General features: G+C 49.2%; 1 protein-coding gene across 3 annotated transcripts; it reads left to right on the top strand.

Annotated features, from left to right (window-relative positions):
* The first annotated feature begins 26,330 nt into the window (after window positions 1-26,330).
* Window positions 26,331-71,064, top strand: LOC103641784 (U-box domain-containing protein 7). Of its 3 annotated transcripts, XM_020545843.2 has the most exons (11): window positions 26,331-27,017; window positions 60,553-60,893; window positions 61,160-61,273; window positions 62,837-62,902; window positions 63,057-63,131; window positions 63,248-64,024; window positions 64,566-64,640; window positions 67,321-67,506; window positions 67,711-67,818; window positions 68,018-69,333; window positions 69,435-70,623. In XM_020545843.2, exons 6-11 carry the CDS (start codon window positions 63,971-63,973, stop codon window positions 70,294-70,296), a joined length of 2,601 nt encoding a protein of 866 aa, XP_020401432.1. In that variant the 5' UTR covers window positions 26,331-27,017; window positions 60,553-60,893; window positions 61,160-61,273; window positions 62,837-62,902; window positions 63,057-63,131; window positions 63,248-63,970; the 3' UTR covers window positions 70,297-70,623. The 3 variants fall into 3 exon arrangements, with proteins under 3 accessions (XP_020401432.1, XP_035819391.1, XP_008663337.1); XM_035963498.1 differs by lacking the exon at window positions 67,321-67,506 and having other exon boundaries at window positions 26,341-27,017; window positions 63,057-63,125; XM_008665115.3 differs by lacking the exons at window positions 26,331-27,017; window positions 60,553-60,893; window positions 61,160-61,273; window positions 62,837-62,902; window positions 63,057-63,131 and adding an exon at window positions 70,694-71,064 and having other exon boundaries at window positions 63,572-64,024; window positions 69,435-70,331.
* Window positions 71,065-72,089: the final 1,025 nt, after the last annotated feature.

Below are 72,089 nucleotides of genomic sequence, written 5' to 3'. Positions count from 1 at the left end.
TGGGACGACTTGGTCCAAGCCTTCGCTGGCAATTTCCAGGGCACATACGTGCGCCCCGGGAATTCCTGGGACCTTCGAAGCTGCCGGCAACAGCCGGGGGAGTCGCTCCGGGACTACATCCGGCGATTCTCGAAGCAGCGCACCGAGCTGCCCAACATCACCGACTCGGATGTCATCGGCGCGTTCCTCGCCGGCACCACTTGCCGCGACCTGGTGAGCAAGCTGGGTCGCAAAACCCCCACCAGGGCGAGCGAGCTGATGGACATCGCCACCAAGTTCGCCTCTGGCCAGGAGGCGGTCGAGGCTATCTTCCGAAAGGACAAGCAGCCCCAGGGCCGCCCATCGGAAGAAGCTCCCGAGGCGTCTGCTCCGCGCGGCGCCAAGAAGAAAGGCAAGAAGAAGTCGCAATCGAAACGCGACGCCGCCGACGCGGACCTTGTCGCCGCTGCCGAGTATAAGAACCCTCGGAAGCCCCCCGGAGGTGCAAACCTCTTCGACAAGATGCTCAAGGAGCCGTGCCCCTACCATCAGGGGCCCGTCAAGCACACCCTCGAGGAGTGCGTTATGCTTCGGCGTCATTTCCACAGGGCCGGGCCACCCGCCGAGGGTGGCAGGGCCCACGACGACGACAAGAACGAAGATCGCCTAGCAGGAGAGTTCCCCGAGGTCCGCGACTGCTTCATGATCTATGGAGGGCATGCGGCGAATACCTCGGCTCGGCACCGCAAGCAGGAGCGCCGGGAGGTCTGCTCGGTGAAGGTGGCGGCGCCAGTCTACCTAGACTGGTCCGACAAGCCCATCACTTTCGACCGGGCCGACCACCCCGACCATGTGCCGAGCCCCGGGAAATACCCGCTCGTCGTCGACCCCGTTGTCGGCGATGTCAGGCTCACCAAGGTCCTGATGGACGGGGGCAGCTGCCTCAACATCATCTACGCCGAGACCCTCAAGCTCCTGCGCGTCGATCCGTCCTCCGTCCGAGCAGGCGCTGCGCCCTTCCACGGGATCATCCCTGGGAAGCGCGTCCAGCCCCTCGGGCGACTTGACCTCCCAGTCTGCTTCGGGACACCCTCCAACTTCCGAAGGGAGACCCTGACGTTCGAAGTGGTCGGGTTCCAAGGAACCTACCACGCCGTGCTAGGGAGGCCATGCTACGCGAAGTTCATGGCCGTCCCCAACTACACCTGCCTGAAGCTCAAGATGCCGGGCCCCAACGGGGTCATCACCGTCGGCCCCACGTACAAACACGCGTTCGAATGCGACGTGGAGTGCGTGGAGTACGCCGAGGCCCTCGCCGAGTCCGAGGCCCTCATCGTCGACCCGGAGAACCTCTCCAAGGAGGTGCCAGACGTGAAGCGCCATGCCGGCAACTTCGAGCCAGCGGAGACGGTCAAGGCCGTCCCCCTCGATCCCAGTGGCGACACCACCAAGCAGATCCGGATCGGTTCCGGGCTCGACCCCAAATAGGAAGCAGTGCTCGTCGATTTTCTCCGCGCAAACGCCGACGTTTTTGCGTGGAGTCCCTCGGACATGCCCGGCATACCGAGGGAGGTCGCCGAGCACTCGCTGGATATTCGGGCCGGAGCCCGACCCGTCAGGCAGCCTCTGCGCCGATTCGACGAGGAGAAGCGCAGAGTGATTGGCGAAGAGATCCACAAGCTAATGGCAGCGGGGTTCATCAAAGAGGTATTCCATCCCGAATGGCTTGCCAACCCTGTGCTTGTGAGGAAGAAAGGGGGGAAATGGCGGATGTGTGTAGACTACACTGGTCTCAACAAAGCATGTCCGAAGGTTCCCTACCCTCTGCCTCGCATCGACCAAATCGTGGATTCCACTGCTGGGTGCGAAACCCTGTCCTTCCTCGATGCCTACTCAGGGTATCACCAGATCCGGATGAAAGAGTCCGACCAGCTCGCGACTTCTTTCATCACGCCGTTCGGCATGTACTGCTATGTCACCATGCCGTTCGGTTTGAGGAATGCGGGCGCAACGTACCAGCGATGCATGAACCATGTGTTCGGCGAACACATCGGTCGCACAGTCGAGGCCTACGTCGATGACATCGTAGTCAAGACGCGGAAGGCTTCCGACCTCCTCCCCGACCTTGAAGTGACATTCCGGTGTCTCAAGGCGAAAGGAGTCAAGCTTAATCCTGAGAAGTGTGTCTTCGGGGTCCCCCGAGGCATGCTCCTAGGGTTCATTGTCTCCGAGCGAGGCATCGAAGCCAACCCGGAGAAGATTGCGGCCATCACCAGCATGGGACCCATCAAGGACTTAAAAGGGGTACAGAGGGTCATGGGATGCCTCGCGGCCCTGAGCCGCTTCATCTCACGCCTCGGCGAAAGAGGTCTGCCTCTGTACCGCCTCTTAAGGAAGGCCGAATGTTTCGCTTGGACCCCTGAGGCCGAGGAAGCCCTCGGCAACCTGAAGGCGCTCCTTACAAAAGCGCCTGTCTTGGTGCCACCGGCGGACGGAGAAGCCCTCTTGGTCTACGTCGCCGCAACCACTCAGGTGGTTAGCGCCGCGATTGTGGTCGAAAGGCAGGAGGAAGGGCATACATTGCCCGTTCAGAGGCCGGTCTACTTCATCAGCGAAGTGCTGTCCGAGACTAAGATCCGCTACCCACAAGTTCAAAAGCTGCTGTATGCTGTGATCCTGACAAGGCGGAAGCTGCGACACTACTTCGAGTCCCATCCGGTGACTGTGGTGTCATCCTTCCCCCTGGGGGAGATCATCCAGTGCCGAGAGGCCTCCGGCAGGATCGCGAAGTGGGCGGTGGAAATCATGGGCGAAACGATCTCGTTCGCCCCTCGGAAGGCCATCAAGTCCCAAGTGTTGGCGGATTTCGTGGCCGAATGGGTCGACACCCGACTGCCAACGACCCCGATCCAACTGGAGCTCTGGACCATGTTTTTCGACGGGTCGCTGATGAAGACGGGGGCCGGCGCGGGCCTGCTCTTCATCTCGCCCCTCGGAAAGCACTTGCGCTACGTGCTGCGCCTACACTTCCCGGCGTCCAACAATGTGGCCAAGTACGAAGCTCTGGTCAACGGATTGCGGATCGCCATCGAGCTAGGGGTCAGACGCCTCGACGCTCGCGGTGATTCGCAGCTCGTCATCGACCAAGTCATGAAGAACTCCCACTGCCGCGACCCGAAGATGGAGGCCTACTGCGACGAGGTTCGGCGCCTGGAAGACAAGTTCTTCGGGCTCGAGCTCAACCACATCGCTCGACGCTACAACGAAACCGCAGACGAGCTGGCTAAGATAGCCTCGGGGCGAACGACAGTCCCCCCGGACGTCTTCTCCCGGGATCTGCATCAACCCTCCGTCAAGCTCGACGACACGCCCGAGCCCGAGGTACCCTCGGCTCAGCCCGAGGTACCCTCGGCTCAGCCCGAGGCACCCTCGGCCCAGCCCGAGGTACCCTCGGCCCCCAGGGGCAGGGCACTGAACGTCGAGGAAGGGCAGAGCGGGGCCACACCAGATCAAGATTGGCAGGCCCCGTACCTGCAATATCTCCGTCGAGGAGAGCTACCCCTCGACCAAGTCGAGGCTCGGCGGGTAGCGTGACGCGCCAAGTCATTCGTCTTGCTGGGCGACGAAGAGGAGCTCTACCATCGCAGCCCCTCGGGCATCCTCCAGCGGTGCATCTCCATCGCCGAAGGTCGGGAACTGCTGCAAGAAGTACACTCGGGGGCTTGCGGCCACCACGCAGCGCCCCGAGCCCTTGTCGGAAATGCTTTCCGGCAAGGCTTCTACTGGCCAACGGCGGTGGCTGACGCCACTAGAATTGTCCGCACCTGCGAAGGGTGCCAATTCTATGCGAAGCGGACACACCTGCCCGCTCAGGCTCTGCAGACAATACCCATCACCTGGCCCTTCGCTGTATGGGGTCTGGACCTCGTCGGTCCCTTGCAGAAGGCGCCCGGGGGCTACACGCACCTGCTGGTCGCCATCGACAAATTCTCCAAGTGGATCGAGGTCCGACCTCTGAACAGCGTCAGGTCCGAGCAGGCGGTGGCATTCTTCACCAACATCATCCATCGCTTCGGGGTCCCGAACTCCATCATCACCGACAACGGCACCCAGTTCACCGGCAAAAAATTCTTGGATTTTTGCGAGGATCACCATATCCGGGTGGACTGGGCCGCCGTGGCTCATCCCATGTCGAATGGGCAAGTAGAGCGTGCCAATGGCATGATTCTACAAGGGCTCAAGCCTCGGATCTACAACGACCTCAACAAGTTCGGCAAGCGATGGATGAAGGAACTCCCCTCGGTGGTCTGGAGCCTAAGGACGACGCCGAGTCGTGCCACGGGCTTCACGCCGTTTTTCCTGGTCTACGGGGCTGAAGCTATCTTGCCCACTGACCTGGAGTACGGCTCCCCGAGGGTGAGGGCCTACACCGAACAAAGCAACCAAGCTAGCCGAGAGGAATCGCTGGACCAGCTGGAGGTGCGCCCCCAGACGCCGCGGGCTGAGTCTTCTCCAACACGCTCCAAGGCCCTCCCCTGCGACTCGGGGGCTGGGTCCCGCACGTCATGCAAGCCGGCTCAGGGCAGAAGAAGCCAAAACCGCCGCGCGTGGTGCGCACGACCGTCCGACGGTTACAGGCAACCCCCCATTTTCGCCCAGACCAACGGGCAGAAGGGGCGGGCAGCCATGCAGGCGGCATGCAACCGCGCCAGATGGACGCGCTTCTCCGACTTCTGACACGCCAGCTTGGGAACCCAGGCCCACGCGTCGAGCAATCGGTGCGTCAGTTGCTGCATGCAAGCAACCGCACCGCCACTTGTGCCACCATCACGCCTCTTCGGTTGCGGAGCCTATGCCGCGACTCGAGGCGACCCAACAGCGCCAGCCTGGCGCGTCAGTCAAAGCGACCGAAAGTGGGCCGGCAGTAATAGCGGTGGCAGGCGGGCGGGCGCAGCGGTCACGTCGTCAGCCAGGCTCACGTCGCATCCTGAGACAGCAAGAGAGCCTCCTCTCACGGCGTGGAGACGGTGCACCCGTGACCCGTTCCTCGAACGGATCGCACGCGCGCAACGGCCGCCTCGCCAACCACTCGCCCCCGTCGCATTAACTCCGCGGCGGGACACGCGGCGCCTCTGGCAGGAGGAGCGCGCGACGCTTCACCTTCGCCGTAATAACCGCGTCAGAAAAGGTACGCCACGTCGTCCGATTTCGTATCCTTTTCCGTTTTCCTCTTTCTCTATCTCTTGCAACAGGGACCGGGAAAGGGGGATACCCCGAAAGGGATCCTTCTCCGCGAAGGAACCGGGCTCCGAGCCCCCCATTACTGATCAGGGGTTCGAAGGCTGGCCCTCCGAAGGGTTCAACAGTCGCCTCAGATCGCGTGGGCCCGACACCCACTACTGGTCAGGGGTTCGAAGGCCAGCCCCCCCGAAGGGCTCCATGGCCGCCTCAGGCTACTCAGGCTCCGCGCCCATTACTGATCAGGGGTTCGAAGGCTGGCCCCCGAAGGGTTCACAGTCGCCTCAGACACCGAGCGAGGGATGACCAGGGGTACGTTCGATACATAACCAAGGCTCGGGCTGCGCTCCCGAGGTACCCTAGGACATTTCCGAGACCAGCGGGAACGATCTTGTAACGGAATCCCATCGGAGGGAGGCATCGAGCCCTCGGACCCCGTCGCCAGGGGACCGGGTCCGGCAAATCACCCGCAGGTACTTTTGGGCGTGCCTCTGGGCCCCTAGCCGACCCCCAACGAACGGGGCACGGACGTCCACTCGGATTACCCGCTTGCAGCTCACCGGAGACACCATGTTCGGTGCCCATCGAGGGTAACATGGCGCACTCCCCCCCTCCTCCTTGCGGAAAGGCGACGTAGGGGCGTATGTAAAAAGTCGAGTCTGTCCCTGATCGTCCTCTCGCCCTGTGCAGAGGCTCGGGGGCTGCTCTCGCAAAAACCGGCTCCGGCCAAATCGTTGACAGCGTCAACATACCAGCCCGAGAGCTTGGGCCCCGACCGTGCACCCGGGCTACGGCCAGTTCGCATGAGGGAACGATCAGACCAGCCGAAGCGTTAAGCGAAGTATTAAGACCTCGAAGGAGTGTAACCACTCCTCCGAGGCCTCGGGGGCTACACCCGGCGGGTGCGCTCGCGCGCACCCACCGGAACGAAATGCAACCGAGAAAGGCTGGTCCCCTTGCAAAAAAGTGCGACAAAAGCCTCCAAGCGAGTGCTAACACTCCCTTCGAGGCTCGGGGGCTACTGTCGGGGACCATAATTAGGGGTACCCTCAAGACGCCTAATTCTCAGCTGGTAACCCCCATCAGCATAAAGCTGCAAAGGCCTGATGGGTACGATTAAGTCAGGGATCAGTCCACACGAGTGACTCGATCACGCTTCACCCGAGCCTAGCCTCGGCCAAAGGCAGCCGACCTCGAGAGACTTCCGTCTCGCCCGAGGCCCCCTTTTTATGGCGGACACATCACCGGCTTGCCCGAGGCCTTGGCTTCGCTCAGAAGCAACCTTGACTAAATCGCCGCACCGACTGACCAAATTGCAGGGGCATTTAACGCAAAGGTGGCCTGACACCTCTATCCTGACACGCGCCCCCGGCAGAGCCGAAGTGACCGCCGTCACTCCACTGCTCCACTGGCCAGTCTGACAGAAGGACAGCGCCGCCTGCGCCACTCCGACTGCAGTGCCGCTCGACAGAGTGAGTCTGACAGGCAGTCAGGCCTTGCCAAAGGCGCCACGGCGAACTCCGCTCCGCCCGACCCCAGGGCTCGGACTCGGGCTAAGACCCGGAAGACGGCGAACTCCGCTCCGCCCGACCCCAGGGCTCGGACTCGGGCTAAGACCCGGAAGACGGCGAACTCCGCTCCGCCCGACCCCAGGGCTCGGACTCGGGCTAAGACCCGGAAGACGGCGAACTCCGCTCCGCCCGACCCCAGGGCTCGGACTCGGGCTAAGACCCGGAAGACGGCGAACTCCGCTCCGCCCGACCCCAGGGCTCGGACTCGGGCTAAGACCCGGAAGACGGCGAACTCCGCTCCGCCCGACCCCAGGGCTCGGACTCGGGCTAGCACCCGGAAGACGACGAAACTCCGCTTCGCCCGACCCCAGGGCTCGGACTCCGCCCTGGCCTCGGCCGAACGACTTCCGCCTCGCCCGACCCCTTGGCTCGGGCTCGGCCACGGCAACAAAAGGCAAACTCAACCTTGGCTTCGGAGGAACCCCCACGTCGCCCTGCCTAGGGCATAGACCGCCACGCCAACAGGAGGCGCCATCATCATCCTACCCCGAATCGACTCGGGTCACGGAGAACAAGACCGGCGTCCCATCCGGCCAGCTCCGCCGGAGGGGCAATGATGGCGCTCCGCAAGCTCTGTGACGACGGCGGCCCCCGGCTCTCTTACGGAAGCAGGACAACGTCAGCAGGGACTCGACCGCTCCAACAGCTGTCCCTCCATCAGGCTCCGCCGCACCTCCGACAGCCACGACATCACGCCAGCAGGGTGCCCAGATCTCTCCGGCTGCCACATTGGCATGTACCTAGGGCGCTAGCTCTCCCTCCGCTAGACACGTAGCACTCTGCTACATCCCCATTGTACACCTGGATCCTCTCCTTACGACTATAAAAGGAAGGACCAGGGCCTTCTCAGAGAAGGTTGGCCGCGCGGGACCGAGGACGGGACAGGCGCTCTCTTGGGGCCGCTCGCTTCCCTCACCCGCGTGGACGCTTGTAACCCCCCTACTGCAAGCGCACCTGACCTGGGCGCGGGACGAACACGAAGGCCGCGGGACTTACACCTCTCTCACGCTCGACTCCGGCCACCTCGCCTCTCCCCCCTTCGCGCTCGCTCACGCGCTCGACCCATCTGGGCTGGGGCACGCAGCACACTCACTCGTCGGCTTAGGGACCCCCCTGTCTCGAAACGCCGACAAATACCGATTTAAATGTTTTAGTTAATACTTATTTAGCATAAACGCGATGTCTTCTTGACTGTAGCTCCGACTAATTCTTTTGCTTACATGACCGTAGGAGCGGGCTCTATGTCGTGGGGCATGTTTTTAATGATTTTTATCCTTATACATATACCTCACAACTTGAACGACAATGCATCGCGACGTTTACTTAAGATTTAAAGTAATCGTCTTAAGATTTTGGGGCGACATTGTATGTGCCTGTTTGTTTCGGTTTCTGACAGCTTTTGGCCACAAAAACTGCTGCGGACTGCCAAACGCTCAGCTTTTCAACCAGCTTCTATAAAATTCGTTGGAGCAAAAACCATCCAAAATCAACATAAACACATAATCGGTTGAGTCGTTGTAATAGTAGGAATCCATCACTTTCTAGATCCTGAGCCCTATGAACAACTTTATCTTCCTCCACACGTAATCGTAATGATACTCAGATTTTTTCCACAGCCAGATTCTCTCCACAGCCAGATTTTCAGAAAAGGTGGTTAGAAAAAGCTGAACCAAACAGGCCCTATATATATGAGATCATCGGTGCACTTGTTCGCTGCGGCTTCTATAGTATACCTCACAACTTGTTCGCTACGATTTAAAGTAATCGTCTTAAGATTTAAAGTTATCATTATACATATATATAAAAAAGGAAAGACTAGTTTGAGCGGTGCATGCAGCTAGGCGTGCGTAGGTATCCCGGTCAGGTGAGGGAAAATTTTGGTGCTAGCTTTCAAGACACACAGCGTCTATCCATTTCTTTCTCCAAGAGAAAACAAATGTTCGAGGACTTTGAACGAAAGAATGGATCCACGCACACCACACATGCATATGATCAACTGCGAATCTATTTTTTTGCTTTCTCTTCTACGACATGCGTTCAGTCACGGGGAATGACGACCAAGGCAATGGGGAGAATGCATGCTGTATCATTAGCTACCACAAATGTGAATCGACCTACGATCGGCTCCGGAGATTGTTTATTTCGTTCCGTATACTATTACTACCGTCCCCTAATCTATACACTATACTTTTACACATATCGCAACTTGCAATTGCAAATGGGTCAAACTAATCCAGTCGCGTCGCTTTCACAATCCCATCAACGAATGAGAGCAAGATCGACCGGAGATGGTTAATTAGTTGGCGGCGCCGTCCCCCGTCGTCTCTCTTTCGCGCATCATGGTAAAATATTGACGTTTTTTAAACGGTCAGTACCAGTGAACAGTAAAAAATTATTTGTATATGCGGGTAACCGAGAACGCCAGTGAAAATCGATTTTCGTTGATGATCGAGCTAAGAAAACGCACAGTGAAAATCGATTTTCACTGATGATCGATGTAATAAAACTACCAGTGAAAATGTTTTCCAGAAAACATATAATATGTTTAAAAATAGCAAAAAAAATATTTATATTAGGGGAGGAGTCTCACTAGAAATCCATGATTTGTAGTGGCGGTTTTCTTAAGGAGCGATCACTAAAAATCAATTTCTAGTGACGGTTTTTTTAAGAAACTGTCACTATAAATCATTTTTATCTCGAATTTTTTGAGTATTTCAAATGACATCGTATGAAAAAACCATCAGCATAAAAAGTTGTAGATCTCTAAAAGTTACGAAACCTTGTTGACAATTTTTTTATTTGAAATCATTTTGGCTCTCAAAAATTGCATCTAAATTTGTCTAATTTAAAGTGCAAATTTTGCAAACGAACTCGGATGGAAAAAGTAACAAAATAAAAAGTTGTAGAATTTCAAAAGTTATAAAACTATGTAGTTGATAACTTTTTATTTGAATTTGTTTACAACCTCAAATAGTCAATTTATACTCGGATTGTTCTAATACGTGGGCAACAAAACTGTAATATAGGCACGAAATAAGTGATACATGCAGTGGTCCGTAGAGGGCGCTACGTGCGAGGGTGAGGTTGTTGGATTTGATTCCCATCGGTCACATAGCCGCGAAAAATGCCGCGACTTGTGACTAGCGATGAAGACGGATGGGTGGGACTAGTGAGGCCCATCCCGTAATAATGTTTTTGCTATTTTTAAAACATATTTTATATTTCCTGAAAAGTTTTTCACTGGTTGTTTTGTTACCTCGGCTGCTAGTGAAAATCGATTTTCACTAGCGATTCTCAGTTACCCATCTACACCAAAAAAAAAATTCTACTGATGACCCTTAACACCGACGGTTCTGAAAAACGGCAGTATAAATTTGTTCACAACCGTCTGTATAGAGCTTCTCCGTACTAGTGATGTTTAAGTGCATGCAAGTGAAACCAAATCAGATCTCACGCGTATAAGAGGTTTATTTCCGCACACCAAAATTGTAAATATCTGAATATATCAGACTAAATAACATAGCTTTCCACTGCATAAAAAGGCTATTTAAACATATATCGGCCACTATAACCGCATATTCAAAACCTTGATCAAAATCAAAATGCATCCCGCCTGACCCGTCCCGTCGAAGAAACATAGGTCTCCCCGACGTATATATACAACCACGCCGTCATGATACCACCGGCTTTACGTACTATCATCAGTCGTCGCCGCATTTCCACGGCTCCTCAATGACCAACGCCTCCTCCCGTCGCCGGCCGGCCAGCCGGTTTGGCGGTTTCTTCATGCATGCATGCACGCACGCACGCACGCTGCAGATGTTCCGTACGCAGGGGGGCAGGGCCAGTGGAAGTATCTTCCAAGTTGGCAATAGACAAGCGGCCAAGTTGGCCAGTTGCGGCCGTTGGCCTGGCCGGGGCGCGCATCTTCCAGTTCCAGGGGGGACGAACGGAGGAGACACGGACACCGGGGGTGGAGGAACGAGGCGGCGCTGTGTACGTCGGAGTACGTGCTTCGCTTTCCATCTCTAGCTTTCTCGCTCGCTGTAATGTGGAAGCGGCAGCTGCCACGTCCTGTGTCACACTCACACACGCTTATCTACAGCCCCTCTCTCGTCACTCCGCGCGCGCCGCAATCTGAATTCCGGTCCGGTTGTGTGCGGCGGCCCAGGTTTCTGTTTTGGTTCGCTCTTGTTGTTTGTTTCAGGGGTCCTTTCGGTAGTACTGTGCATATGTTTTGCTCGTGGCCGATTGGGGCTTAAGTGTAAATCTCAAACTGTCCGAGCACTGATGAGGAAGTAAACAATAATACACGCATATATAGATTCTTGTTGACCCGTGCCTATATATGTGAACCACGTATCAAAATCATTTTCCCCAACATACCGTTCTTGTTGTCCCGTAGTCCATATTATATTGGACATGCCGAACACACTGGTGCATATCAGAAAGCGCACATGGCATATCTCTCCCATCTGGTGTTGTATTCGGTGAAGCACCCAACACGTTCGATACTACTACAGATTATCCAACTTGTATTTTTCAACCGTTGTTTATTTGATTTTTTTGTTCCAAACTTCTCAAGGGATCCCTTACATTATATAGCACTGGTTTTCTACAAGTGTGCATCGCCAAACCTTACTAAACTCGCTAGGTCAAGCTACCCATCTCATCCCCGTTTATAGTATGACTTAAGGAAAATAAAGGTCCTATCACTGCTCTAATTGTCCAATGTATCAATTTTCACTTAGAACCAGCCGATCCTTAACATTTTTTACTATTTCTTTTAAAACTGACCATTGAATCTAGGTTTGAGAATGGTACCCTAAATAGACTCAAAATATAATTTTGAAGGGCCCGGTTTGGTCCATGCATGTTGCATGTGTGTGAGCGTACATAGTACTCCCTCCGTCCAAGTAACTTAGTTCGTTTTAGTTTTGGCCTTAGTCAATCACTATAGACTTTGACTAGTTATATCGGATGCTTCATAAGATTTGACAACATAAAAGTAAACTAGCTGAATGCCCGTGCGTTGCAACGTGAATATATGATACCAGTATACTACGATAACTTATATACAAAATGTGTGTTATACCGTTATAAGAAAATGTTTCATAATCAATTTGAGATTCTGGCCATACATAAATTTTGTTATTTATAATCTATCTGTTTCACCACTACATTGCAACCATCAGTATCATGCAGACTTCGATATATGTCACGATTTGCATGGTCTCATCATTGGAGAGCACGTTTCACACATACCGGAAGAAATTCCCTTGTACATTGTTAGTCATCAGACACGTACCACCGTACACTTTTGCTTAAACAAAAAGGCAAGTGTGTGTTTGCGAAGAGAATTAAAGGCAAGCCAGCACAAAAGCTACCCCAACGGTGGCGAGGATGACGAACTGGTCATTGTTGTCGGTCCTCCTCTGCGTCACCTCTGGCGCCAAGATGACGCCACAGTCCTCGACATAGTAGTCGTCGAACGCGCGCGACATACCGAGTACTGATGACTCTTGGCTGGGCTATAAAACGAGTGCTCCCCGGGCTCATCAGCAAGGTAGTACCCCTGGTCGTTGCACCACCGGATGCGCTACTCCTCTACATACATCGTGTTCGAGGACACTCATACAACGTAAGCAACGGCTATCGTCTCAGCGCACAAGAATTCATGTCCAGTCAGTAGCGACTTACGTGGCAGGTTGGGCTTCAGGTGGACGATGAGCTGGACGACGTGATGGCGTCGTCGTCGAATGCGGTGCCCAGAACAACTCGAGAGTCGCCGACGTTGGCGACGACCATGAGGTCCCCCTGCTTGACGATGGACAGCACGGAGCAGCGGCTCTGCACCGTGTCCAAGCGGCGGCTGCGCCGGAGCTTGTCGTACATAGCGGCACATGCGGCCACGTAGGACTGTTTCTAGAGGTCGAACTGACAGTCGCCAAGTTTTTCTTGTCGTCGATGAGCGACCCCAACATGAGTGCCTCCTGCTAATGGTGTTTGTTCAGGGTTTTCAAGTAAGAAACATGGATTCATGTTTGGCGTTGTCGGGGACCATAATTAGGGGTACCCTCAAGACGCCTAATTCTCAGCTGGTAACCCCCATCAGCATAAAGCTGCAAAGGCCTGATGGGTACGATTAAGTCAGGGATCAGTCCACACGAGTGACTCGATCACGCTTCGCCCGAGCCTAGCCTCGGCCAAGGGCAGCCGACCTCGAGAGACTTCCGTCTCGCCCGAGGCCCCCCTTTTTAACGGCGGACACACCTCCGGCTCGCCCGAGGCCTTGGCTTCGCTTAGAAGCAACCCTGACTAAATCGCCGCGCCGACTGACCAGGTTGCAGGAGCATTTAACGCAAAGGTGGCCTGACACCTTTATCCTGACACGCGCCCCCGGCAGAGCCGAAGTGACCGCCGTCACTCCACCGCTCCACTGACCAGTCTGACAGAAGGACAGCGCCGCCTGCGCCACTCCGACTGCAGTGCCACTCGACAGAGTGAGTCTGACAGGCAGTCAGGCCTTGCCAAAGGCGCCATAGGAAACTCCGCTCCGCCCGACCCCAGGGCTCGGACTCGGGCTAAGACCCGGAAGACGGCGAACTCCGCTCCGCCCGACCCCAGGGCTCGGACTCGGGCTAAGACCCGGAAGACGGCGAACTCCGCTCCGCCCGACCCCAGGGCTCGGACTCGGGCTAAGACCCGGAAGACGGCGAACTCCGCTCCGCCCGACCCCAGGGCTCGGACTCGGGCTAAGACCCGGAAGACGGCGAACTCCGCTCCGCCCGACCCCAGGGCTCGGACTCGGGCTCAGCCCCAGAAGACGACGAAACTCCACCTCGCCCGACCCCAGGGCTCGGACTCCGCCCTGGCCTCGGCCGAACGATCTCCGCCTCGCCCGACCCGGGGGCTCGGGCTCGGCCTCGGCCACGGAAGACAGACTCAACCTCGGCTTCGGAGGAGCCCCCACGTCGCCCGACCTAGGGCACAGGCCCGCCACGTCAACAGGAAGCGCCATCATCATCCTACCCCGAGCCGACTCGGGTCACGGAGAACAAGACCGGCGTCCCATCTGGCTAGCTCCGCCAGATGGACAATGATGGCGCCCCACAAGCTCTGTGACGACGGCGGCTCTCAGCTCTCTTACGGAAGCAAGGCGACGTCAGCAAGGACTCGACCGCTCCTACAGCTGTCCCTCCGCCAGGCTCCGTTGCTCCTCCGACAGCCACGACATTACGCCAGCAAGGTGCCAAGACCTCTCCGGCTGCCACATTGGCATGTACTTAGGGCGCTAGCTCTCTCTCCGCTAGACACGTAGCACTCTGCTATACCCCCCATTATACACCTGGATCCTCTCCTTACGACTATAAAAGGAAGGACCAGAGCCTTCTTAGAGAAGGTTGGCCGCGCGGGACCGAGGACGAGACAGGCGCTCTCTTGGGGCCGCTCGCTTCCCTCACCCGCGTGGACGCTTGTAACCCCCCTACTGCAAGCGCACCCGACCTGGGCGCGGGACGAACACGAAGGCCGCGAGATCTCCACCTCTCTCACGCCTGTCTCCGGCCACCTCGCCTCTCCCCCCTTCGCGCTCGCCCACGCGCTCGACCCATCTGGGCTGGGGCACGCATCACACTCACTCGTCGGCTTAGGGACCCCCCGGTCTCGAAACGCCGACAGTTGGCGCGCCAGGTAGGGGCCTGCTGCGTGCTGACGAACAGCTTCCCGTCAAGCTCCAGATGGGCAGTCTCCAGCAACCTCTCCGGCCCGGGACGATGCTCCGTTTCGGGAGTCTTGAGCTCATGTCCTTCGACGGCAGCTACGACATGATACTCCTTCCACCGCCGCGCGACAACGACAATGGCGGCCGACAACCCGCCCGGCGGCGGCGGAATCGACGACATCTTCCCCGCGTGGTGGAAGAACAACATTCGAGCTCGCTCCGTCCTCTCCCCCGCCAACGGAGGAGGAGGCGGGGCCACCAAGGCCAAGCGGGAGGCCGCGCTTCGTCGGCCGTCGAGCGAATCGACGCCCCCGACGCCCCGACGGAAGGCACGCCGGGCGTCGACCTCGCGTTCGAGACGAAGGCAAGCGCCGTCCCCCCGTGACACGCCGATCCCGAGCAAGAAGACGACGCCAGCGCGCTCGCGGAAAGCCTGCAGGACGTCGCCCTCGTACCTGGGATGACGGTGCAACCAGTCCCCGATGTGACTACGTCGCTCCTCGTCGACCAAAAGGTACCGACTAACTCCCATCTTACGTCATTTCGACTCGGCCTCAACCCGCCTAGCAACCTTGCTTTGGCGGGTACTCTCATTGAGGCGAGTGCAACCCCACTGGGGTTTCGTATGCGGTCGCCTTGGGACCGGTTGACGGACGTCTCAACCTACGGGCCCTCTGGGTCCGAGGAAGATGACGATCCCAGCATCTGTTGGGATTTCTCTGGACTTGGCAACCCCAGTGCCATGCGGGACTTCATGACCGCATGTGACTACTGCCTCTCCGACTGTTCCGACGTAAGCCGCAGCCTTGACGACGAGGACTGCGGCCCAAGCCGCGAATGTTTCCACATCGAGCTAGGGGATCCCTCCGAAGGCAACCATCTCGGCATGCCGGAGGACGGTGATCTTCCTAGGCCGGTGCCTCGTGCCGACATCCCGCGGGAGCTAGCTGTGGTCCCCGCTCCGGCGGGGGGTTACGACCCACAACTCGAGCAAGTCCGCGAGGCGCAGGCCAGGCTCAACGAGGGAACAGGAGCGCTTGAGCCGATCCGTCGAGACGTCGGGCAGGTATGGGCGGGCCAACCCCCGGCCGGAGAAATACGTCACCTGCCCCAAGGTCTCCAGCACCGCGTCGCCAACGATGTCAGGGTCAGGCCGCCGCCCGCATCCAGCGGGGTTGGCCAGAACCTGGCAGCCGCAGCGATGCTCCTCCGCGCGATGCCGGAGCCATCGACCACCGAGGGTCGGCGAATTCAGGGAGAGCTCAAGAATCTCCTGGAAGGCGCTGCGGCCCGACGGGCCGAGAGCACTGCCTCCCGAAGGCACGGATACCCCTCGAAACCTCATGCCGCGACTTCCCGATTCATGCGGGAAGCCTCGGTCTACACCGGGCGCACGCGCAACACCGCGCCTGCGGCCCCGGGCCACCTCGGCAACGAGCACCATCGGCGCGACCGTCGGGCCCACCTCGATGAAAGGGTGCGCCGAGGCTACCACCCCAGGCGTGGGGGGCGCTACGACAGCGGGGAGGATCGGAGTCCCTCGCCCGAACCACCCGGTCCGCAGGCCTTCAGTCGGGCCATCCGACAGGCGCCATTCCCGACCCGGTTCCGACCCCCGACTACTATCACGAAGTACTCGGGGGAAACGAGACCGGAACTGTGGCTCGCGGACTACCGCCTGGCCTGCCAACTGGGTGGAACGGACGACGACAACCTCATCATCCGAAACCTCCCCCTGTTCCTCTCCGACACTGCTCGCGCCTGGTTGGAACACCTGCCTCCGGGGCAGATCTCCAACTGGGACGACTTGGTCCGAGCCTTCGCCGGCAATTTCCAGGGCACATACGTGCGCCCCGGGAATTCCTGGGACCTTCGAAGCTGCCGGCAACAGCCGGGAGAGTCGCTCCGGGACTACATCCGGCGATTCTCGAAGCAGCGCACCGAGCTGCCCAACATCACCGACTCGGATGTCATCGGCGCGTTCCTCGCCGGCACTACCTACCGTGACCAGGTGAGCAAGTTGGGTCGCAAAACCCCCACCAGGGCGGGCGAGCTGATGGACATCGCCACCAAGTTCGCCTCTGGCCAGGAGGCGGTCGAGGCTATCTTCCGAAAGGACAAGCAGCCCCAGGGCCGCCCATCGGAAGAGGCTCCCGAGGCGTCTACCCAGCGCGGCGCCAAGAAAAAGGGCAAGAAGAAGTCGCAATCGAAACGCGACGCCGCCGACGTGGACCTTGTCGCCGCCGCCGAGTACAAGAACCCTCGGAAGCCCCCCGGAGGTGCAAACCTCTTCGACAAGATGCTCAAGGAGCCGTGCCCCTATCACCAGGAGCCCGTCAAGCACACCCTCGAGGAGTGCGTCATGCTTCGGCGCCACTTCCACAGGACCGGGCCACCCGCGGAGGGTGGCAGGGCCCACGACGACGACAAGAAAAAAGATCACCAAGCAGGAGAGTACCCCGAGGTCCGCGACTGCTTCATGATCTACGGTGGGCATGCGGCGAATGCCTCAGCTCGGCATCGCAAGCAAGAGCGCCGGGAGGTCTGCTCGGTGAAGGTGGCGGCGCCAGTCTACCTGGACTGGTCCGACAAGCCCATCACCTTCGACCAGGCTGACCACCCCGACCATGTGCCGAGCCCGGGGAAATACCCACTCGTCGTCGACCCCCGTCGTCGGCAACGTCAGGCTCACCAAGGTCCTGATGGATGGGGGCAGCTACCTCAACATCATCTATGCCGAGACCCTCAAGCTCCTGCGCGTCGATCTGTCTTCCGTCCGAGCAGGCGCTGCGCCCTTCCACGGGATCATCCCTGGGAAGCGCGTCCAGCCCCTCGGGCGACTCGACCTCCCCGTCTGCTTCGGAACGCCCTCCAACTTCCGAAGGGAGACCTTGACGTTCGAGGTGGTCGGGTTCCGAGGAACCTACCACGCGGTACTGGGAAGGCCATGCTACGCGAAGTTCATGGACGTCCCCAACTACACCTACCTGAAGCTCAAGATGTCGGGCCCCAACGGGGTCATCACCGTCGGCCCCACGTACAAACACGCGTTCGAATGCGACGTGGAGTGCGTGGAGTACGCCGAGGCCCTCGCCGAGTCCGAGGCCCTCATCGCCGACCTGGAGAGCCTCTCCAAAGAGGTCCCAGATGTGAAGCGCCATGCCGGCAACTTCGAGCCAGCGGAGACGGTTAAGGCCGTCCCCCTCGACCCCAGTGGCGACACCTCCAAGCAGATCCGGATCGGTTCCGGGCTCGACCCCAAATAGGAGGCAGTGCTCGTCGACTTTCTCCGCGCAAACGCCGATGTCTTTGCGTGGAGTCCCTCGGACATGCCTGGCATACCGAGGGATGTCGCCGAGCACTCGCTGGATATTCGGACCTGAGTCTGATCCGTCAGGCAGCCTCTGCTCCTCGGTCATCAAGGAAGGGTCGGCCTCGCCTCGGCAGAGCCCGACCCTCCCTCGGGGGCTAAAAAGGGGGAACCCCTCTGCGTCGAGATTGGGCATACTTCTCCGCGTCAAAAATTTTCAATCAAAAAAGGGGCCTCTTGCGTTCTCCTGGCTATGTCAGAAGCAGGGTCTCGAGGAGCGAACGCGGGTACATGTAAATGGCGAGGCCGACTGAGCCGAGGAACTCCTGTGCCTCCGGGTTAGGGATACCTCACTCATCACCTGCCACGAAGAATGACCCAACTCGAGAAGCCACCCTATTATTGACAAGCTAGGACGAACATGCAGATGGAAAGAAAGGAGGGTACGACTTCATGCAAGAAAGACAAAGTGTTCAGGCCTCAGCGGCCGCGGTGAGACGCACATCCAACAAGAAATTGTTCAAACAAGAATTAGGCGCCGCCTTGGGAAGGAGCCGCGCCCTCAGCTCCATCCCCGCCGTCGGTGAGGTCCATCTCGGCCTCCGGTGACGGCGCAGGGGGAAGGATCTCCGCCTCAAAGGTGGTCGCCAGCACCGCGCTCGGACCCGCGGCGACCGCGTCAAGCCGCTGGACCTCTGCCAGGGCAGCATCGTCTTCGTCAGGAAGACAGTACCCCTCACTAACCCGCTCTAGGTCCACAACGTAGTGGGAAGCAAGCACGGCGAAGGCCCGCCTGACGCCGTGGTGTAGCGCCTCGCGGACTCTGCCGCGCGCGTGATCACCCAAGGCTCGAAGGCGGCTTTGAGGGGAGCTTCCTGAAGGGACGTCGCCGGAGCCGAGGACACGATAAAAGTCCGAGACGGCCTCGGACATGGCCGCGAGGTCAGCTTCCCTCTGCTCGGCAGCTCCGGCAAGCGCCTCGGCGAGCGCCTTGGCGGACTCGTCAAGGGCGGACTCAAGCTCTGCAAGCAACCAGGAGAAATACCTCAAGCACAAGCAAAGGAGACGGACAAGAACAAGAACCAGGGAGGACCAAGACGTACCTCCGGCTCGGGCACGATGCTCCGAGGCCGCGACCTGGGCCGCGACTAGGTCGGCCGCGAGGGTCTCAGCTCGGCTTTCGGCCTCGGCAGCCCGGCCCCGAGATTGGTCCCGCTCCTCGACGACTTGGACGAGCTCCGATCGCTGCCGTTGCGCCTCCGCACGCGCTGCTGCCGCCTCGGCTCTCAGGTCGGCGCAGAGCAGCTGGAGGTCCGCCACCTTGGCATCCTGCTGAGAAAGGCGCGCGGTAGCCCCGGCGAGCGAGGACCTCAGGGATCGCAGCGAGCCCCAGACATCGACCTCGCGGCGGATGAACGACGACTTGGCGGCGCTCCGGTCCGTCAGATCCTGGGGAAAGGAAACAGGGCGTCACGACGAGTGTCTCGCTCACAGAAGGAAAAAGGTATGCCTGAAACCGCTACCTGGAGGATTTTGGGGACGTCTCTGCAGAAAACCTCCAGCGACGACCGGAGCGACCCCACCGTTGCCTCTGCACACTCGCGGAGCTCACCCCAGGATTGGTCCTCCTGCTCATCGTCGAGAACGAAGACAGGGTCCGAGGCCTCGCGGGTCCGGAATCGGAGCAACGGGCGCCGGGCCTCGGGGCTCCGCCGCACAGCGATGAGGCTGTCACCCGGCTGGACGGATCGCACGTCCACGCCCACCTCTTCTGAGGTCTTGGGCGCCGACGCATCAGCCATCCCGACGCTGGCGGCAACTGGACGCTCTCCGACAGGGACGACGGCAACCTCGGTGGTGGCGGGCGCCGGCATGGCCGGCACGACAGGCGGGCTCAGGGCCACGTTGGCGTCAGCCGCCTCCTCAACCACGATGGCCGCCTCGGCAGAAGAGCCGGCCTCGGGAGCCCGGTCCTCAGAGACCGGCGACGCCCGAGCCCCCTGCGGTGAAGTACCCCGCGAAAGGGTCGGCTGAATGACAAGGTCCAAGGAGGCGCTGGCCACACAGTCCGGCGCCGTCTTGAGGGCCTTCCGGGGTGCCAGGTCGGTCTGGCCATGACTTTGCTTGCTGGATATAAAAAAAAAGAGGAGGAAAGAAAGATCACGACCGAGACATATGAATGGGAAGCCAAGACGAAGACATTCCGAGATACTCACCCACTTCGGGCCATTATCCACCGCGCCTGGGGGGAGGTCTCCTGGATCCTGGCTCCCAAGACGGCCGCCGAGGTCCGCTTCGCCGGCATCTTCGGCGCCACCCTCGCCGTGGACGCCCGGGAAGTAGATTGCCCGGGCGCGGTCGCGATGACCTGAGGGTCACCCCCATGCGCCACCGGTACGAGCGGCGGCCCCTGAGGAGCGGACGCCCTGACCTGGCCCTCCGGAGCCACCTCAGCTCCTCCGGCCGAGGGAACAGGTGACACCTCGGGTCGCCCCCGTGCTTCGAACTGGGACCCCGACGCCCCAACTCCGGGGACTGATGGAGTCGGCCCGCGCGGGGGCTGGCTCGACGACTCCTGGCCACACCCCGAGCCGGGGCCGAGGCCGAAACGGGCGGCCATGTCGTCCTCCTCCTCATCATCGTCGTCATCGTCGTCGTCGGGCGTCTCCGGCGACGGCTCCCTCGGGAGTCCTTCCCTCTCCTGCTGGCGACGGCGCTTCTCCAAGGCGTCCCGAGCCCGCCTCCGCTCGCGGGCCCGGGCCTTCTCCGTGTCCTTCTTTTTCTTCTTCTCCTCCGCGGCGACCCGCCGCGCTGCACGGTCCACCGCGTCCTCCGGGACCCATGGCAGGGAGGGCTTATGCCACCCCACATCCTAAAAGAAGGGGAGAAAGGAACCCGATCATAAGGACCCGGAGCGACCCGATGTACGAAGAAGGAAGGAGCGAACACTCACCAAAGTTACACACCCCTGGTCGGGGCGCATCCGAAGCTGGGAGTATGCGTGGGGGTCCGGCTTCCCCATCGCAGCTGACACCCGCCATTGGAGGGCGTTGAAGGGAAGAGGATCAGGGGACATTCGCGAACCCTCCCAGTCAGCCTCCGGGGTCATCTCCCAGAGCGGCAGCCGCCGCTCCGCCAATGGAAGCACCCTCCGACGGTGGATGGCGGCGACCACCCCCGCAGCGGTGAGTCCCCCCTCCCGCAACTCCTTTAGGGCCTGGAGAAGGGGTTCGAGATTCTTCTGTCTCTCATGCGGGGTCCCGTGGCGCCAGGCGTCGGTGGCAGCAGTAACTACTCGCTGGGAGAACGGTGGGAGAAACTCACCGTCATTCCGGAGGTAGAACCACCGGCGCTGCCACCCCTTGTTCGAGGACACAAGAATGGCAGGAATGTACTGTGACGCCCGCGACTGCCTCAGCAAAAGAGTGCAGCCGCCGGCCCGCACCACTGCACGGATCCTCCTCTCCCCCGTTGACAAGGCGAAAAGCTCGGCGAGGAAGAGATGAGTCCACAAATCCCAATGGGGGGCGATCCCCAAGTACCCTTCGCATACCGCTACGAAGATAGCGGCCTGCGAGATGGAGTTGGGGGTGAGGTTATGCAACTCCACCCCGTAGTGGAACAGGATGGCTCGCATAAAGCGGCCCGTCGGCACACCGAATCCCCGCTCGTGGAAGGAGACGAAGCTCACGACGTACCCCGGCGGTGGGGACGGAGCGGCTCCGCCCACAGGAGGAATCCACTCTGGCCGCTGCTTATCGGTGAGGGGGCGGAGCAAACCCTCGCCGACCAGCTCCTCCAGATCGCTCGCCGTCACCGTGGAAAAAGGCCACGGATCGCGCGGGGGGATTATGGTCACTCGATCCGCCATCACCAAAATGGAAGAGATGGCGGCGCGGGGGGCAGGAAGGGCGGTTTTTCTCTTCTCCGACTAAAGTTTCCCGGGTTGCGAAAACCTAAAGGGAGAGGAAGGAAGCAGAGCAAAGAACCGTCACCAGACCCTCTCCCGAGTATATGAAGGCCGGGGCGAAACCGTTTCCAGCGCTCCGCCCGGACCGGACGCGGGATTCAAAAAACGCGAGGCGAAACAGCCGTTCCTCGAACGGCTCGCGCACGTGCAACGGCCGCCCCGCCAACAACTCGCCCCGTCGCATTAACTCTGCGGCAGGACACGCGGCGCCTCTGGCAGGAGAAGCGGACGACGCTTCGCCTTCGCCGTAATAACCGCGTCAAAAAAGGTACGCTACGTCGTTCGATTTCGTATCCTTTTCCTTTTTTCCTCTTTCTCTATCTCTTGCAACAGGGACCGGGAAAGGGGGATACCCCGAAAAGGGTCCTTCTCTGTGAAGGAACCGGGCTCCGAGCCCCCCCTACTGATCAGAGGTTCGAAGGCTGGCCCTCCGAGGGGTTCAACAGTCGCCTCAGATCGCGTGGGCCCGACACCCACTACTGGTCAGGGGTTCGAAGGCCAGCCCCCCGAAGGGCACCATGGCCGCCTCAGGCTACTCGGGCTCCGTGCCCATTACTGATCAGGGGTTCGAAGGCTGGCCCCCGAAGGGTTCACAGTCGCCTCAGACGCCGAGCGAGGGATGACCAGGGGTACGTTCGATACATAACCAAGGCTCGGGCTGCGCTCCCGAGGTACCCTAGGACATTTCCGAGACCAGCAGGAACGATCTTGTAACGGAATCCCATCGGAGGGAGGCATCGAGCCCTCGGACCCCGTCGCCAGGGGACCGGGTCCGGCAGATCACCCGCAGGTACTTTTGGGTGTGCCTCTAGGCCCCTAGCCGACCCCCAACGAACGGGGCACGGACGTCCACTTGGATCACCCGCCTGCAGCTCACCGGAGACACCATGTTCGGTGCCCATCGAGGGTAACATGGCGCTCTCCCCCCCTCCTCCTTGCGGAAAGGCGACGTAGGGGCGTATGTAAAAAAGCCGAGTCTGTCCCTGATCGTCCTCCCGCCCTGTGCGGAGGCTCGGGGGCTGCTCTCGCAAACCCGGCTCCGGCCAAACCGTTGACAGCGTCAACATACCAGCCCGAGAGCTTGGGCCCCGACCGTGCACCCGGGCTACGGCCAGTTCGCATGAGGGAACAACCAGACCAGCCGAAGCATTACGCAAGGCATTAAGACCTCGAAGGAGTGTAACCACTCCTCCGAGGCCTCGGGGGCTACACCCGGCGGGTGCGCTCGCGCGCACCCACCGGAACAAAATGCAACCGAGAAAGGTTGGTCCCCTTGCAAAAAAGTGCGACGAAAGCCTCCAAGCGAGTGCTAACACTCCCTTCGAGGCTCGGGGGCTACTGTCGGGGACCATAATTAGGGGTACCCTCAAGACGCCTAATTCTCAGCTGGTAACCCCCATCAGCATAAAGCTGCAAAGGCCTGATGGGTACGATTAAGTCAGGGATCAGTCCACACGAGTGACTCGATCACGCTTTGCCCGAGCCTAGCCTCGGCCAAGGGCAGCCGACCTCGAGAGACTTCCGTCTCGCCCGAGGCCCCCCTTTTTAACGGCGGACACACCTCCGGCTCGCCCGAGGCCTTGGCTTCGCTTAGAAGCAACCCTGACTAAATCGCCGCGCCGACTGACCAGGTTGCAGGAGCATTTAACGCAAAGGTGGCCTGACACCTTTATCCTGACACGCGCCCCCCGGCAGAGCCGAAGTGACCGTCGTCACTCCACCGCTCCACTGACCAGTCTGACAGAAGGACAGCGCCGCCTGCGCCACTCCGACTGCAGTGCCACTCGACAGAGTGAGTCTGACAGGCAGTCAGGCCTTGCCAAAGGCGCCATAGGAAACTCCGCTCGCCCGACCCCAGGGCTCGGACTCGGGCTAAGACCCGGAAGACGGCGAACTCCGCTCCGCCCGACCCCAGGGCTCGGACTCGGGCTAAGACCCGGAAGACGACGAACTCCGCTCCGCCCGACCCCAGGGCTCGGACTCGGGCTAAGACCCGGAAGACGGCGAACTCCGCTCCGCCCGACCCCAGGGCTCGGACTCGGGCTAAGACCCGGAAGACGGCGAACTCCGCTCCGCCCGACCCTAGGGCTCGGACTCGGGCTAAGACCCGGAAGACGACGAACTCCGCTCCGCCCGACCCCAGGGCTCGGACTCGGGCTCAGCCCCAGAAGACGACGAAACTCCGCCTCGCCCGACCCCAGGGCTCGGACTCCGCCCTGGCCTCGGCCGAACGATCTCCGCCTCGCCCGACCCGGGGGCTCGGGCTCGGCCTCGGCCACGGAAGACAGACTCAACCTCGGCTTCGGAGGAGCCCCCACGTCGCCCGACCTAGGGCACAGGCCCGCCACGTCAACAGGAAGCGCCATCATCATCCTACCCCGAGCCGACTCGGGTCACGGAGAACAAGACCGGCGTCCCATCTGGCTAGCTCCGCCAGATGGACAATGATGGCGCCCCACAAGCTCTGTGACGACGGCGGCTCTCAGCTCTCTTACGGAAGCAAGGCGACGTCAGCAAGGACTCGACCGCTCCTACAGCTGTCCCTCCGCCAGGCTCCGTTGCTCCTCCGACAGCCACGACATTACGCCAACAAGGTGCCAAGACCTCTCCGGCTGCCACATTGGCATGTACTTAGGGCGCTAGCTCTCTCTCCGCTAGACACGTAGCACTCTGCTATACCCCCCATTGTACACCTGGATCCTCTCCTTACGACTATAAAAGGAAGGACCAGGGCCTTCTTAGAGAAGGTTGGCCGCGCGGGACCGAGGACGAGACAGGCGCTCTCTTCGGGCCGCTCGCTTCCCTCACCCGCGTGGACGCTTGTACCCCCCCTACTGCAAGCGCACCCGACCTGGGCGCGGGACGAACACGAAGGCCGCGGGATCTCCACCTCTCTCACGCCCGTCTCCGGCCACCTCGCCTCTCCCCCCTTCGCGCTCGCCCACGCGCTCGACCCATCTGGGCTGGAGCACGCAGCACACTCACTCGTCGGCTTAGGGACCCCCGGTCTCGAAACGCCGACAGACGTTGGTTTATAAAACTGACTCACAAGTCAGATCTATGGAAAAAAAATATTACGAAGAATAAATATCACGCATGCAAAAAAGAAATTTAAGTTGAAAACATTATTCAAACAAAAGAAATTACATGCAAGGCTCTTCTTTAAATACTACTCCCTCCATCCAAAAATATAATTGAAGAATCTCGGTGATACTTATCTACTACACGCATTGTGCAAGGGTAGTAGGTGGACTTGGGAGAGATATAGTAGATGTATTTTCTGTTATAGATGTAGACATAAATACATATGTGTTGTAGTGGTAGCTACTGCTATTATTTGTTTGAGAGGTCGTGGGTTCGAATCCCCTTGGGGCCATGTGTATTTTTTTAATTTTAGCTAGGTGTCGGCTGTACGGGGGAATGGGATGAGCTTTACATGGAGGGGAATGAGAATGCACAACATAGGAATGGACTGTGCGCGGGGAGGAGGGAATCAGAAAGGCATACAACATAGGAGGAGGGAATCGGAAAGGCACACAACATAGGAATGGACTGTGCGTGGGGAGGAGGGAATCGGAAAGGCACACAACATAGGAATGGACTGTGCGCGGGGAGGAGGGAATCAGAAAGGCAGAACACGGAATGGACAGAACGCGGAATGGTCGACTACTATTGCAGTCTTAATAAGTAGTAGAGATTCTAGTAGTTTCATCTGATTTTAACCACCATAATATGTAACTTTTTTAGTATAAAATAATTTAATGTTGTATATATTGTTGGTCAAAATTTAAATAATATGAGTCATTAGGACAAACCAAAACGGATGAAGTCATATGAACTGAGGGAGTAGTATGCACACAAGCAGTGGGAGTCAACCCCTCATTTTCTGGTCAACCTATTGTGGCGCAACCGAAAACGAACGGAACAAGTTGTCATCCCCAAACCCGCGGTAGCTAGCTAGTAGGAGTACAAGTTGGTGCCGACGGCCGATGGGTGAGAGCAGGAGACCACCACCGAGCGACTGCAGAATGTGCAGAACAAGTTGCGACGCTCGCGTCACGGCCGAGCCGACTTCTGACGGAGCTCGATCGCGCGCGTCCACGTCGCGTGTCGTGAGGGCAGGTCAGCAGGTGCAGTGAACCCGCTGCTCCAGTGCTCCCCGCGGTTTGCAAATTGCAATCTGCATGGCACGCGCCATCCCGGCGGCCGGCTTTGGCCTTTCGCCGTGGGTTTCCATCCGCGGCTGCGGGGTGCCTCGGAGGCGGCGACCTTTCCCTCCTCCCCACGCGCCCACTTGCCGCTTTGAACAAGGTGGACGCCGGACAGGTGGGTAGCCACCACAAAAAAAGGGCCCAATCAGGCGCCTGTCTCGCTCCTCGCCACACGCGGCCACCACACGCCCCGGCCCCCGAGAGCCCCACCACACCAGCGGCCGGAATGGACCACCACGAGACGAGTCACTCGTCACGGGCGCGCGGCGAGCCGAAGGACACCCAGCGACCCGACCCCCATATATTTCCCCCCTCCCGGGCACGCAACGTCGCGACCCGCACTCGCACACCAGCACACCGCGCGCGCACCAATCCGGCCGCTTCCTCGCACGCGGCACGCAGGCACGCGCGCAGTCGCATGGTGATTGGTCGCTTGGAGAGCCGGTTTCTGGTTGGTTGCTCAGCTCTCATCAAGCAGCAACCAGCTAGGTAGCCAACGAGCACGAGAGCGCGACGACCTGAGGGCGCCTACCTAACCTAGCTATCTGCCGGGTCGCCCTACGTGTGCTGCGGTACGGTGAGGGTGGGCGCCGCGCGCACCGCATGAACCCGCCGCCGCACGAGCGCGGCGGCCGCTCGCGCTATGGCCCGGCGTCGGCGCAGCAGCAGCACTACCCGTTCGTCGTAGTTGACCCCACGGAGGCGGCGGGGGCGGCGGCAGTGAGGGCCTTCTTCCCGGCGCCGGGGGCCGGGGAACCGCCGCCGTCGTCATCGTCCGCCGCGGTGCGGGCGCTGCCGACGGCGATGCACCAGGGACACGGGTACGGCGGCGGGGCCCCCGAGATCTCGCTGGCGCACGGCGCCCATGGCCACCACCACCACCACGGGATCCATCACCGGTACCATCAGTTCGGCGTGGAGGGGAGGCAGGACGGCGGCCCGTCGTCGTCGGCGTCGCTGCCGCCGCATAGCAGCTCGCCGCCGGGCTTCTTCTCCAGCCCCGTCATGGATAACGGTAAGTGCCAATGCTACTCGCGCCTCGTCTCCCTTTCTTAACATGTGCATATGCTAGTTCTTCCCGACCCAAAGCCTGTCCAAACTCCAGTCCTCACCGCTGCTAGCTCTTCAAGCTTCAATCCTGTTCGATCTTTTAGTACTCCATCCGCATGTATTTAGGCAGAGATTTGAGCTGCCGTTCTTCTGCTAATAATCGTTCTCTCGGGTACAAGTAGTGGCGCCAATCGCAGCTAGCAAGCGCTCTTTGCCGATTTAGTGGGCAAAAGGCTGACGACTGACGTTATTAGCGCATGATGGATAGTAATACGACTTTCTGTTACTTTGTCCAATTTGGTAAAAAAAAAAGAAACAAGCTGATTTTTACTATATATGTACACAAGATTTTCTGTGCCCATTTTGTTGAAACAAATTTTACTATATATGTACAGACAGGCAAGCGTGTTGCTTTATTTCAGACTTCTGTTACATATGCGAATAGGGCATATGCATGCTTTATCGTTTCAGAATAAATCCAATTGACATTAAGGTATTTCACTCCTGGGCCTATTTAGCAACAATGTTTCTCAAAATCATAGTTTTACAATACTATATTTTGCAATTATCGTATTTTTGACAACTCTAAAACACACTATAGTATTGAGAAACATTATTTGGACACAACATTGTAAACTATGATATTAAACAAAAGCTAGCCATTATCATAAAAACTTTGAGGCATGTTTGAAAGCAATAAAACCATGGTTTTAGAATACTATGGTTTTAAAATGTCATGACACAACCATAGTATTTTTTACAACACCCCAAGTCATACTTATTTGGAGACAAAGTATCTGAAACCATGATATTTAGTATACATATACAAAGAAGATAGTCATAGACAAAAACTTTAGGTTAGAGTGGAGTTGAGAATACTCTAAAAATATCATAGTATCTACAAATCCATGATATTTAAAACATAGTTTTTTTACAAGATAGCCAAACATCTCTTAGCAAAAAAATTATGGTATTCTCCAATACCATGGTTTTACCTCAAAACTAAAAAATATATTTTGCTTCCAAACACCCCTGAGTTGGAGTGGAGTTTCCAATACTCCAACAATACCATGGTATTTAAAACATTGTTTTTAGGAATGCAACCAAACACTTTATGACATAAAATACTATGATCTTACTAAAAACCATGATATTACCTAGAAACTACAAAAAATACTTTATTTCTAAACATGCCCTATAGACCCTGTTTGTGAGTAAATTTTTTTTATATTTTCTAGGCAATACCCTGGTTTTTAGTAATACCTTAGTATTTTATGCTATAAGGTGTTTGGTTATATTCCTGAAACAGGCCCTGTTTGGCAACAATGTTTCTTAAAACCATAGTTTTACAATACTGTACTTTGCAATTACCATGACAATACCATAGTTTTGGCAGCTCCAAAAATACCATGATTTTGAAAAAAAACATTGTTTTATACACAACATTATAAATCATGGTATTAGGCAAAAGCTAGTCATGTCATGAAAACTTTAGGTTAGAGTGGAGTTTTCAATACTCCAAAAATACCATGGTATATAGAATACTATGGTTTTGAAAATATAGTTTTTAGGAATGCAACAAAACAACTCATGTCATAAAATACTATGGTATTACAAACCATGGTATTGCATAGAAACTATAAATATAATCCACTCCCAAACAGACCCTATGTTTTCAAAACCATGGTATTCTAGATACCATGGTATTTTAGTAGCATTGTAAACTCCACTCTAACCTAAAGTTTTCATGGCATGGTTAGCTTTTATCTAATACTATGATTTACAATGTGTATCTAAACAATGTTTCTTAAAACTATAGTATTTTTGGTGTTGGCTAAAACCATGGTATTATCATGACAATGGTAAAGTATAGTAATGTAAAAACACAGTTTTGGGAAATATTGTTGCCAAACAGCTAGGGCCATAATTTCATACTACCCAATATATTGGTTTTTAGATACAACGTATGGCTAGAATCACTTTATACTTCAGAATGGAGCTAGTATATTTGCCTTCGTTTGATCCATCATATATAATGTCAACCTCTTCTCGGCACTTGCCTCAGGCAAACCAAATTTAAGAACCTCATTTGAACATAAAACACGGAATCACATGGGATTTCCCCGGCATTGAAATCTTATGGGAACTCTCTCCACAATAATCTGGGTATCCATGTGTGTTTCGGAGTAGTTTGATGTAGAACTTAAACGAAATTTCACACCAAATCACTCCAACACACACACGTGATTTTAGGTGAATACATAGGTATCCAAAAAATGCCTATATTGTAATAAAGGATTGCCCATGCATGCATCCCACACGGGCCTGCAAATAAAATTTCTACAGGATGGTTCGATCGATCATAGGGTTTTTTAGAAAAATTTAACATTTTAAGGCCAAACATCTTGCATAATTTTCTTCGTGTCTATATATTTCGTGTTCCGATTCTTGTTTTCATGTTGCATCCAAACACCCAACTAGAAACTTTCCCACGCTCTTAAACTCCTCATGGGTTGCAAAGTAACTAGCATGTAGCTATCTATCCCTATGTTTCTTGTTCCTACATCTAAAACGGGACGGCCTGTAATGATATTTTATCATTTTTATACAAAACAAGTCCTCTTTTTTTTTTAAAAAAATAATTATTATGAACATACAATTGGATGGGACGGATCTGAAGGGGGCTAGGGGCTCCACTCTACATCCATGAAACTCTAATGAATATAGAGGTGGATGATAGAGGAGAAGAAAGTATGCTACCTCTTGTCACTGATAAGAAGAAAATTAGCCCTCTTTAGTCTAATCCTGAATCCACTGATCGGATGCGTTCAAATATGTGCTCATTTTTTTTAAAGGGAAAGGCAAAAGATTTGCCGTTCCAATATATTAGACGAAAAGAGAAAACTGTACAAAAACTGACACAAAAAACTGACACCAACACCAAAACAACTTGCCAAGCAAGACCTAGTTAGAACACTGACACATAAAAAGCAAAAAACCCACCCCCTTACTAGACCCCAGTCACTACTGGCAGACCAGACCTCTACCCACAAGATCTTTCACCATCTGCACCACTTGCTCTGTCGTTCTCTGTTGACCCTTAAAGATTCTGTTGTTTCTCTCCAACCATAAGCTCCACCAGAAATAAATTAGAAAGCCATCGAAACTTTATTGTGCCTATTTTGAATTGGCGGCTACTTGCTAATTTCACCCTTTAAACCCGATTCTTATTCCTTTTTCTGGTTTTGATCGTGGAGTGTCGTGCTGAAACCGGCCAGAGGAAAAACCAGGTGCTGCATCCCTGCGTGGTTACCGTGGTTTTTCATTGTAGAGGGCCATCTTTTTCAAATAATAGAGAACCGTGGCTAATGCATGGGTTTGTGCATGGACGCAACAGCCATCTCATGCATACGTTTTTCTAAGTCACATTTTTTGCTTTCCCGTACCCACTTGAGCATATATATAATCACATATTATGCATATATTTTCTACTTGCATATAGAGAGGTCGAAGCCCGAGCTATATATATACAGGCCTATATGCTTTGTCTAACTCTCTGAACCACCTATATGTATGTCTAATAAGTGGGACCGCTTGACGTGTAACGTCTATATTCCACTAGATATAATTTATCGTCAGTCTTATTAGGTTATCCTGCATACCAGATTTCTAGCTCATCTACTGTTATTATTTTACAGAATAACCGTTGCATTTTTCATACAGTACTCCTACTTGTTAACCCTTTAATTTCCCTACTAATATTGATTCAACCATGTTGATAAATTATTTTCCTTGGTTAGAAACTTAGAATAAGGGGCAGAATGTTGCAGTATGCCAGTATGTCCATCCTACTGCTTGCTGCTGCCTGGGTCCCAAACCCAAACCGCTAGCGTCCCGTGACCAAGTTGCGCTGTACGGACAGGCGTCGAGACCGCTAGGTTGCTCGCCGTCGTTATCCCGGGTTCATCAGTCGTTAGTTTCAAAATCAGCCGCAGCTACGACTGCACCGATCAAATCGACCCTAAAATAATCCCCACTTGATTGAATATATATATATATATATATATATATATATATATATAATGGGCCCCACTGATCGACCGTGGCACGCGGGGACCAGCATCGCTGTGCTGCTGTCGCGTACTACTCGCATGCATGCATGTCCAGGTTCAGCTGACCTCCCCTTGCTGACGTGACGTCTGCATTCAAAAGCAATCCATCGGCTGTCTAAGTTCATAACATAACACGTATGTATTTATTGTAGAAATGGATGTTCTATGATTAATTTAATGATATTTATTTTGTATTACAAATGTTTGTATTTTTTTTATAAATTTAATCATAGCTAGATAGCTTTGCTTCTTAGAAAATGGCAATTATATATATATATATATATATATATATATATATATATATATATATATATATATATATATATATATACTGTATTTATATATTACACCTGGGTGCATTCAATATAGAGAATGCACCCAGGCCGAACCTATGTGCCAGGTCCGAGCCAACCGTCCCACCCAGACCGGTTTCGTCCCTTCCGCACGCTCCGGACAGAACCTTTTCATTTTCCCGCCCCCGCCCCTCTTTCTCCGCGAACGGCTCCTCCGCGAACGGCTCAACCTCCTCACATAAGTTGCAATCACACCAGACTTGCAGTTGCAATTATACCAGACAACAGTTGCAATCATTGTTTTGTTTTAACAGATTTTTGGACATAGTTATATAGAAGTTGCAATCACACCAGACCAGCAGTTGCAATTACACCAGACACAGTTGCAATCATTGTTTTGTTTAACAGATTTTTGGACATAGTTATATAGGAGTTGCAATCACACCAGATCAGAAGTTGCAATTACACCAGACAGCAGTTGCAATTATTGTTTGTTTAACATATTTTTGGACATAGTTATATAGAAGTTGCAATCACAACAGACCCACAGTTGTAATTACACCAGACCAGTAGTTGCAATCTTGTTTGTTTAACAGATTTTTGATCATAGTTATATAGAAGTTGCAATCACACCAGACCAGAAGTTGCAATTACACCAGACCAGCAGTTGCAATCATATTTTTTAACAAAATTTCTCAGAGTTATTCAGTACTTGCAATCACATAAGAGCAACTCAGCAGTTGCATCCACACTACACCAGCAGTTGCAATTACAACACATCATCGGTTGCAATCATTTTGTTTACATTTTTTAACAGATATTTGAGTAAAATTATACAACAGTTGCAATCACACATAATGCGGGCTTGCAATCCCACCTAATGCGGGGGACAGGGAGGCACGCAGACAGAGAGGCGCGCGGCGGCGCGGGGACAGGGAGGCGCGCGGCGGCGCGAGGACAGGGAGGCGCTCGGCGGCGGTGGGATCTAGGTTTAGAGGATCGGAGGAAGGAGGAGACGGCGGCGGCGCGGGGATAGGGATGCGCGCGACGGCGACGGGGGCGGGGAGGCGCGCGAAACAGGACTTACGCCTGGGTGCATTCAATATAGAGAATGCACCCAGGTGCATTTTAGCAGCGCCGTATATATATATATATATATATATATATATATATATATATATATATATATATATATATATATATATATATATATATATATATATATATATATATATATTACGAAGTGGGTAGTAAAATTGATATATCTAAAAAAAAGTAAGTTATCTTATGATTTGAAATAGAAAGAGTGGAGTAGGAAGAACACAAGACAAAAGTTTGTACACGTGATCCTGGTCGTCGGAACTCGGAAGTGCTTGCTACAGGAATAACACTCCTCGGCAGCTAGCAACTGTCGTAGTGGTCAACCAGCCACAGCTGGTCTAAAAAAGACCAGCCCGAGCAGACTTAAAATATTTATGCTGCGACCGAGATATATACAAAAGTACTACATAAATATCACGGCATTTTGAAAGAACACGAAGCTTACGGGTACGAAAACACTATCCACCATATGGGATGTGTTTATCACCTCAATTTTGGATGGTACATTTCAAAAGGATGTGAAAATGATTGGGTACCAAATTCTAAAAGACATAATTTGAGTGCAAAATATGATTCCTTACTATGAAACGATGATGCAGGGAATCACGAACACTTCAAAATTGGCTCGAATGGGTACATATATACATGGAAAGATCTTAGTGTCACTGAGGGCTGATCTGGTGGATGTGGTTGAATTGTAAGGGAATTCCCACCATAGATCTTGAATAGTACAAGAATTTCTCCCACATGAATCCACTCCAATTCCCCTTCCACCAAACCAGCCCAGGAGGAGGAGATCCCTACACACCAGATGCAATAGATAATTTGTTCATCAACCATTAGTGATTTAAATGAAACATCAAATATTTGGTTGTTCATCAATCTGTCACTATCGGATCTCAAAGGATACTGAGCCCATGGTCATATCCTTTAGATTTTTCTTGAACAACCAATTTTCCTTACATGTTATAGCATATATTATCTAGTTATACACATCATCGTTACATCTAAAGTCGGAACTAGCCAGTGAAACCATCACCATATTTTCCCATTTTTCTAATCAATCAAATTTTACACAATAAAATATATACTTTTGAGTGTATACTACATATATATAATCCCTAAATGATGAATCCCTCCACATCGATACTAATCAATTAGTCAACAATATACTTTCCTAGCCCTAATTAGTAGCAAGGGAGCACTCACATGTGTACCAGCATCGAACTTAAGTGGGGAACATAAGCAATGGTGGTGAGGAAGGAAAAGAGGTGGGGGTTTCTCATGCACCATGGGGCAAAGGAGAAGAGGAACATTGGCTCGTGAATCTCATTCGAGGTGTGCAAATGCAGTGCTCATAGGGGTTGTAGCATTGCTCATGGGCTATGGCCAGTAAACCGTGCATATGGCCATGCAAAACACCATTTGAATTGTAGACTGCATTGTTTACTGAGTGGAGTTTGGAATATGAGGTAGGATGAGTATGGTTGCTGGAGATAGCCTTAATGGGATATTGTGCTCAAGGGGTAGGGGCACCGGTGGTGGTCCTCGGGAGCTGCAGTGATCAACAATGACAATGATGCTCAGGGGTAGACTAAATGTTTGGGAGCATCACACTAGGATGATAAAATTCTAGAGAGCACCTAGAGGGGGGGGTGAATAGGTGATCCTGTAAAACTTAACCTTATAGCCACAAAAACTTGTTAAGTGTTAGCACAATTATTGCCAAGTGGCTAGAGAGGAGTCAAAACACAATAACCACAAGAAATCAATCACAGAGATGGCACAGTGGTTATCCCGTGGTTCGGCCAAGACCAACGCTTGCCTACTCCACGTTGTGGCGTCCCAACGGACGAGGGTTGCAATCAACCCCTCTCAAGCGGTCCAAAGACCCACTTGAATACCACGGTGTTTTGCTTGCTTTTTCTCAATCCCGTTTGCGAGGAATCTCCACAACTTGGAGCCTCTCGCCCTTACAATTGAAGTTCACAAAGAAACACAGAGCAAGGGTGGGAATGAGCAACGCACACAAGACTTCAAAAGATCAGAGCAACAATACGCACACAAGCAGCAACAAGAGCTCGCAACACAACTCAAAGAGTTCACAACTCCACAAGAGCTCTATATGCTATCACAATGAAACGAATGCGTGAGATTGATGTCTTGATGCTTAGGAATGTTGTAGGAATGCTTGGTATTCTCCTCCATGTGCCTAGGGGTCCCTTTTATAGCCCCAAGGCAGCTAGGAGCCGTTGAGAACAAATATGGAAGGCCATCCTTGCCTTCTGTCGTCGGGCGCACCGGACAATCCGGTGCACACCGGACACTGTCCGGTGCCCGATTTCTTTCCTTAACAGGCGCAGCCGACCGTTGCAGATCTGGCGCACCGGACAGTCCGGTGCACACCGGACAGTCCGGTGCCTCCTTCCGACCGTTGGCCAGACCACGTGTCGCGCGCAGATTCCGCGGCCGACCGTTGGCTCGGCCGACCGTTGGCTCACCGGACAGTCCGGTGCACACCGGACAGTCCGGTGAATTTTAGCCGTACGCCGTCGGCAAATTCCCGAGAGCGGCGTCTTCAGGTCGAGGCAGCCTGGCGCACCGGACACTGTCCGGTGCATCACCGGACAGTCCGGTGCCCCAGACCGAAACAGCCTGTTGGCTGTACACAGCCAACATTCTCCTTTTCTTCTTCTCTCTGTTTCTAACACTTAGACAAATATATTAGTACACAAAACCAATGTGCTAAGGCTTAGAAACATACCTTTACTTGTGATTTTCACTTTGTTCATCCATGGGCATAGATTCACCTTTAAGCACTTGTGTTGACACTCAATCACCAAAATACTTAGAAATGGCCCAAAGGCACATTTCCCTTTCAATCTCCCCCTTTTTGGTGATTTATGCCAACACAACATAAAGCAACTATAACAAGTGCAAAATCACTTCAAATAGAACTCAAATCTATTTTGATTCATTTTTGGCATATATGGATCATCCTTTGCCACCACTTGGTTTGTTTTTGCAAATCAAACTCAAATCTCTATCTCTAAGTCAAACACACATGTTGAAGCATAAAGAGAGTCATTCCAAAAGAGATTGATCAAAGATTTCAAAAACTCCCCCTATTTCCCATAATCAATACTTCTCCCCACAAGAAGCCAACTTTTGACAAAAGAGACGATAAGAGAGTTTTGACAAAACAAAAAGCTCTATTTCACTATTTTCAAAATTTCTCAAGTGGTAGCTGATCCATTTATTGCTTTGGCCTTTATTTTCTCCCCTTTGGCATGAAGCACCAAAACGGGATCAACTTTGGCCCTTTAACCCCATTGCCTCACCAAAATCTTCAATTAAGAGCAAATGGCAATAAGAGTTCATGAGATGGACTTGGAATAAGTTACACTCTCATCGGAGTGCAGTGGAAGTCTTTCATGGTCCAAGTCCACCTTTTCCCTTTCAATTCTCCTTCGAGACTAAATCAAGCAAACTCAAGCATATGGTTAGTCTCAAAGGGTCAAGTTGTAACATATCTCCCCCTAAACATGTGCATCACTTTGCAACGGACTTGTGAGGTCCAGGGAGTGTTTGTACAACTTGAGCACCACAATAAGCAACAAAATGCAGAATGAACATGATCAAAGGCATAAGCACATGTATGCTACACTTCAATCCAAGTTCCGCGAATCTAAGACATTTAGCTCACTACGCAGCCTGCAAAAGGTCTTCTCATCTAGAGGCTTGGTAAAAATATCGGCTAGCTGGTTCTCGGTGCTAACATGAAACACTTCGATATCTCCCTTTTGCTGGTGGTCTCTCAAAAAGTGATGCCGGATGTCTATGTGCTTTGTGCGGCTGTGCTCAACAGGATTTTCCGCCATGCGGATAGCACTCTCATTATCACATAGGAGTGGGACTTTGCTCAGATTGTAGCCAAAGTCCCTGAGGGTTTGCCTCATCCAAAGTAGTTGCGCGCAACACTGTCCTGCGGCAACATACTCGGCCTCAGCGGTGGATAGGGCAACGGAGGTTTGTTTCTTAGATTTCCACGACACCAGGGACCTTCCTAAGAATTGGCACGTCCCCGATGTACTCTTCCTATCGACCTTACATCCAGCATAATCGGAGTCTGAATATCCAATCAAGTCAAAGGTAGACCCCTTTGGATACCAGAGCCCGAAGCAAGGCGTAGCAACTAAATATCTAAGGATTCGCTTCACCGCCACTAAGTGACACTCCTTAGGATCGGATTGAAATCTAGCACACATGCATACGCTAAGCATAATGTCCGGTCTACTAGCACATAAATAAAGTAATGAACCTATCATTGACCGGTATGCCTTTTGATCAACGGACTTACCTCCTTTGTTGAGGTCGGTGTGTCCGTCGGTTCCCATCGGAGTCTTTGCGGGCTTGGCGTCCTTCATCCCAAACCGCTTTAGCAGATCTTGCATGTACTTCGTTTGGGAGATGAAGGTGCCGTCCTTGAGTTGCTTCACTTGGAACCCAAGGAAGTAGTTCAACTCGCCCATCATTGACATCTCGGATTTCTGCGTCATCACCCTGCTAAACTCTTCACAAGACTTTTTATTAGTAGAACCAAATATTATGTCATCGACATAAATTTGGCACACAAAAAGATCACCGTCACAAGTCTTAGTGAAAAGAGTTGGATCGGCTTTCCCAACCTTGAAAGCATTAGCAATTAAGAAATCTCTAAGGCATTCATACCATGCTCTTGGGGCTTGCTTAAGTCCATAGAGCGCCTTAGAGAGCTTACACACGTGGTCGGGGTACCGTTCATCCTCGAAGCCAGGGGGTTGCTCTACGTACACCTCCTCCTTGATTGGCCCGTTGAGGAAAGCGCTCTTCACATCCATTTGGAACAACCTGAAAGAATGGTGAGCGGCATATGCTAGCAAGATACGAATTGATTCTAGCCTAGCCACAGGAGCAAAAGTCTCCTCGAAATCCAAACCTGCGACTTGGGCATAACCTTTTGCCACAAGTCGAGCCTTGTTTCTCGTCACCACCCCGTGCTCGTCCTGTTTGTTGCGGAACACCCACTTGGTTCCCACAACATTTTGCTTCGGACGAGGCACCAGTGTCCAAACTTCATTCCTCTTGAAGTTGTTGAGCTCCTCTTGCATGGCCAACACCCAGTCCGGATCTAGCAAGGCCTCTTCTACCCTGAAAGGCTCAATAGAAGAGACAAAGGAGTAATGTTCACAAAAATTAACTAATCAAGACCGAGTAGTTACTCCCTTGCTAATGTCACCAAGAATTTGGTCGACGGGATGATCCCTTTGAATCATCGCTCGAACTTGGGTTGGAGGTGCCGGTTCTGCTTCTTCCTCCATCACATGATCATCTTGTACTCCCCCTAGATCACACACCTCCTGTTGATGAACTTGTTCATCGTCTTGAGTTGGGGGCTGCACCAATGTTGAGGAAGAAGGTTGATCTCGTTCTTCTTGTTCCTGTGGCCGAACTTCTCCAATCGCCATGGTTCGTATAGCGGCCGTCGGAACATCTTCTTCATCTACATCATCACAATCAACAACTTGCTCTCTTGGAGAGCCATTAGTCTCATCAAATACAACGTCGCTAGAGACTTCAACTAAACCCGATGATTTGTTGAAGACTCTATACGCCTTTGTATTTGAGTCATAACCTAACAAAAACCCTTCTACAGCTTTGGGAGCAAACTTAGAATTTCTACCCTTCTTCACTAGAATGTAGCACTTGCTCCCAAATACACGAAAGTAGGATACATTGGGTTTGTTACCGGTTAGTAGCTCATACGACGTCTTCTTGAGGAGGCGATGAAGGTAGACCCTGTTGATGGCGTGGCAAGCCGTATTCACGGCTTCCGTCCAAAAGCACTCGGGGGTCTTGAATTCTCCTAGCATCGTCCTCGCCATGTCGATGAGCGTCCTGTTCTTTCTCTCTACCACACCATTTTGCTGTGGTGTGTAGGGAGCGGAGAATTCGTGCTTGATCCCTTCCTCCTCAAGGAACTCCTCCACTTGAAGATTCTTGAACTCGGACCCGTTGTCGCTCCTTATCTTCTTCACCTTGAGCTCAAACTCATTTTGATCTCTCCTGAGGAAGCACTTGAGGGTCCCTTGGGTTTCAGACTTATCCTGCAAAAAGAACACCCAAGTGAAGCGGGAAAAGTCATCAACAATAACTAGACCATACTTACTTCCTCCTATGCTCAGATAGGCGACGGGTCCGAAGAGGTCCATATGTAGCAGCTCCAGAGGTCTTGAAGTGGTCATCACATTCTTGCTGTGATGTGCTCCTCCCACTTGTTTACCTGCTTGACAAGCTGCACAAGGTCTATCCTTTTCGAATTGCACGTTAGTCAAACCTATCACGTGTTCTCCCTTTAGAAGCTTGTGAAGGTTCTTCATCCCCACATGTGCTAAGCGGCGATGCCACAGCCAGCCCATGCTAGTCTTAGCTATTAAGCATGCATCTAGACCAGCCTCTTCTTTTGCAAAATCAACTAAATAAAGTTTGCCGTCTAATACACCCTTAAAAGCTAGTGAACCATCACTTCTTCTAAAGACAGACACATCTACATTTGTAAATAGACAGTTATACCCCATGTTGCATAATTGACTAACAGATAGCAAATTATATCCAAGAGACTCTACTAAAAACACATTAGAGATAGAGTGCTCATTAGAAATTGCAATTTTACCTAACCCTTTTACCTTGCCTTGATTCCCATCACCGAATATGATTGAATCTTGGGAATCCTTATTCTTGACGTAGGAGGTGAACATCTTCTTCTCCCCCGTCATATGGTTTGTGCATCCGCTATCAATAATCCAGCTTGAACCCCCGGATGCATAAACCTGCAAGGCAAATTTAGGCTTGGGACTTAGGTACCCAACTCATGTTGGGTCCTACAAGGTTAGTGCAAATATCCTTAGGGACCCAAATGCAAGTTTTGTCTCCCTTGCATTTTGCCCCTAACTTCCTAGCAACGATTTTCTTATCCTTTCTACAAATAGCAAAGGAAGCATTTAAAGCACAATAAATTGTAGAAGGTTCATTCACTACTTTCCTAGGAGCATGAATAATATTCTTTCTAGGCATAGCATTTTTCCTAGACATATTTCTATCATGCATGAAGGAAGAATTAGAAGCAAACATGGCATGAGAGTTAAACTCATCATATGCATTATAACTCCTATAAGCATTTCTAGTTTGTCTCCTATCATGATATATAAAAGCATGATTCCTTTTAGTGCTACTTGCCATAGGGGCCTTCCCTTTCTCCTTGGCGGAGATGGGAGCCTTATGGCTTGTTAAGTTCTTGGCTTCCCTCTTGAAGCCAAGCCCATCCTTAATTGAGGGGTGTCTACCAACCGTGTAGGCATCCCGAGCAAATTTTAGTTTCTCAAAGTCATTCTTGCTAGTCTTAAGTTGGGCATTAAGACTAGCCAATTCCTCAGTTAATTTAGAAATTGAAATTAAATGATCACTACAAGCATCAACATCGAAATCTTTACACCTAGTGCAATTCTCAACATGTTCTACACAAGAATTAGATTTACTAGCTACTTTAGCATTTAAGTCATCATTAACATTCTTTAAAGTAGCAATGGTTTCATGACAAGAAGATAGTTCACTAGAAAGCACTTCATTTCTTTTAACTTCTAAGGCATAAGACTTTTGTGCCTCTACAAATTTGTTATGCTCTTCATACAAAAGGTCCTCTTGTTTTTCTAAGAGTCTATCTTTTTCATTCAAGGCATCAATCAATTCATTAATTTTATCTATTTTAGTTCTATCCAATCCCTTGAACAAACTAGAGTAATCTATTTCATCATCACTAGACTCATCATCACTGGAAGAATCATAAGTGACATTGTTTTGATTACATACCTTCTTCTCCCTTGCCATAAGGCATGTGTGACGCTCGTTGGGGAAGAGGGATGACTTGTTGAAGGCAGTGGCGGCGAGTCCTTCATTGTCGGAGTCGGAGGAGGAGCAATCCGAATCCCACTCCTTTCCGATATGTGCCTCGCCCTTGGCCTTCTTGTAATGCTTCTTCTTTTCCCTCTTGTCCCCTTTTTCCTGGTCACTTTCATTATCGGGACAGTTAGCAATGAAATGACCAATCTTACCACATTTGAAGCATGAGCGCTTCTCTTTTGTCTTGGTCTTGCTTGGCTGTCCCTTGCGACCTTTAAGCGCCGTCTTGAAGCGCTTAATGATGAGGGCCATCTCCTCATTATTTAGCCCGGCCGCCTCAACTTGCGCCACCTTGCTTGGTAGCGCCTCCTTGCTCCTTGTTGCCTTGAGAGCAATGGGTTGAGGCTCATGAATAGGACCGTTCAATGCGTCGTCCACGTATCTTGCCTCCTTAATCATCATTCGCCCGCTTACGAACTTCCCAAGAACTTCTTCGGGCGACATTTTGGTGTACCTGGGATTCTCACGAATATTATTCACCAAATGAGGATCAAGAACGGTAAAGGACCTTAGCATTAGGCGGACGACGTCGTGGTCCGTCCATCGCGTGCTTCCATAGCTCCTTATCTTGTTGACAAGGGTTTTGAGCCGGTTGTATGTTTGGGTTGGCTCCTCCCCCCTTATCATAGCGAATCTTCCAAGTTCGCCCTCCACCAACTCCATCTTGGTGAGCATGGTGACGTCGTTGCCCTCGTGCGAGATCTTGAGGGTATCCCATATCTGCTTGGCATTGTCCAAGCCGCTCACCTTATTGTATTCTTCCCTGCACAAGGATGCTAAAAGAACAGTAGTAGCTTGTGCATTTCTATGGATTTGTTCATTTATAAGCATAGGACTATCCGAGCTATCAAATTTCATTCCATTCTCTACAATCTCCCATATGCTTGGATGAAGAGAGAATAAGTGACTACGCATTTTGTGACTCCAAAATCCGTAGTCCTCCCCATCGAAGTGTGGAGGTTTGCCAAGAGGAATGGAAAGCAAATGCGAATTCGAATTATGTGGAATACGAGAATAATCAAATGAAAAGTTCGAATTGACCGTCTTCCTGTAGTCGTTGTCGTCGTCCTTTTGGGAAGAGGAAGATTCGTCGCTGTCGTAGTAGACAATCTCCTTGATGCGCCTTGTCTTCTTCTTCTTCCCATCTTTTCGTCTATGACCCGAGCCCGAGTCGTTGGACTTGTCATCCTTTGGCTCGTTGACGAAGGACTCCTTCTCCTTATCATTGATCACGATTCCCTTCCCCTTAGGATCCATCTCTTCGGGCGGTTAGTCCCTTTCTTGAAGAGAACGGCTCTGATACCAATTGAGAGCACCTAGAGGGGGGGGAGTGAATAGGTGATCCTGTAAAACTTAACCTTATAGCCACAAAAACTTGTTAAGTGTTAGCACAATTATTGCCAAGTGGCTAGAGAGGAGTCAAAACACAATAACCACAAGAAATCAATCACAGAGATGGCACAGTGGTTATCCCGTGGTTCGGCCAAGACCAACGCTTGCCTACTCCACGTTGTGGCGTCCCAACGGACGAGGGTTGCAATCAACCCCTCTCAAGCGGTCCAAAGACCCACTTGAATACCACGGTGTTTTGCTTGCTTTTTCTCAATCCCGTTTGCGAGGAATCTCCACAACTTGGAGCCTCTCGCCCTTACAATTGAAGTTCACAAAGAAACACAGAGCAAGGGTGGGAATGAGCAACGCACACAAGACTTCAAAAGATCAGAGCAACAATACGCACACAAGCAGCAACAAGAGCTCGCAACACAACTCAAAGAGTTCACAACTCCACAAGAGCTCTATATGCTATCACAATGAAACGAATGCATGAGATTGATGTCTTGATGCTTAGGAATGTTGTAGGAATGCTTGGTATTCTCCTCCATGTGCCTAGGGGTCCCTTTTATAGCCCCAAGGCAGCTAGGAGCCGTTGAGAACAAATCTGGAAGGCCATCCTTGCCTTCTGTCGTCGGGCGCACCGGACAGTCCGGTGCACACCGGACACTGTCCGGTGCCCGATTTCTTTCCTTAACAGGCACAGCCGACCGTTGCCGACCGTTGCAGATCTAGCGCACCGGACAGTCCAGTGCACACCGGACAGTCCGGTGCCTCCTTCCAACCGTTGGCCAGACCACGTGTCGCGCGCAGATTCCGCGGCCGACCGTTGGCTCGGCCGACCGTTGGCTCACCGGACAGTCCGGTGCACACCGGACAGTCCGGTGAATTTTAGCCGTACGCCGTCGGCAAATTCCCGAGAGCGGCGTCTTCAGGTCGAGGCAGCCTGGCGCACCGGACACTGTCCGGTGCATCACCGGACAGTCCGGTGCCCCAGACCGAAACAGCCTGTTGGCTGTACACAGCCAACATTCTCCTTTTCTTCTTCTCTCTGTTTCTAACACTTAGACAAATATATTAGTACACAAAACCAATGTGCTAAGGCTTAGAAACATACCTTTACTTGTGATTTTCACTTTGTTCATCCATGGGCATAGATTCACCTTTAAGCACTTGTGTTGACACTCAATCACCAAAATACTTAGAAATGGCCCAAAGGCACATTTCCCTTTCAAGAAGGTACACAGATTATATAGGGACATGGTTTCATTGTCAGGTGCAAACAATATCTGATATTGATGCCCAATCACTACAATGTTCTCCTTGACTCAACAATGATCCATTCCCATCACTGCTAAGGTGGCCATGACCCGTGAGCGATTTAAATTAGTCACTTCTAGGTTGTCATTGACTTGGTAGTGAATTATGAATTATGTGATTTATGTCTATCACTGTTGGGTTGTCCTTGACCCAACAATGATCCATTTGGTTTTAGGAAATTTGTATTAATCCTTGAATCCACTCAACTAACTCTTGAATACACCTACCTTGAGTAGAATTGTCAACCATCAAAACCAACCACCTTCTAGAACAACCTTATATAAATAGGTCATGCTAGTGAAGCATAAGGTGAAGTGTCTACATCTGCATCCCCCCTTGTTCCATGGTGACTCAGTTTTGATATGGATAGAACCTAAGATAAGTTTAATATTAGGATTTGAGTGTCGAATCATACTAGGAATAATACTTCACTTATATGTATTGAAGCCTTAGAGGGGACTATATAAACAAGGAGGTGGAAGCCATAAGCATCAACAAGCCAACATAAGGTCTCATTGAAGGCTTGTAAGGAGCAATTAGGAGCGCTCAAGAGAATTAGGCTAGATAGTTTGATTGCATTGGTTTCTTGTATGGGTAACAAACATAGGGTACTAGAAGGTAAAGTAAGGTTATAAGCGATCCACAATCACTTCTATCCCTTTTGGTGTTCTTCTTATGTACAACCTCATTCAACTCTAATCTCTTGTTGTGGTTGGTTCAACATAGTTATGTAGGGTTTTGTATGAGATTCATTTATATCATTCTTGATGTGGTGCAAACTTGTGTCACACACATCCTTTCAAAGATCTAAGGACTTCCATGAATACTTAGGGGTCTCAAATTATAATATTCCACATTCTCTAGTGTAGGAGATGTTGGGAATAGTCCCACATTGTGTGGTGAGGGTGTGAAATCATGGTTTATAAGATTGAGGGTGCAACCCCCTGATAGGCTAGCTTTTTGGAGGAGTGTTGGCCCAAGAGACCTAAAGCCTGCTACTATACGTGAGGGCGCATGTGTCGCGACCCGACAGCCTGGGTGGGCGCACCGTGTGTGCGGGCGGCCCCGACGGATACGCCATGTGTCGGCGGTCCGGTTCCATCAATTGGTATCAGAGGCAGGTTGGCCCAGTGCACTCTCAGACAAATGTCGGCTCACAATGTGAGGGGGAGATTGTTGGGAATAGTCTCACATTGTGTGGTGAGGGTGTGAAGGCATGGTTTATAAGGTTGAGGGTGCAACCCCCTAACAGGCTAGCTTTTTGGGGGAGTGTTGGCCCAAGAGACCTAAAGCCCGCTGCTATACGTGCGGGCGCGTGTGTCGTGGCCCGACAGCCTGGGTGGGCGCGCCGTGTGTGCGGGCGGCCCCGACGGATACGCCATGTGTCGGCGGTCCGGTTCCATCAATTACCAAATGCATGTGCAAGTGGAGTATTGGGTTCTGCAGGCTGCCCACCTCCACTTCCCTGTCCGACTGGAGTCTGTTCCCCTGCTATTTGGGTTGAATGTTCACCCATTTCAGTATCTTCATCTACCGTCGGCTCTCTGTCAGAGATTTCATGATCAACCACAAAAGTGTCTGTTGTTTGCATGTCAGTTTCACACAAGAAGTTGTCCCAGTCCCAATGCTTACTCTCCTAAAAAATGACATCCCTGCTGACCACAAGCCTTCTGGAGATTGGATCAAACAGTATGTACCCTTTTGTACCCGATTCATATCCAATCAAGACCATTTTACTTGACCTGTCAGATAATTTATTCATGCCTGGACCAAGTTGCTTCACATGTGCTACACACCCAAACACTTTCAGATGATTGACCTTGGGCTTTTTACCATGCCAAACTTCAAAAGGAGTTCTACTGTCCAGGGCCTTGGTAGGTGACCTGTTCAGTAAATACACTGCAGTCCTGATTGCCTCACCCCAAAATATTGTTGGAACCACCATTGCTTTTAACAAACACCTGGCCATTTCAACCACTGTTTGAATTCTTCTTTCCACCACTCCATTCTGCTGAGGGGAATATGGAGTGGTAGTGTAGTGTTTTATGCCATCTTGACTGCAGAAAGTTTCAAACAGAATAGAGGCAAATTCTCCTCCCCTGTCTGTCCTGAGATCCTTCAACTTATCACCAGTTTCAATTTCTTCTCTTTGTTTAATTTTTCTAAAATTGACCAGAGCTTGATCCTTGGTTTTAAGCATATCTACCCACATGTATCTGCTATAGTCATCAACCACTAGGAGAAAATAAGAGGCTCCCCCTATACTTTTAGGAGTAATTTGCCCACATAGATCAGCATGGACTAACTCAAGATTTTTCTGTGCTCTAAAATTTGACTTTTGAGGGAATGGATTTCTGTGTTGTTTCCCAAGAACACACCCATCGCAAATCTGCTCTAACCTTTTCATTGTAGGCATGCCTTCTACCATGTTTTTGCTGCACATATCATGTAAGGCTTTGAAATTTAAGTGGCCATATCTAGCATGCCATCTCCACGCTAATTCATCAGATTTTGCAGCATGCAGACACACTGGTGAGGTTAATCCAAATTTTACAATGTAGAGTCTATTTCTGGTTCTTGGAGCAGCTATCAGAAGTCTACATTCTTGATCATAAATACACAGACTTCCATTCCTCCCCTCATATTTGAACCCTTTTTTCTCTAACTGACCCAAGCTAACAATATTGTTTTTCAGTTCAGGAATGTAGTAAACATTCGTAAGTACCTTATGACCTTTACAGCGATCCTGAATGACAACTGAGCCCATACCTTGAATTTCGACGCAAGAACCATCACCGAACCGCACTGTGCCTCGAACACTCGGATCAAGCTGTGTCAGCATTGATCGAGTACCAGTCATGTGATTGCTAGCTTTGGAGTCCAGTACCCACATCCCGTCAGGTACCAACTCCGGTGTAGTCTTCTCAGTCAGGTGAACATGTTGGCATGGTCCGTGGACGACGTCGCACGTTGCCATCATGAGAGCGCCATTGTGTTCAGCTCCGCCAACGACCATGTTCACTTCTGGCATCTGTGGTTCCTTCTTCTTCCCTCTTTTTGGGCGTTTGCAGTCCTCCACCCAATGAACATATATGCCGCAGTTACGACATCTGCCTTTACGACGTGGAGTCCCCTAGGAGGTCAGCTTGACCTGTCCAGTGACATTCCCGTCGCGATGTGCCGATGATTTCCCTTTCGACGAACCAGTGCTCGTGTCGCCACCATTGTCTTTGTAGCTTGAACGCAGACGATGTTTGTTCTTTTCAAGCCAGTCATCTTCGGCGAGGAGTCGTCCCATCTTGTCGACCAGGTGTTCGACTTTATCATCGAACCTTTCCTCAGCCACTCGCAGACGCCCCACCAATTCATCCACCGAAAGCTGCTTCAGATCACAAAACATCTCAATTGTTACCACTATCTGGGTGAAGCGAGCCGAAACCACCCGCAGGAACTTCTTGACGACGCGGACATCCTCCACGATTTCGCCAAGTGCTCGAAGGTTGCCGACGAGGTTTGTGATTCGCATTCCGAAGTCTTCAACAATTTCTCCGTCCTTGAACTTGATGTTCTCGAACTCTTGGAGCATCTTCTGAGCGTTCACCTCCTTCACTCGATCTGCACCGAGCCGCATCAACTTCACTGCCTCCCACGCCTCCTTCACCGTGCTGCGCGCGCCAAGAGACTGCCACATCTCTTTCAGCACCGAGCGCAGGAGCGCACTCATGGCTTGACGGTCATGCGCCCTCTTGGGGTTGATCCCAGGACTAATCACATCCCAGATCTCCAGCGCCTCAAAGTTACACTGCATTAACATCGCCCACTCGGAGTAATTATCACGAGTGAGGAGTGGCCACATCAGTGAACTCTCCTTCACGCCGCCGCCGGAACCTGATGCTTGATTCATGGTGTTCAGCGGTTGTCGTCGAGGGAGAACACGCTTCTTCTTCGCCAGTTCTCGAGGAGGGCTCACCGATCCGTTGTATTGCATACACCACGACTCTGGTACCAGATTGTTGGCCCGACCTCGCGACAAACTGCAATGGTGGCGCGGAGTCGCCGGTGTGCGATCTCAGAGCGACGCGCTAAACACAGAGAGCAAGTCTGCAGTTTTTTCTGTCTGGCTGCAACGCGCAACCACACTGATGCATTACTCAACGTTTTATCAACTGGGATCCACTTTCCCCGCCACACTGCGCAGCTGCACGGCGTGCCTAACAATTCGGCAGACCATGCGACATGCACGGCATGCAACGACATGGCGAGAATAGCGCTTGACGCGGTCACAACGCAGCTAGGTGCATTCGCTAGCCACCTGTAATTCTATGCGTATGGATACTAAATGTGCTTAAATACAACTTGGCTAATGCATCTATATGCTGGATATAGGACTGACATGATTACATAATGCTGTTATGCAACAGGAGACTTCCACATTGAAGGCACTTGAAGAATGCCCTTGAAGATAAGACCAAGCTGAACCCTAGGTGTAACGTGATCAATGTCGTGGTACCTTCATTATTGCAGGGATTGCCTAGTCAGTTCTTGGGCTACTCGAGAGTTTTGCATGTCTCTTGGGTTGTCCTTGACCTAAAAAAGTTGTTTAAATCCTTATTTCACATGAAAATGTTATAAATGTTAGATCTATCTATTTGATAAATGTTAGGAAAACGGGTTAAACGTATTTTAGAGTAAAATGCATCATGCGTCCTTAAACTTTTATGAGTTCTTAGTTGGGTCCTCAAACTAAAAAGCATAGGCCTTTCACACATCACTTCATATGTTCCATGGCCACTAAGCATGTGCCTCAAAAGCATAGGCATAACTATGGCTAGCAGACTCAGACGCGAGGAAGACAAATAATCTATGTGAGACAGAGGAAGGACTGGATGTGGAGAACATATAGGGGAGGGAGTTTTTTTTCACAAGTTTCACCTAGCCCCATCCACATTGGCATAACCACATATTAGAATTCATAAAAAGGTTAGGGACTCATGTCACATTTTACTTTTACTAGTTGATTGTTCATGCATTGCTACAGTTTCTATATGTCATATAGGTAGATCTTGCTTCAACGGGTAGTTATTCAAACACGATCCAAGCTCATAGATTCTTAGATCGCGCCAAAGTGGGATAACAAAGGACCAGGATGGCAGGACAGGGTCAGCATAAGCACCGGTAGTCGACGCGTCTCTAGATCGAGCCAAACCAATATTGAGGTAAGGCATGCGACAGTGTCATCCCTCTCGACACGGTGGCTGTGGTTGTGTGCCTCAAGCGGATCTGAATGCATGGCGACGCGCTCCTTGGGTCGGATCACGTGGATCCAGCTATGCCTTACGGTGCACCTAGGGCTTTGCCCTATAGACACCAGAGGGCGATGTGCCTAGAAGAGAGGCAGTGATTTAATAGTGTCTGGCCCAAGAACCGTGCCTGGACCGTCTTCTCGGTCCAACAGGGTTATATTTTTTTTAAAATAAATTATTAGTGTATGTATATTTAATATCTATCCTATTTAAAACACAAAGAAACTTGAGTTGTAGTTGTTAAAGCGTCGACCTTCGTCCTTAACGGATTTGAGTCCCTAGCGCCCACCTTTTTTTGATTAATTTTGTATACGCGTGGACGGTTGTCTCGGCAGAAGATTAATTTTGTATGCGCGTGAGCGCCTGGCTGGGCGCAAGAAATTCGCGTGGGGAGGCGCTGCGAGTCAAGAGAAATTTGCGTGGGCAGAGGCGCACATGCGAGAGGCGACACACGATGATTGATAGTCGCCTAGAGGGGGGGTGAATAGGGTGAAACTGAAATTTACAAATATAAACACAACTACAAGCCGGGTTAGCGTTAGAAATAAACAACGAGTCCGCGAGAGAGGGTGAAAAACAAATCGCAAGCAAATGAAGAGTGTGATACGCGGATTTGTTTTACCGAGGTTCGGTTCTCGCAAACCTACTCCCCGTTGAGGAGGCCACAAAGGCCGGGTCTCTTTCAACCCTTCCCTCTCTCAAACGGTCCCACGGACCGAGTGAGCTTCTCTTCTCAAATCACTTGGGAATCAAACTTCCCGCAAGGACCACCACACAATTGGTGTCTCTTGCCTCAATTACAAGTGAGTGTTTGATCACAAGAAAGAATGCGAAAGAAAAGAAGCGATCCAAGTGCAAGAGCTCAAATGAACACTACAAATCACTCTCTCTAGTCACTAAGGCTTTGTATGGAGTTGGGAGAGGATTTGATCTCTTTTGGTGTGCTTTGCAATGAATGCTAGCTCTTGTATAGTGGTTGGAAGCTGGAAAACTTGGATACAATGAATGGTGGGGTGGTTGGGGTATTTATAGCCCCAACCACCAAAATGACCGTTGGTGGAAGCTGACTGTCGTATGGTGCACCGGACAGTCCGGTGCACACCGGACATGTCCGGTGCGCCAGCCACGTCACCAATGTCGTTGGATTCCGACCGTTGGAGCTTCTGTCTTCTGGGCCCGCCTGGATGTCCGGTGCACACCGGACATGTACTGTTCAATGTCCGGTGCGCCAGTATGGGCGTGCCTGACTTCTGTGCGCTTCTGGCGCGCATTGAATGCGCCTGCAGGTGACCGTTGGCGCGAAGTAGCCGTTGCTCCGCAGTTGCACCGGACAGTCCGGTGTACACCGGATATGTCCGGTGAATTATAGCGGAGCAGCCGCTGCGTTATCCCGAGGCTGGCGAGTTTCGGAGGCCGCTCTTCCTTGGAGCACCGGACACTGTCCGGTGTACACCGGACAGTCCGGTGAATTATAGCGGAGTGCCTCTGGAAATTCCCGAAGGTGGCAAGTTTGAGTTGGAGTCCTCCTGGTGCACCGGACACTGTCCGGTGTGCACCGGACAGTCCGGTGCCCCATACCAGAGGTGCCTTCGGTTGTCCCTTTGCTCCTTTGTTGAATCCAATATTTGATCTTTTTATTGGCTAAGTGTGAACCTGTTACACCTGTATAACTTATACACTAGAGCAAACTAGTTAGTCCAATTATTTGTGTTGGGCAATTCAACCACCAAAATTATTTAGGAACTAGGTGTAAGCCTAATTCCCTTTCAATCTCCCCCTTTTTGGTGATTGATGCCAACACAAACCAAAGCAAATATAGAAGTGCATAATTGAACTAGTTTGCATAATGTAAGTGCAAAGGTTGCTTGGAATTGAGCCAATATAAATACTTACAAGATATGCATGGATCGTTTCTTTGTTTTTAACATTTTGGACCACGCTTGCACCACATGTTTTGTTTTTGCAAACTATTTTGTAAATCCTTTTCAAAGTTCTTTTGCAAGAAGTCAAAGGTAAATAATTAAGATTTTGCAAAGCATTTTCAAGATTTGAAATTTTCTCCCCCTGTTTCAAATGCTTTTCCTTTGAATAAACAAAACTCCCCCTAAATGAGATCCACCTCTTAGTGTTCAAGAGGGTTTTGATATATCATTTTTGAAATACTACTTTCTCCCCCTTTGAACACAATAGGATATCAATTGAAAATACTCTTGAAAAACTAAGTTTTTGAAATTGGTGGTGGTGCGGTCCTTTTGCTTTGGGCTCATACTTTTCTCCCCCTTTGTCATGAATCGCCAAAAACGGAATCATTAGAGCCCTTTGAAATACTTTCTCCCTCTTTGGTCAAAAACAAATGAGTGAAGATTATACCAAAGATGGAGTCCTTTTGCTTGGTGCTCATGCTTTCTCCCCAAAGAATGGAGAGTTGCTTGAAGTGACGGCGAAAAAGGAATTACGGAGTGGAAGCCTTTGTCTTCGCCGAAGACTCCAATTCCCTTTCAATATACCTATGACTTGGTTTGAAATAGACTTGAAAAACACATTAGTCATAGCATATGAAAGAGACATGATCAAAGGTATATAAATGAGCTATATATGCAAGTCAACAAAAGAAGTTGCGCGAATCAAGAATATTGAGCTCATGCCTAAGTTTGTTAAAAGTTTGTTCATCAAGAGGCTTGGTAAATATATCGGCTAATTGATCTTTAGTGTTAATATATGAAATCTCGATATCTCCCTTTTGTTGGTGATCCCTAAGAAAATGATACTGAATGGCTATGTGTTTAGTGCGGCTATGCTCGACGGGATTATCCGCCATCTTGATTGCACTCTCATTATCACATAGTAAAGGGACTTTGGTTAATTTGTAACCGTAGTCCCGCAGGGTTTGCCTCATCCAAAGTAATTGCGCGCAACAATGGCCTGCGGCAATGTACTCGGCTTCGGCGGTGGAAAGAGCAACCGAATTTTGCTTCTTTGAAGCCCAAGACACCAAGGATCTTCCCAAGAACTGGCAAGTCCCCGATGTGCTCTTCCTATTGATTTTACACCCTGCCCAATCGGCATCCGAATAACCAATCAAATCAAATGTGGATCCCCTAGGATACCAAAGCCCAAACTTAGGAGTATAAGCCAAATATCTCAAGATTCGTTTTACGGCCGTAAGGTGAGCTTCCTTAGGGTCGGCTTGGAATCTTGCACACATGCATGCGGAAAGCATAATATCCGGTCGAGATGCACATAAATAGAGTAAAGAACCTATCATCGATCGGTATACCTTTTGATCCACAGACTTACCTCCCGTGTCGAGGTCGAGATGCCCATTGGTTCCCATGGGTGTCTTGATGGGCTTGACATCCTTCATCCCAAACTTGTTTAGAATGTCTTGAGTGTACTTCGTTTGGCTAATGAAGGTGCCCTCTTGGAGTTGCTTCACTTGAAATCCCAAGAAATACTTCAACTCTCCCATCATAGACATCTCGAACTTTTGTGTCATGATCCTACTAAATTCTTCACATGTGGACTCGTTAGTAGACCCAAATATAATATCATCAACATAAATTTGGCATACAAACAAGTCATTTTCAAGAGTTTTAGTGAATAGAGTAGGATCGGCCTTTCCAACTTTGAAGCCATTAGTGATAAGGAAATCTCTAAGGCATTCATACCATGCTCTTGGGGCTTGCTTGAGCCCATAAAGCGCCTTAGAGAGTTTATAGACATGGTTAGGGTACTCACTATCTTCAAAGCCGGGAGGTTGCTCAACATAGACCTCTTCCTTGATTGGTCCATTGAGGAAGGCACTTTTCACGTCCATTTGATAGAGCTTAAAGCCATGGTAAGTAGCATAGGCCAATAATATGCGAATTGACTCAAGCCTAGCTACGGGTGCATAGGTTTCACCGAAATCCAAACCTTCGACTTGGGAGTATCCTTTGGCCACAAGTCGAGCTTTGTTCCTTGTCACCACACCATGCTCATCTTGCTTGTTGCGGAAAACCCATTTGGTTCCTACAACATTTTGGTTAGGACGTGGAACTAAATGCCATACCTCATTCCTAGTGAAGTTGTTGAGCTCCTCTTGCATAGCCACCACCCAATCCGAATCTTGTAGTGCTTCCTCTACCCTCTGTGGCTCAATAGAGGAAACAAAAGAGTAATGCTCACAAAAATGTGCAACTCGAGATCTAGTGGTTACCCTCTTATGAATGTCGCCGAGGATGGTGTCGACGGGGTGATCTCATTGGATTGCTTGGTGGACTCTTGGGTGTGGCGGCCTTTGCTCTTCATCCTCCTTGTCTTGATCATTTGCATCTCCCCCTTGATCATTGTCGTCATCTTGCGGTGGCTCATTTGCTTGATCTTCTATTTCATCAACTTGAGCTTCATCCTCATTTTGAGTCGGTGAAGATGCTTGCGTGGAGGAGGACGGTTGATCTTGTGCATTTGAAGGCTCTTCGGATTCCTTAGGACACACATCCCCAATGGACATGTTCCTTAGCGCGATGCATGGAGCCTCTTCAATACCTATCTCATCAAGATCAACTTGCTCTACTTGAGAGCCGTTAGTCTCATCAAACACAACGTCACAAGAAACTTCAACTTGTACAGAGGACTTGTTAAAGACTCTATATGCCTTTGTGTTTGAATCATATCCTAGTAAAAAGCCTTCTACAGTCTTAGGAGCAAATTTAGATTTTCTACCTCTTTTAACAAGAATAAAGCATTTGCTACCAAAGACTCTAAAATATGAAATGTTGGGCTTTTTACCGGTTAGGAGTTCATATGATGTCTTCTTGAGGATTCGGTGAAGATATAACCGGTTGATGGCGTAGCAGGAGGTGTTGACCGCCTCGGCCCAAAACCGATCCGAAGTCTTGTACTCATCAAGCATGGTCCTTGCCATGTCCAATAGAGTTCGATTCTTCCTCTCCACTACACCATTTTGTTGTGGCGTGTAGGGAGAAGAGAACTCATGCTTGATGCCCTCCTCCTCAAGGAAGCCTTCGATTTGAGAGTTCTTGAACTCCGTCCGTTGTCGCTTCTAATTTTCTTGATCCTTAAGCCGAACTCGTTTTGAGCTCGTCTTAAGAATCCCTTTAAGGTCTCTTGGGTTTGAGATTTTTCCTGCAAAAAGAATACCCAAGTGAAGCGAGAATAATCATCCACTATTACAAGACAATACTTACTCCCGCCGATGCTTATGTAAGCAATCGGGCCGAATAGATCCATGTGGAGTAGCTCAAGCGGCTTGTCGGTCGTCATGATGTTCTTGTGTGGATGATGGGCACCAACTTGCTTTCCTGCTTGGCATGCGCTACAAATCCTGTCCTTCTCAAAATGAACATTGGTTAGTCCTAAAATGTGCTCTCCCTTTAGAAGCTTATGAAGATTCTTCATTCCAACATGGGCTAGTCGGCGGTGCCAGAGCCAACCCATGTTAGTCTTAGCAATTAAGCAAGTGTCGAGTTCAGCTCTATCAAAATCTACTAAGTATAGCTGACCCTCTAACACACCCTTAAATGCTATTGAATCATCACTTCTTCTAAAGACAGTGACACCAACATCAGTGAAAAGACAGTTGTAACCCATTTTGCATAATTGGGATACAGAAAGCAAATTGTAATCTAATGAATCTACAAGAAAAACATTGGAAATAGAATGGTCAGGTGATATAGCTATTTTACCCAAGCCTTTGACCAAACCTTGATTTCCATCCCCGAATGTGATAGCTCGTTGGGGATCTTGGTTTTTCTCATAGGAGGAGAACATTTTCTTCTCCCCTGTCATGTGATTTGTGCATCCGCTGTCGAGTATCCAACTTGAGCCCCCGGATGCATAAACCTACAAAACAAGTTTAGTTCTTGACTTTAGGTACCCAAATGGTTTTGGGTCCTTTGGCATTAGACACAAGAACTTTGGGTACCCAAACACAAGTCTTTGACCCCTTGTGCTTGCCCCCAACATATTTGGCAACTACTTTGCCGGATTTGTTAGTCAAAACATATGATGCATCAAAGGTTTTAAATGAAAAGCTATGTTCATTTGATGCACTAGGAGTTTTCTTAGGCAACTTAGCACGGGTTGGTTGCCTAGAACTAGATGTCTCACCCTTATACATAAAAGCATGATTAGGACCAGAGTGAGACTTCCTAGAGTGAATTCTCCTAATCTTGTCCTCGGGATAACCGACAGGGTATAAAATGTAACCCTCGTTATCCTGAGGCATGGGAGCCTTGCCCTTTACAAAATTAGACAATCTTTTAGGAGGGGCATTAAGTTTGACATTGTCTCCCCTTTGGAAGCCAATGCCATCCTTGATGCCAGGGCGTCTCCCTCTATAGAGCATACTTCTAGCAAATTTAAATTTTTCATTTTCTAAGTTATGCTCGGCAATTTTAGCATCTAATTTAGCTATATGATCATTTTGTTGTTTAATTAAAGCCATGTGATCATGTATAGCATCAATGTTAACATCTCTACATCTAGTACAAATAGAAGTGTGCTCAACGGTAGATGTAGAGGGTTTGCAAGATTTTAGTTCTACAACCTTAACATGCAATATTTCATTTTTACTTCTAAGGTCGGAAATAGTAGCATTGCAAACATCAAAATCTTTAGCCTTAGCAATTAATTTTTCATTTTCATTCCTAAGGCTAACAAGAGATAAGTTCAATTCTTCAATCTTAGCAAGTAAATCATCATTATCATTTCTAAGATTGGGAATTGAAACATTACAAGCAATAGAATCAACCTTAGCTAATAAATTAGAATTCTCATTTCTAAGGTTGTCTATAGTCTCATGGCAAGTGCTTAGCTCACTAGACAATTTTTCACATTTTTCTACTTCTAGAGCATAAGCATTTTTAACCTTAACATGCTTCTTATTTTCTTTAATAAGGAAGTCCTCTTGGGTGTCCAAGAGATCATCCTTTTCATGAATGACACTAATCAATTCATTAAGTTTCTCTTTTTGTTGCATGTTGAGGTTGGCAAAAAGAGATCGCAAGTTATCTTCCTCATCACTAACATTTTCATCACTAGAGGATTCATATCTAGTGGAGGATTTAGATTTAACCTTTTTCTTTTTGCCGTCCTTTGCCATGAGGCACTTGTGGCCGACGTTGGGGAATAGAAGTCCCTTGGTGACGGCGATGTTGGCGGCGTCCTCGTCGTCGGAGGAGTCGGTGGAGCTCTCGTTGGAGTCCCATTCACGGCACACGTGGGCATCGCCGCCCCTCTTCTTGTGGTACCTCTTCTTCTCCTTTCTTCTCCCCTTCTTGTCGTCGCCCCTGTCACTATCACTTGATAATGGACATTTAGCTATAAAGTGACCGGGCTTACCACACTTGTAGCAAACCTTCTTGGAGCGGGACTTATAGTCTTTCCCTCTCCTTTGCTTGAGGATTTGGCGGAAGCTCTTGATGACGAGCGTCATTTCCTCATTGTCGAGCTTGGAGGCGTCGATTGGTTGTCTACTTGGTATAGACTCCTCCTTCTTTCCTCCGTCGCCTTGAATGCGACGGGTTGAGCTTCAGATGTGGAGGGATCATCAAGTTCGTTGATCTTCCTCGAGCCTTCGATCATGCACTCAAAACTTACAAAATTCCCGATTACTTCCTCAGGGGTCATTAGTGTATATCTTGGGTTGCCACAGATTAATTGAACTTGAGTAGGGTTAAGGAAAATAAGAGATCTTAGAATAACCTTAACTACCTCGTGGTCATCCCACTTTTTGCTCCCGAGGTTGCGCACTTGATTCACTAAGGTCTTGAGCCGGTTGTACATGTTTTGTGGCTCCTCCCCTTTGCGAAGCCGGAACCGACCGAGCTCCCCCTCGATCGTCTCCCGCTTGGTGATCTTTGTGAGCTCATCTCCTTCGTGTGCGGTTTTGAGCACATCCCAAACCTCCTTGGCGCTCTTCAACCCTTGCACTTTGTTATACTCCTCTCTACTTAGAGAGGCGAGGAGTATTGTTGTTGCTTGAGAGTTGAAGTGCTCGATTTGGGCCACCTCATCCTCATCATAGTCTTCATCCCCTACGGATGGTACCTGTGCACCAAACTCAACATCCCATATACTTTTGTGGAGTGAGGTTAGATGAACTCGCATTAAATCACTCCACCTAGCATAATCTTCACCATCAAAAGTTGGTGGTTTGCCTAATGGGACGAAAAGTAAAGGTGTATGTTTAGAAATGCGAGGGTATCGTAGGGGAATCTTACTATACTTCTTACGCTTTTGGCGTTTAGAAGTGACGGACGCCGCGTCGGAGCCGGAGGTGGATGTCGATGAAGAATCGGTCTCGTAGTAGACCACTTTCCTCATCCTCTTTTTCTTGTCCCCACTCCGTTGCGGCTTGTGGGAGGAAGACTTCTCCTTCTTCTCTTTGTGTGAAGAAGATTTCTTCTCCTTTCCTTTGGAGGAGTCCTTCTTCTTCTCCTTCCCCTTTAAGGAGTCTTTCTTCTCCTTTCTCTTGATGCAGGACTCTTCCGATGAAGCGCTCCCGTGGCTTGTAGTGGGCTTTTCGCCGGTCTCCATCTCCTTCTTGGCGTGATCTCCCGACATCACTTCGAGCGGTTAGGCTCTAATGAAGCACCGGGCTCTGATACCAATTGATAGTCGCCTAGAGGGGGGTGAATAGGGCGAAACTGAAATTTACAAATATAAACACAACTACAAGCCGGGTTAGCGTTAGAAATAAACAACGAGTCCGCGAGAGAGGGTGAAAAACAAATCGCAAGCAAATGAAGAGTGTGACACGCGGATTTGTTTTACCGAGGTTCGGTTCTCGCAAACCTACTCCCCGTTGAGGAGGCCACAAAGGCCGGGTCTCTTTCAACCCTTCCCTCTCTCAAATGGTCCCACGGACCGAGTGAGCTTCTCTTCTCAAATCACTTGGGAATCAAACTTCCCGCAAGGACCACCACACAATTGGTGTCTCTTGCCTCAATTCAAGTGAGTGTTTGATCACAAGAAAGAATGCGAAAGAAAAGAAGCGATCCAAGCGCAAGAGCTCAAATGAACACTACAAATCACTCTCTCTAGTCACTAAGGCTTTGTATGGAGTTGGGAGAGGATTTGATCTCTTTTGGTGTGCTTTGCAATGAATGCTAGCTCTTGTATAGTGGTTGGAAGCTGGAAAACTTGGATACAATGAATGGTGGGGGTGGTTGGGGTATTTATAGCCCCAACCACCAAAATGACCGTTGGTGGAAGCTGACTGTCGTATGGTGCACCAGACAGTCCGGTACACACCGGACATGTCCGGTGCGCCAGCCACGTCACCAATGTCGTTGGATTCCGACCGTTGGAGCTTCTGTCTTCTGGGCCCGCCTGGATGTCCGGTGCACACCGGACATGTACTGTTCAATGTCCGGTGCGCCAATATGGGCGTGCCTGACTTCTGTGCGCTTCTGGCGCGCATTGAATGCGCCTGCAGGTGACCGTTGGCGCGAAGTAGCCGTTGCTCCGCAGTTGCACCGGACAGTCCGGTGTACACCAGACATGTCCGGTGAATTATAGCGGAGCAGCCGCTGCGTTATCCCGAGGCTGGCGAGTTCCGGAGGCCGCTCTTCCTTGGAGCACCAGACACTGTCCGGTGAATTATAGCGGAGTGCCTCTGAAAATTCCCGAAGGTGGCAAGTTTGAGTTGGAGTCCTCCTGGTGCACCGGACACTGTCCGGTGTGCACCGGACAGTCCGGTGCCCCATACCAGAGGTGCCTTCGGTTGTCCCTTTGCTCCTTTGTTGAATCCAATATTTGATCTTTTTATTGGCTAAGTGTGAACCTTTTACACCTGTATAACTTATACACTAGAGCAAACTAGTTAGTCCAATTATTTGTGTTGGGCAATTCAACCACCAAAATTATTTAGGAACTAGGTGTAAGCCTAATTCCCTTTCAATGATATTCACACTTAAAAGGAGTAGAGATTTTATACATTTTTCTTAGTTGCGTGTTATTTGTTATTCCTAGCAAACTTGTGGTTTGATGTTCTATACCTATGTTTGTGCCCCTTATCTACTTACTCTCATTATACAGGTAATTGCATTTACACTATAAAAGGAAACCATTTCCAAAATATTTAAAACCTCATATTTTCTTAACTTCGGGTAAATGTAATGTTGTGTTAAAACATGAGGTGCATACAAGTTCAATATCGATATAATATAAGCAAATGTGAAAGTTTTATTTGAGATATATTAAACTATATTTGAGGTGTTTTTATTTTGTGAATGATGTATAGATCTATTTATTAAATTCAATTAAAATTTTATAGCAAACATGTAACCCAAAATAGTTTCTATGCAATTTGTGTAGATTTTATTACCACTTTAACTATTGTTAGAACAATATTGGTGTAATATAGAGGTATAAGGTGGATTATCTCTATAAAAGTTATATTTTCATCTATCTCCATGACAAGGGCTTAAAACGACCTTATGAGCCCAACCATATTGTTATATAATTTTTTTGAATCTTATTGAGGGCATACATAGTTCAATTTAGAATTTCTTTTGACAACACATAAAAAAATTATTTCAAACAAATAAAATAGCAAATCATTTCTAAAATTTTTGAAACTCCTAGACAACTTGTATGATGTCTTGTGGATGTGAAGAATGTTTTAAGATAGATAAGACAAAAATATACAGTAACAAAAACCTTCAAAGAAAATTACATATACAATGACAAAGGACTCTTTAAGAATGAGGTACAACCTTTCATTGGCTCTGTCGATGTTACCATTGATGCCTACAAACATGTTATTACCCCACCACATAGTACAGGTTGTGTATGATTGAAGTGGCACTCAAATGGACACCTCATTAACCTTCTTGTGGTAGCTTGAGTGATACCTCAAGGTCCAAAGGTTGGTGGAAAGGTCAATTAGGTCTAGAAAAAGAGAGTTGCCGAAAAACACCAAAAACTCCAGTTATCCAATTACCAACAAGAGTTGCCGAAAAACACCAAAAACTCCAGCTATCCAATTACTAACATGATCACACAACTATTGCTCGTAGCATGTCTTAGATCAATGGATAGCTCTCGTGCATCATCCTAAACACAAACAAAAGGTGTACATCGAAGGATTTTTCATAATAATAGGATCCCTCCTAGATAAAATTGAAGTAATAACTTAGGATGAATAACTAGATGTGGTGTACCTCCATGGGACTACAAAAGCACATATATGGAGGAACCTAACACTTTGGAAGCAAGCAAGAACTAGTGTGATTCAATAATGAAGAACCGAGTAATGGGTGGTAGGTGGATCCAAAGAAGATAGGACACTACCATGTTAATTCACAATGACCCAACTATCATGTGGCTATTGTCGGGTCAAGCCACGATATGTGTTGTTGGTTAATTAGCAAACAAACTGATAACACAAAGTGCATTACCCAACTATGCAACCTAATTAAAGATATTAGCGCTACATAAGCTATGTTTAGATAGAAATGGTCTCGCGTTCTTGCTTATTTATCATACCACAAATGGGAGGACATTGTCTTAGGGCATCTGACCTACTTATAATTAGATCCAAGCTCCAATGCATAAACCAAAAGTAATACTAATATCTCACATTAAACATGTACGAAGAATATCCACATACTTCAGATGTGGGAACTAGGTATGGAGCTTAGGCAATACTTCTAGTGATTTTAAAATGTTGTAACTCTATTTTTAAATCATGGGGAGAAATAATACATCCATATAGCACCCAACCATTCATGACTAAGTTAAAATAAAATATCCAAATTTACATGTTCCATCACTGCATTCATGAGCATACCTCCATCCACCACTAAGTTGATACAAAATGCCTAATTTTGACATATTTCATCAATGCATTCATGTAGCTAGCATCCATATTTATCGTTGTGCATATGTCTAGGACATTCATTTAGCATCATTCCTCCATTAATCCATCCATGAAGCAACAAATCCATTCATTCTTTATACATTTCATCCATACAATCTTGGACACAGTAAGCAATGATGGATATATCTTATGTGTTTTTTTATATGGAAAGTAGGTTTTCCAAGTGATAGGGTTGAAGTTGGTGGTGAGGTTCACCATGCAACGAGGGACTATCACAAGAAGATGAAGTCCCCCCTGAACTTGTCCAAACAAGGAGCCCTCTCTCAATTCTCTGAGCATGGATTTTCGGATGATCTCACCAATAATGTGCATGGAATTGGACACTCCAAAGAGAACATCACCACCAACAACGTGTCACGTCCCTTCACAAGTGGGTTCTCAATTGGATCATGGGAGGATTCAAATTCTATTGAGTTTTCCAACCTAGCAAACAAAACAGGAATACACAATAATGATGACATCATAGACAATATTAGTAACTCTTATGAACTACAGGTATGTTACTACTTAGTTTTATAACATTGATCTTTATTTCCATTTATAATGCTAGTTAAATGTTTGTGTTTTACATATATTTGTGTGTCCTTATTGAAAGGGATTGCATCATCCTATTCCTATCATGCTATGCTAAGGTTGTTTGAAATATTAGTTATGAGAATAAACTAATCTACAAATTAAGAAAACAACCATAAAGGAAATTAATTAGTTGTATGTGTAATGCTGACATGATTTCATCTATTATCGTTGATATGTGGATGCAGTTTGGTGTGGCAAAGGAAATGGCAGGCCTACTACAGATGCAACAAGACCAGGTTCCATTTAGAGTACGAGCAAAGCGTGGATGTGCCACACATCCTAGGAGCATCGCAGAGCGAGTAAATTCCCTCTTCATCTTTTTGATAATGCATAGTGGCATTGTTCCCTTTTAGACTTGTAGCAACAAGTTTTCATGCACTATGCTAACCAAATTAATACTAAAAATTTGCTTGATATATCACTACAACAAAATGGACCTTCACTCTTGTCCCATCACTAGCTACCGATTGGTTATAAACCAGTAGTGACAGTGCCTACCATCCCATTAGTGTCGGTTTGGGCCACGACCTAATAATGGTAGACTGCATGAAAAATTGTATAACTTTCTAATACGTTGTTCGCTAAATATGAACTTTATGTCAAAGTTTTAGTACACTATGATACCTATAACTTTACATATGTTAACCTTTTCATTTGAAGTTATTTGATGCTAAAATATTTAATCCATAAGATTTTATAGAGAGTTAAACCAAAGCAATCCATATACTCTATGGTTAGAGTTAAGTGTGTAGTGCTAGTAAACGATCCTGGGTGTAGAAACAAACAAAATAATAGTTGCGGATCTGAAAAAGTTATGTAATTTTATAGTTTAGAACTTTTCTATTTAAAGTCATTTTGATGTCAAAATATTTGATTCACATAATGTTTATAGAGTTAATACCAAAGTAATCCATATGCTATATAGTCACAAGTGAATATGTAGTGGTAATGGCAGGGAATGATCTGAGATGAAGAAACAATTAAAATAAAAGTTATGGATCTCGAAAAGTTATGCAATTTTATAGTTCACATCATTTTTATTTAAAGTTATGCATCCAATAAAATTATGTTGGAATTGTTCACATTTGAAATTCGAATTTTACAAGAAAATTTGGATGGAGAAATGACCAAATGAAGTTGCAGATCTCGAACAATTGCACAACTTTGTAGTCAACATATTTTTATTTAAAATCATCTATTTAAGAAAAAAAGTATGTTTGAATTTCCCAACATTTGAAATCCAAATTCTTCAAACTACATCGAATAAAGAAATGACCAAACCAAATGTTGTAGATCTTGAAACATTATAGAACTTTGCAGTTGATGACAACAGTTTGATTTAAATTCGTTTATTAGAGTCCTAAATACTCATTTCAAAATGAGATAAACATAAAATGACCAAGACGATCAAGCGAACATGCAACTACATCAGCTCCTCCTTTTATGCCAATCTCTGCATACCCATAGTTTGACGGGAGATGTATGGTCTTACCTATGGGGTTGAACTCTCACTTCTCCTCAAGAAAAGTTTATCACTGTTTGATGGGCGTACCAATTCACCTCCTCCAGTCTTAAAATCGTTAGGGGCTGCATCATCCATTACTAGCAGTGGTAGTCACGAGACCGTTGGTTGGAGAAACCACAGTGATAAGTATTTGATGAATCAATAGTAAGGATGAACCTGGCGTACTATATATATAGTAAAGTATTACTCAATCTTAATGCATATAATACGTAGTCATAAATCATTACTGATAGTAGATGATTTTGTGCATCTTGGCACTTGTCTGCACCCCTTTTAAATTCAAAATTTGTTTCTTGGGGGAGATTACTCAAGACTAATCCAAAGTTTGATGTATTAGGAGCGAAGAACGAGGATCAGCGAGAAGCTCAGGAAGTTGCAGGCCCTTGTGCCTAACATGGACAAGGTGATCCAATAAATATACATGACCCGTGATTCCGTGCTGCAGAATATTTAGTCTATCTTTTCGAACAGACAACAGCGCGTGCACGTTTTTACAGTTACAGCCACAGTGTAGTCCATTCTTATCCTTTTACTTGTTCTTTACAATGCGGCGGCAGCAAACTAGCACAGCGGACATGCTGGATTTAGCAGTTGATCACATCAGAGGACTCCAGAACGAGCTGCAGGTATATGTACGTATTAATACGTTTTTTTTCCTTCATCCGCTGCTGCTCTTGCATATATACACATTCAGCGTTCTGCCGTGTTTCATTAATGAGCTGTACTTATATATATCATGCACCTGCAGGCTCTCAAGAAAGACAAGGAGAAGTGCAGCTGCCGCGGCAATCGTCCAGCGGGGAGATAACGCACGTACGTAGGCTAAAAACAATGGGTTCTCGGCAACACATTATAGAACGGCATTGCAGACATTGTTGTCAGACAGCAGCATCAGAAGGTGGCTGCTGTGGCATATTGGCTTCAGCAGACCGGTCGAGATATTTCATATTCGTTAAAAACTTAGTATTTTAGTTTGTTCGATGGTTTTAATTCGTACCGTCTTCTACTACTTTTACAATATTTTGTCTATATATTGCAGCTGTAGCCAGTCCCAATAGCTGCCTTTAATCCGAAACAAACAGCCGTGTTTCAAGCAGTAGGGGGGAAACGAAATGAAGTATTGGTATTGCATTCGAAGAACACTGACGGCTAGCAGTAGCTTAGGCCCTCCACGTACCACTGCACCAGGGGGCTGAGTTAGAAATTTAGAAGCACAGCTAGCAACCGAATAGCACCCATTGAATTCCAAGCATCCTATCCTATTCGTCCCGCAAGAGGACGGGAGAGGATCAGAGAGGCCCTTCCCAAATTTAGCAGGACCAGCGCACGAGACTTCCGGACCCAGGACGACGACAATGCATCATCCATGGCAATGGCAGCCTCCCCAACCGTCTGGCCGCCATTCGTGTGGCCCAACGCCGTTTCGCGTGCCTCTCAGGCAGCATGCCAAGGGTAGGCGAAGGGCACGGCCATGGATACATTCAAGTCTCCTCTTTCAGCGCCAAGCCGCCAAGGTTTGCCTCAGGTACGTATGATTTCGTCCTCATGCTTCTTGGACCTTTATCGATGCACGCATTGATCGTTTTCTTTCTTTCTTTTTTTCTTTCTAAGAGACAATGCTTCTCTTTTTGAACAAACAACACGAGATTGTCCTAGTATAATTGGTACAGAAGGACAGTTTTGTTTGGTTATTCCTGTCTCATATGGATTAAATGTGATTAAAAAAACATATGAAATGTTTTGACTTGTTTCTAATTTAAATCTATTCAATCTCATTCAATCCATATAGATTGAGAGCAAAACGAACAATCCCTAACCGGGTTTTACTTTTCTAATCAACGCAAAAAAAACCGGGTGGTCGACATTTTTTTCTGATCAACAATGTAGTGCTCAGTTCCTTATGTTGGCATTTGCTTTTCCAATGCTGGCGTATTCAGTTTCGTGGGAAAGAACGTCGAACCATATGGCAATTGGCAAATGCTGCTAAATATCAGTTTTGCATCGTAATGTTCCTCTAGGTGGACTGATACCGTATTGTATAATTGACCCCACCTTTCTCTTGGCAGGTGAGCTTTGACAAAAAGAAGACCATGGAGAGAATTGGGGTAGACGGGGACTTTATTGTCGCCGGCAATTGGAAGGTAATCTACTCCAGCGCCGGCTCTCGGGCCAATCTCGATGCTTGGGTTTTTTTTATCATTACTAATTATAGTAAAATAGAGAGAAAATAAAATAATAGTAAATTGTTGCGGATATCTTAAATGAGAATAAATTTTAGAGTATTCTAAGTCATAATTTTAGATTTCATATAGCTCTAATATCTCTTAAAATAAATAACTCCGTCAAACATTTTTAAGCAAAATCTGTGAGGATAATGTTTACATCAACATTTTTCAGTGTATCCTTATCTATAGAACATGTATCTAAGCCATTTAATATTTTTGTGATATAGTTTATCTTAAATAAATTTTTAATAAGTTTAACTTTGAGAAACTTTTTTCAGCCGAGGATATGATGTTAATAAAATCCGATCTGCAATACATATATTTAGATAACAATTTACAACCGTAATGAACTGAAGAATATCAGTACCGACATCAAAGCATTCAATAGAGTTACTTGCAAGACTTCAAATTATTATAAACATCAGATGAGTTATTACGAGGAAAAACATTAGCAATAGTTGTATAACACTTCCAACTTATAAGAAGCATATATTTGGCCCCATCGATGCTTGGGCCCTAGGCGGTCGCTCCTCTCGCCTATGTGTCGGCCCTGATCTACTCCACTTCACGTCTAATTTTCGTATGTACATAATGTTTTCTTACTTTTTTTATTAATTTAGATCGATTCAATTCAGGAATTTGAAACTACAAGACTAAGTTTAAGATGTCAAAAAACTTCGTAGCCAAAAGTCCTTATGGGGCAGTGACTAAGTTTAAGATGTCAAAAAACTTCGTAGCCAAAAGTCCTTATGGGGCAGTCTTTTTGGATCTAAGATTGAAGATGAGACTTTGCGAAGAAATAAAAAGGCTTCCTAATTATCGTACATTTCATTTATTGCACATCTTATTACATACACTTTATTATATATCTTACTATATACACTTCGTATATATTATACTACCTACATACACACTAAAGCCTACATATTTTAGTTTAGTTAAATCTATTATTTAAAATATTAAATAGATAGAGGAGAGCAAAGATAAACTATATATAGAGTATTCATCAGTGTCGTTTAAATTTAGAATATAATTTAGAGGACGCAGTTAGATAAGTAGATGACGGAAATCTTATCTACAGTGATTATGAGAGACGGTCTAAGGGTGTTTGTTTAGTTCCCAAGAGTCCCTAAAATTAATTTAGGGTGTTATTAACTAAAAATCATCCCTAACAATTCTTTAAATAAGGTTTCCAAAATAAACCAACTTACTAAATACCCCTATTTAGTCTCTAGACTTGGGGACCTCTTGTTCACTCCCTATAGCCTATTTCGCTCGTCCATCACAACATAAAAATCATTTGTCCGTCATCTAGTCCGCACCCGTGTACAGGTGATGCACTAGAACTATATGGTACAAATGAAATCAAATATAAAGTTGCAAGTAATAACTAGAAAAACTAAAAAATAAATAAACTATAAATTGGAAACCGTTGGAGACTAAGGTTAATTTTATTCCCAATATATATTTAGCAACTAGATAAATCTGAGTTTAAGGAGTTTTTTTTAAGAATTAGTGGAGATGTTATAATCTGTATAATCTATCAACTTTAAAGTAAGCGTTAGTTTAAAAGTTGTTAAAATTCGCAATAGTTTAAATACCTAAAATATGCCTACGAAAATCATCAAATGTCTACGTTTTTACCAGCGGGTTGGAAGGAACTCCGGCCAGATACGTGTACGTCCGTCGAGCTCCTTCGGTCCTTCCCCACCGGCGTGGCCCCGCTAGGTACTCGTAGAGCCATGCGAGGCACTCCTGCCGCCTCGTGCTCTACCTCCTCATCGCCGTCCGGGCGGGCGCGCGCGCGCGGCGACCACCCGGCGGCGTCCCCGTCCCCTCCGCCGCCGCCGCCCCTGCACCCTTTGCTCCCGTTGGATCAGCCCCGCGGGCGGATCTCGACCGCCGAGCACGTCCTTGCCGCCGCGTCTGCGGGGATGGACGAGCCTCACCTGCCACGACAGCACGATGCCGAAGCTCGCGCCCCCGTCCTGCCGCGAGAGCGTCGGCGGCGACTTCGTCGGTGGATGACTTCGTCCGATGCCTCTCCGCGGCCATGGCGAGGCAGCTCGTATTCCCGTGGAGCTCTAGCGCGTCGACGCGTCATCCATGGACCATGGTGATTGTCACTGGGCAGACAACGAGCTCATGGAGACGCTGGCGCTCTGAGGTGTTGTGTTGTGTCAGTAAAAATGGCCAAAACGTAGGTAAATTACTTTTTTCCATGACTCTGCATTTGCCATTCTAAATGGCAAACGAAGAGGTGGCTATTATATCGGTGACAAATAGTTAAAAATCCTGTTGTATCAGGATAGTTTCGTTCTATTGCATGTGTATATAGGTTTCTGTTTAGATATAGAAGTGCATCCTATAAGTATCACCAGTGTTTCAACTGAAACTTTAAAACTACCACATCGAATGTTCTTATCTGAATATCATCAAAATGGGAAGTAGGTGACAAATAATATGACGGTAGATATTTCATATCGCTCCCGTTTCCTTCTGTTTTTTAGATTAACATTTTGAGTATCCAATAATGTACATTACTGGGATGGTGGGGGTAGAATCAGTTGAATTATTCTTTTGCTTCTTTTCACAGCTACATGGAGCACTATGCAATGAACTTTACACAGTAATCCGTGAAGTTTTGGATACCATTCCTCCCTTTGAGACTACAAGCTCAGGATGCAGTCCTGGGCTCCTGGCATTGAGTTCCTTGAGGATAGCTGTTGAGAAATCCAAGAATTTACTCCAGTATTGCTCAGAGACTAGCAAGTTTTACTTGGTATATATTTTTTTCACGTCTGTGAATCTGTTTGATATTTCCTAGTCTAAGTACAAAAAAAAGGACGGATCCATGGACTATTCTTGTTACAATCATGTCGCCAGTGGTATAAATAAAACATTACATGTGCTTGGCAGAGAACAACTTCTCATGAGCTTTCTCTATTTTTGAATGCAATGTGTTTTACTTAGCACTGAATTTCAGGCTGTTACAGCAGAACACGTTCTAACAAAATTTGAGAATTCAAGACAAGGACTTCTGGAAAGCCTTCATCAAGTGGAAGAAACAATTCCGGAAGCAGTCGGTTCTCAGGTTGTCCATAATCTTTAGAAAAAGTACAGTAGTTTTAGCATATTTCTAGTTTTTTTTCCGGCTAAAACTTCCGATGAGGTATTTATTGTCACATGCTACAACCATTAACTGTCTCATGCTGAGTTTACTTGGATCTTGTTTTCTTGAGGAATTACTGACTCCTGGTCCTCTGATAATTAGTTTCCTTTCTAAATTTCAGATCACATTGATTGCACAAGAACTGGAAAAGGCTGCTTTCGTTTTGGATCAGTCTGAAAAGGAAGTTGGTGATGAGGTGAATCAACTAATTCAGAACGAGTCAAAATCCAATGGGTTTCTTGATGAGAATGAGCTTGAATTGCTCCACCAAATTGCTGTCCGGGTTGGTATTACATCATCCGTGGCAGCTCTCACCGAAAGAAGAGCACTTAGGAGGCTTCTTGAGAGAGCCCATGCAGAGGAGGACTTGAAAAAGGAATCGATTGCAGCCTGCCTACTCCAACTTATTAGGAAATACTCCAACATATTTAAGAGTGAAACAACCGATAGCACCAACTCTTTGTGCTCAAGCACTCCTTGCTCCTCCAGATCGAATTCTGGCTTGATTGGTATGCATCGTTCACTTTCCAGCTCAACTGATCTCTACGGAAACTGTCAGAGTCTCGAGAAGCAACTCCCAAAGGTTGGCTCCTTCAGTTCGAAGCAGATGAAAGGGTTATCAAGGAGCATGCCCTTGCCACCTGAGGAGCTGAGGTGCCCAATCTCCCTGCAGCTCATCTATGACCCTGTTGTTATTACATCCGGCCAGACATATGAACGAGCTTGCATCGAGAAGTGGTTCGACAGTGGCAACACAACCTGCCCGAAAACTCGCAAGCAGTTGTCCCAGCTCTTGAGGACGCCTAATTACTGCATTAAGGGTCTGATAGCATCTTGGTGTGAACAGAACGGGGTTCCTGCTCCATCTGGACCGCCAGAATCTCCCGAGCTAGACCACATGAGAATTTCATGCCTGGAAAGCAGCACATGTGTGGGGACTGATGGCGCTAACACTGTTTTGTTCGAAGAGACAGCTGCCAAGGATGATGCCAAGTCGGACATGGAGATATTCTCTCGTCAGAACTCCGGAGAGGCCACATCCAAACTACGTGTAGATGAGGTCTCACCGGAGAACTGCTTTACTCTTCAGAGCTCCAAGGAGGCTGCACCTGAGACATGTGGGGTTGTAGACTCTCTAGACAAGGGCAAGGGCTCTCACCAAGACTCCAAAGATGATGTGCCTGTTAGTGAAAGATGTGAACAGTGGCTCCATGTGCTGAACAAGAACGATGCTGAGAGCATGAGTGAGAGACTTAAGTTGGTCGAGCAGATCAGGATCCTGTTGAAGAACGACGACGAACTTCGCGACTACGCAGGTGCTAATGGTATTACTGAGCCACTAATCCATTTTCTGAAGATGGCTATCTACAGAGGAGATGTGCGATCTCAGGAGGTTGCTACAATGGCTCTGTTCAATTTTGCTGTCAACAATGACCGGTAAAGTACCAATGTTGCTTCGTTTGCACCAATTAACCAGTGTCAAAAAGGCGTCCACTGTGAGTGACGACGGATTTCACCTTTGCATCATTTGTTATCAGGAACAAGAGGCTGCTGCTGTCAGCTGGAGTCATCCCCTTGATCGAGCAGATGATACAGGAACGGGAAACCTGCGAGGCTGCCATCGCAATGTACCTGAACCTCTCCTGCATCCCCGAGGCGCAGGCGATCATCGGTTCGAGCGTCGCTATTCCTTTCCTCGTCAATGGCCTGGGGGAAGGTGGCTCCCGGAGCGACACGTGCCGCCTGGACGCGCTGCTCACCCTGTACAATCTCTCCCTGCACGCGCCCAACATCCCGTCCCTCATGGCGTCCGGCATCATCGAGGGCCTCCGGGGAGTGCTGACGCCGTCGTCCCCGTGGACGGACAAGGCCCTCGCGGTGCTGCTGAACCTGGCGATGACCCGGAGGGGCAAGGAAGAGATCGCGGCCAGCGCGGCCATGGTGGGCGCCATCGTGCTCATCCTGGACAACGGTGAGCCGGGGGAGAAGGAGAAGGCCGTGTCGTGTCTGTACGTGATCTGCAGCGGCGACGATGGCAGCAGCCAGACGGTGCTCCAGGAGGGCGTGATCCCGGCGCTGGTGTCCGTGACGGCCAACGGCACGGCCAGGGCCCGGGACAAGGCGCAGCGGCTGCTGAGGCTGTTCCGGGAACAGCGGCAGCGGGAGTTGGAGCTGGAGGAGATGCAGCCGCGGGTGGAGCTGCACGAGGTGGCGAGCCAGGCGGCCGCGCGGCAGGAGGAGGAGGAAGAAGAAGAGGAAGAGATGGCGCTGGCCGTTACGCCGGCCGCCGCGGCCAGTAAGCCGAGAGGCGGCGGCAAGAAGCCGCGGTTGCGCAGGTCAGGCTCCAGGAGGTTCACCAAGGCCTTCACGTGCCTGCTCAAGAAGTGGAGCCTGCGCTGAGCACTGAGCTGAGAAGGATCGGCCAGTCCGCCGGTGTAAGTGTAACTGACCTGTCTTCAAACTGTAGCGACGTCATTGTCCGTCTTTGTCCCTTTGACAAGCGTGTTGCGTTCTACTACTCATTAGTGGTTTCTTGAAATGAGCATGAGCAAACGAAAGCATACCGATCAATTCCGTTCAAATTAGGCATGAGTAGAACGAATAAATGACGAAACGCTCTCTATGACAACCACGCCTACAAGAAGAGCATCGGACTATTTATCCAAAATATTATACTCCGTTCTTTTTTATTTATCACGATTTAGTTCAAAAAATAAACTAGCGAACGATAAATATTCGTGAACGGATGTAGTATTTATATAGTTTTGTTTAATATCTTATTTATCATCGTGAATAGATTTGGGTTCGGCAAGGGTGATAACGCAAACTCACTCCGAATGGTGAACTGCGGAGAGCTTGAAGGTGGATATGAGGCTTGAGGTTATATTGGTTCAAGCCAGTCCAGTGTAGTGCTGATCATGTATTGCTTGGAGGGTGTTACAGTTGGGTGCTTGTCTGCAGTTGTGGATGGATTGGATGTCTTGTTCTAGGATGGGGTGGTCTTGCCCTTTTATAGCTCAAGGGTAGACTTTGCAATTATTGGACGAAGGGTCTAGATTTAATGTGTATACATACAAGGATACTTTATGTCCACAAGATACGTTCTTATTTTTATATCTAATACCTTCTATGTGACTGGTGATGACATGAAAGGGTATAAAATAGTATCCAAGGAACATAGAAGGGATTAAGACATTTGCGATGACAAATAAGATACTGAGAAAATTGCAGTGACATACAAAAATTGCCCCAAAACTCAATGGTAATATCAATGTTTTAGGTTTCTTATAGCACATAAATGTTTCCTTACATATAAAAAATGAGCTTCACCGTACCTATGGATAATTAGTAAAGAGTTTGAACAAATGTATGGCTCTTAAGATCAGTGAGCAAGCTCGCTCCTCAATTTCAAGTGTTTATGCTTACAACAACTCTAATTACTAAATTCGTAGAGAGGTATCAGAGCCTATATTGGCAACACGCCATCCTCCTCCTTTCATAGTCACTCCTACTCATGAGGTTTTAGAGACAGTGACCGCGACAACTTCAGTCTTGCGTTGCATCACACTCAATACTTACAGTGGCAACTAGCTCTTGAGTGCATCTCACTTAATACTTAGCAGGCACGCCTTGTTACCGAGTAGACCTAAACCACTTCAACTTCACTTCTAGAGTTAGAGTTAGCCAGAGTCCTCCCCTCACTATCAGACAACTACACATAGCTCTGATTAGATGATACCATATATGTGCATCAGATTTATCTTACTCTTCATGTCTTAGTGCTTGACTCGACCGCCTCCACACCACCTGTAGATCCTTAGGTTTTGGTACTTGATGCCGAAGGGGGAGAGAGCGAGTATGTTAGACACAGGTGGAGTAGGTGAGATGGACTCAATCTTTTGAATCTTCATGCATTCATGTTTACGTTAATGCATTGTATTATATGTGTGTCTGTATTTGTGTGAGATCATGTGACATATGTGTGTATTTTATCTTATTATATCTATCATGTCACTTGATCATTACTCGTTTATCATGTTTCTATTGCATTCTTGTTAAATGAACTTTAAATTCCATACTTGCACTAATTTCATATGCATTAAGTATTATAATGGATGATTAATCCTAGAGAGTAGCAAGTGTGCATCTACCTTTTATCATTAGATTTGTTTAGGTCCAGTGAGAGTTTGTGA

This window comes from Zea mays, chromosome 10, assembly GCF_902167145.1.
Source record: "Zea mays cultivar B73 chromosome 10, Zm-B73-REFERENCE-NAM-5.0, whole genome shotgun sequence".
Lineage (NCBI taxonomy): Eukaryota > Viridiplantae > Streptophyta > Magnoliopsida > Poales > Poaceae > Zea > Zea mays.
The sequence above is the reverse complement of the archived record's forward strand: the minus strand, read 5'-3'. Positions and strand labels throughout refer to the sequence as shown.

Bases quoted from the DNA above. Each gene is read 5' to 3' on its own strand.
- LOC103641784 (XM_008665115.3), top strand. From the start codon at position 63,971: ATGGATACATTCAAGTCTCCTCTTTCAGCGCCAAGCCGCCAAGGTTTG. The intron at 64,025-64,565 runs GTACGTATGATT...TTCTCTTGGCAG, and splicing joins GCCGCCAAGGTTTGCCTCAG to GTGAGCTTTGACAAAAAGAA. The intron at 67,507-67,710 runs GTATATATTTTT...ACTGAATTTCAG, and splicing joins AGACTAGCAAGTTTTACTTG to GCTGTTACAGCAGAACACGT.